Source organism: Silene latifolia, chromosome 11 (genome assembly GCF_048544455.1).
Source record: "Silene latifolia isolate original U9 population chromosome 11, ASM4854445v1, whole genome shotgun sequence".
In the NCBI taxonomy this organism is placed as follows: Eukaryota; Viridiplantae; Streptophyta; class Magnoliopsida; order Caryophyllales; family Caryophyllaceae; genus Silene; species Silene latifolia.
Window position 1 is genome coordinate 106,489,261 of NC_133536.1, and position 72,089 is coordinate 106,561,349.

At 35.5% G+C, this 72,089-nt stretch overlaps 1 protein-coding gene across 2 annotated transcripts; it reads right to left on the reverse strand.

The window, feature by feature from the left end:
- Positions 1-12,527: 12,527 nt before the first annotated feature.
- LOC141611849 (EID1-like F-box protein 2) lies at positions 12,528-25,453 on the reverse strand. Of its 2 annotated transcripts, none has more exons than XM_074430494.1 (3): positions 25,341-25,453; positions 24,125-24,929; positions 12,528-12,802 (listed from the first exon to the last, which is right to left on the reverse strand). In XM_074430494.1, the coding sequence occupies exon 2, from the start codon at positions 24,908-24,910 to the stop codon at positions 24,164-24,166; it is 747 nt and encodes a 248-aa protein (XP_074286595.1). In that variant the 5' UTR covers positions 24,911-24,929; positions 25,341-25,453; the 3' UTR covers positions 12,528-12,802; positions 24,125-24,163. The 2 variants fall into 2 exon arrangements, with proteins under 2 accessions (XP_074286595.1, XP_074286596.1); XM_074430495.1 differs by lacking the exon at positions 12,528-12,802 and adding an exon at positions 19,977-20,071.
- Positions 25,454-72,089: the final 46,636 nt, after the last annotated feature.

A 72,089-nucleotide genomic window follows, 5' to 3' on the forward strand; every position in this document is an offset into this window, starting at 1 on the left:
CTTCCCCCTCCCCGTGGCTCACACCCGTGTCACATGGTTAGCATATGGAAAAAGGGCATGTCCACCGAGTTTTGGCCGCCTTGTGAGACCGAGAGGACCGTAGGCTAGACCTAAACCTCGACCTAACTACTCAAATGTGAAGATTAGAGCCTCCTAGGGTCGGTGCATTCATACCCGACCCCCACTTAGGATTGTGAGTAGGTCTCCTCGCGAGACGTGTTATGTCTAGACGCATAAGTGTGTCATTCCGTCCTTAAACCATGATTTGCATTTCATTTTTGTGCACGAGTTATGAAATAAATTTGTTTCCACATGCATATGAACCTCACATAGCCAAATTGCCTTGTTTTGTCCCTTCCATTATCTCCCTTTTTGATTCACCCCCTTTGAGCCTCAACCTATTCATTTGGCAAACTCACTAAAATAGCTACATCCCATAACCACCCTTCCTTGATCAAGAATTGGTCGGTTTTGTAGTAGTGTTGTAGGAGGTGATTCGGGTCATAGTGGTGGATAGTATACATATCCACTTGGGTCGAAATTTGGTATGCATTTGGCATGGTATATAATTAAGAGGTTTTGAAAAAGAAATAAAAAACAAAATAGAAAAGTGAAAAAGTTGTGAAAAATTCAAAAGAAGAGTTGGTTGTTTTGTATATATTTGTGTTAAAAGAAGAAAAAGGCAAGCAACACCCCTCCTCATCATTAAACGGGGTAGAAAGAGCCGTTGCTAAATAAAGGGGCAAATTGATGTTTTTCCAAAATGAGTCGGGTTTACACAATTTTTGCATGACTTGGGAAACCGGGTTTTTGTTAGCGTGTAGACGTTACCATTTGTTGAAATAAGAGGAGTACTTTCAAATTTTTCCAATTTGAGTTGGGTTTATGCAATTTTTGCATAGTTTTGGTGATCCATTCTATGTTAGGGCATAGATGTGTCTCAAGTGTTGCAATAAGGAAAGGGATGTGATGTGTCGATAATTCTTGATTTGAACTCCACATATCCAAACGGTGCTTGCACCAATCCCGTTCCGCCCTACTCCTTAGCCCCATTACAACCCTTATTTCATGGCTTGCGCATTGTTATATTTTGCATCTCATTTGGACATAGGACTGTTTTACACATTAGATTGCGGACACGTTCTCACGAGTCGTAGTAGGAGAGTGTTTGGCTACTTTTTGTACAAAAACATCCGTTCTTTAAATGAGTGACGAGTGAAATCCGTGAGGTTGTCGATGGTCTAAGTCCCCTTAGCCATGGGTCTCTTTTGGTTGAATCTTGCGCGTGTCATGTCATTCTTGGAGGACTAGCCTTGCTTCCCCTTTTCCCCGCCTCAGAATGTGTTTCTTTGGCTTGTGTGAACATATTTGGGTTGCTTGTGCCACGTTTAGGGAGTTGGCACCTCGTTGAGGTTTTGAGACGGTTTCACCTAACCTAGACCTTTCAATTTTGAAGCAAAACGGCCGCTTAGATGAGGAAAGCGGTTTGGCTTTTTGTGATGCATCTTATATGTTGATTCGTGCTTAAATGTTGGATGTGTCAAGAATTTTCCGCAAGCCCCCACTTGCCTTGCATCGGAATGCATACCTCATTATGTTTCGGTGTGAGTTGAAGGGACGGAGGAGGCCCGTTAATTGCCTTTCATCGGATATTATTAGTTTATCTAGTCCTTTTATATTACGGGTCTTAGTTTAATTTAATGAGCTTACTCGAGGACGAGTAAGGTTTAAGTGTGGGGAGATTTGATGAGTAGTATTTAGTCGCTTTTCACCCCGCATTTATATTTTATTTTAACTCGATTTTGTGCGCTTAAATGATTAAATAGCTCATTTATTTACTAATTTATAATAATTAGTCGCCGTAGTCATATTTATTAATTAGTCGGATATTTATTTATTATTATTATTAATATTACTTTATTATAATAATTTGTAGGTAAGGCAAAATAACAAAGAGGAAATTCGAGTTAGAACAAATCAAGGCAGATTTGAGACGAGTCAAAGACGGAGTCAAAGAATGAAAATTGAAGGAAGAAGTCAAGGTCAACTTGACTTTGACCTTTCCATTCACCAGCATTCTTCCTTTCTCATACTCGACCTTCATCAACGATCACCATCACCAGCTTCACCATCTTCATTCATCTTCACCACCATCAATGTCGACAACACCATCCTCCATCACCATTTAACAACTTCAACATCATCCGCTGCATTTTCACTCCTCCTCATTCCATCATCACCTCCATTAACAACCATTCATCCTCAACCTCATAACCATTCACCATCTTCATTACCACTTCACATTTTATCACCTTCAACACCTCAATTCCACCATTTCAGCACCTTTCAACCTTCATCACTATAAACCCGTCATCATCAAACCAGACCTGCAAACAATACCACCATTCACCATTTTCACCTTCCCCTGCATCATTCACCAACCGACAATAGCAACCCGACATATTCACCACCTCACCTCCTTCATCAAGCTACCTCACCATACCATCATTTCCATTAACAACCGTAATCACACCTCCCCTGCATCTCGTCTTTTCCTCTGATCACCTTCATACAACCATTAAATTCGATCACCACCTGCTGCCCCAGTACAAACGAGCAACAACACCACCTGCAACTTCCTCCTTCACGCACCAAGCTACAACAACAATACAACCACCATTAACCACATACTCCACCTCCATTTTCACCTCCATCCCTCTGCTGCTCCACCGACAACAGCCCCATTATCCATCATTCTCGCATCATTCACCATACCACCACGACAACAAAAGCAACTCCACCATCACCAAAGCATAATCAGATTCGAACTCGGAATCGAAACGAGTTATTTGGAAACCATTGTTCTCCATGCCGGCTTGCCGGCAGCCGACATGCCATGCCGGTAGCCGCACACGCTATTTACCTCCTTTTTATGAAGACTCGCTACCGGTCATAGCCACCGGCAGCCGGGCAACCGGCATACAACACCGCAGACAACATTCTCGCATCAATTTGTGTTCCTATGCCGGTGCCCCGGCAGCCGCCCCACCGGCAACCACACACACCTTGTGAATATTCGCCTTTTCTTCAAGTACGCGCTGCCGGCACCTCGCACCGACCGACCGCCGGCCGGCCGACGGCAGACGCCCCCTTCGTGTGTTTTGCTTTTAATCGTTCTCCCCTTTCCCCTTTTTTCAATTGTTTTGCTGAAGCCGTGTAATTTGGTTTTGAGTATTAGGATTATTATAGGTTTATTATTATTAATATTATTATTATTAATATTATTATTATTATTAGATTAGTAGTATAAATAGACCACCTCATATTAGTTTACACTACCTTTCATTAGAAAATTAGACTAGAAAATTAGTATTAGTTTATCATTCTCTCTCAATATTGTAGAACCCTAATACTTACCCTCTCATTTTCATTCAATAAAATTTGCAATCTTTCTTTAATTATTAGTTTAATTCTTCCTTTGTTTATGCAAGTTCTTCATCTCTCATTAGTATACAATTAGTATTTTGGGTTGTATTTGAAGATTAGAAGAAATTCATTCTTCCATTATTATCCAAGATTGCTACTTTCCTCTTTGTTGGTACAATTCTCATCTTTTGTTTGCATTTACTTTCATTTGTTTACATTTCTTATGTTGTTTAATTGTTATTCATCAAAAGTATTAGTCTTTATCATGTTTGCAATGTTTACTTGTATATTGTTGGAAATTGTTGGTAATTTCTCACCCATGAACATGTGTGAGTAGTCTTATCTAGGGTCTAGGGGGAATTTGGGTAATTAAGGGGATGATTTTGGGTTGTTAACCTTTTGAATTGGGTGATTATGTGGTTTCTACTCTTAAAGCATTTGAAGTGTTTGTGGAAATGCCTCAATGAAAATTGGACATTTCATTAACATGTTTGGCTTACCTTGGTGCATTGTGCTATTAGATAGTTTTAGAAGTGCTTATAGATGAGTTTTATTGAAAGTTAGAACATCTCTTTGATGCATTCGATCCGTCTTGGTGCTCATGCTATTGGGTAGTCTTTATGCTTTATTTGTAGCTAGTTCATCTCGATCAAGTGACAACTTATTGAGGAGCTTAAGGTGACTAAGAAATTAGTCTTAAACCCTTAACCACTATTATTACCCTTTTCTTGTTAGACCTTGTTTCTCCCCCTAATTGCCCTTTGTGAACCCAAATACCTTAGCCTTCCATCAATTGAATACAATCCCATTTAGTTTAATTTAACTTGTTTGCATCTTAATTTAGATAAATCAACATCTTATTTTGTTTGACTAAACTAAAGACTTAAACAAACCAAGTATCTAACCCCCGCCATCTTCGTGTTCGACACCCGAATAAATACTACTTTTATTTGGTTTTATAAATTGTTTTTGATTGGGAAGTGACGGCAAATCCTTATATCAGATATGTATAGTTGTGAGAGAGTATAATATGTGGTTATATGAGGCGGTTGTTAGTAGTTGAGTATTAATGGTATGGTTACATTTGGCAGGGGGTGATGGTTATGCGAATGGGAGAATATGTTATGAGGGGTGTACGAGTTAAACTCGGGTGAGAGGTAACTTTTAACAGGTGGTAACTTACGTGATCAGGATTGACTAGTTGGATGTGATTATGGGTCTATGATATGTGTAAATGTTTGTGTGAGGTTCTGACCTCACAAGAAGTGGTATGGTGTGATAATTATAAAGTTGTTATATGAATGTTTTGTAATTTATGTTGGGTATGGTATACTAGTGGAATGAGGTTCAAAAGGTAATAATTTGATTGATCTGGCTTGGATAGTTAAAATCATATGTGTATTGATGATACATGTTTATTCCGTGAAAAGGTATGGATGATATGCAAGAGATTCTTGTATGTTTATTCCGTATAAAATGTTGTGTTATGGTTGAGTAAAGCAGTTTTGAGTAAGTTTTCTTGTCCGGAGAGTTATACTGAGTCAGTGTTTGTGGGAATTATATGTGGGCGTGATGTTTATCGATGTGGTTGTTGTGCCTCGGGTGGTGATCCGGGCACGGTACTTCGTGTTGTGATGCGGGCATTTTTCGCGGCTGCGGTGCGGTTTGTTGGTGGCGGTGTTGCGATGCCGTCACTTTGGTTGTGGTGGAGTATGCGGGGTGGTTACGATTTGAGTTTGAAAGTCTGAGACCGTTATGCACTGATTGTTGTTTTGTTCTTTGTTGTTTCTTGTGAGTTTTGGTTAGACATGTAGACTGTTGTTTGTTTGTTGATGTTTCTTACCAGTTTCAGTTTGGGAATGAGGGTAGAGTATGATATGAAAGAGAGTTGTATATGTTTTCGTTGTTGTCATGGTATAGTGATATTTTGTTGATGGGACACAGTTGGGATATGTTGTTACAGTAATTTTGATCTTGTTCTAGATGAGGCTTTGGTAGACATGTTAATGGCAAGTGATTTGTAGAACATGTGTGGTAATGATCTGATATATGCAGGTGGTTCATAATCCTTTGTTGAGACAGTGAGTGTAGGGTGTTGGGTAATTAGTGTCGTGTTAAGTTATGTATGAGTCTTGCGGTAATGAAAGAAAGGAACTTGAGGATCGAGTGTGAGTGTACGTAACAAGTGTGGATCGTGAGTTATGCTTTTGGCGATAAGAGTTTTATATAGTTTATATGGAGAGGTATGTCATGTCGCGGTAATGTGGAAGAGTTAGAGTGTTTGTTATGATCAGGATTGTGTGGTTTTGGTTAGCTGGAGTGCAGAATGAGTCGAGGTAAGAAAACTGTTTAAGTAAGAGAGCCTTGGATATAGGAATAGTAAGTGTTTAGATTATAGGCGGGTATCTTTCACATGTGGTGGTGATGAAGATAATGAGAGGTATAGCTAAGGATCTAGTATTAGTGAGTTACGAGGACGTAACATGTGTCTTAAGAGGAGTAGGATGCGGCAAAGAGCGTTTGAGGGTTGTGCATGTCGTAATATTATTGGACGTAGAGTGTTGGTGTAGCATAAGGAATGGATGGGTACATATAGTGGTTGATAGTGTTAAAAGGCCATGGCTGTGCTTGTAGTAGTTCGATGTTTAGGAGTGTGAGAATTTTTTCGATAGTGTTGATAAAAGTGGATGATGATATTTATGAGTTCGAGAGTTTTGGCAGCTGGATGATGATGTTGATGAGTGTGAGTAAACTTCGAGGACGAAGTTCTTTTTTTTAAGGGTAGTAGAATGTAACATTCCGTTTTGATGGTTGATCTTCTATGTGGATTGTCTTGGTATTGAGTGCTATTGGGTGTTATGGAAGTGAGACAAGAATGGCAACATTATTTTGTGGTTATTCGATAATATTATGGAGTCAATATCGAGAGGATACGTTATCTAGTAAGCGTGGTTAGTGGAGCTGGTGTTAGGTGTCCATGTGTTATAGGTTGGGTTGGAACTTCGGGGACGAAGTTCTTTTTAAGGGAGGAAGATTGTAACACTACGGATTTTATAGGCTGGTACTCGACCGAGTATTGCCTACTCGGTCGAGTAAAGTGTGTTGGGTATTCTGTTTGGCTACTGCCCAGGAATACTCGGCCGAGTATGGGTAATACTCGACCGAGTAGAGGATACTCGGCCGAGTATACTCTATACTCGACCGAGTATCCGGTCTGACGGGTAATATTTTCCGCGGTTGATTTAGAAAGGATTAGAGTTATATTGAGACACATTTTACAGTTTCTAAAACATTTTACAAAACCTAAACTACACAACGTAACTCTAATCCTCTCCAAATCTCCCTCTCATTTGCGTGGATTGTTCGTGAGTCTAACGAATCTTGCCTTGCGTCGATTATGTCGGTAAGTCTCTGATTTCATGAGTCTCATTAAGTTGTCTTTTAGGGTTTTGCTCTAATTATTGTTTTGGGTTAATTTGGGGGTTTAGGGTTTGGTCATTATATGTGTGTTGATTGTTGATTATAATTGTTGTAGGTGACGATGTGGTAATTGCTATGCATATTGTATGATTGATTAGAGCATATCGGATTGCGAAAAGGTAGGGTTTCCTACTCGATTCTTCGTTAATTGATTTAAGACCGTGCTTGTGTTGTAATTCTTTGTTATCTCGCGATCATCGGAGTATGGGTGTTGTGATGACGGTGTTGGTGTGGTTGTGTTGTGACGGTTGTGATGTTGTGACGTTTGTGATGCTTTGTGTGTGTATGATTGTGGTGGAGTCACTTGCGGGAGTGGCTTCACACCCTAGTTCGCCCCTCCGTGGAACCCGCCACGGGAGGGGATGTGCACATTAAGGGACAGGGGATTGTTAGTCGCTCGTTGATGAGCTGGACTAGGTGGGGATGGGCTGCGGTCACCCATTGGCGGCGAGGATTACCTGTTGCGATGGGTAATCTGGCGGGGCTACACACTTCGGTGTGCGATCGGTTCTTGTGTGTGAAATCGATGATCGTTTGGTTGTATTGTTTCTTTGTCTTATATTGATTGAGTAGTACTGACCCCGTGTTGTTGTTTTGTAAAACCTGTGGTGATCCATTCGGGGATGGTGAGCAGATTGTGACAGGTGATACATTTATTGAGCTTGGTGCAGTTATGGGAGAGTCACCACGCTGGATTAGATGACACTACCACGAGCCTTAGTTATTGTTTTGGTAGTTGTTGCCATTTGGATAATTCGTTTATTAGATTTTGGAGACTATGTAACTTTTATAACTACCGTACATTAATAAATGTGTTTGGACTGTTGCTTTTGATATATACTAACCTCGGACAACCGAGATGGTAACAACCTTTCATGCTGGGGTAGTCCTGGTAAGGTACCTTGGTAGGAGGGGGTGTTACACTACTAAATAGATAAGTGTATTATTTATTCACACCATCATCTAAAATAAGAGTTTTAGAGAGATAAAATTCTTCCTCTTTCTCCCTTCTCTTATCCGAAATAAAGAGAACAAAATAAAGATTTTTGGGTCAATTTTATTTAAATTAATATTGTTCTAGTATTAATAATATTAATTTTATTAAGTTGTTACCTTGGGTATTATTCCTTGGGAGGGATTCTATACTTGGATCCTTGTTCATCCATTTTAGGAAGCTCAAGAACAAGTGAGTAGGAGAACTCACTTGTGCCCAAATAATCTGAAATCTTCAATGTAAGATGATGATTTCTTCCTTATTCTTATTGTTATTTGCATGCATAAGATCAACATTTAATTTTATGACTAAATTAAATCATTACATATATGAATATGTTTAGTAATGAGATATAGATTTCTAACATGTCTATCATGCCAAATTAATGTGCCAAATCGCCCTACTTAAACCTTATATCTTATATAATCCGGTTTTATGGAAATGCGTGATAATAACTTATTAAAATCACAAATCATTACTTAAATCAAATTTAAGCCCAAGTTAATTATCCTAACCTTGTTAGGACTCAAAAACTAGTATTCACTAAACATTTGACAATAATTCAACTTGGTTTTGTATTATTGCTTATTTAAACTTCCTTTAATCATAATAATTATGAAATAATTCCCAATAAATCATAAAAATTTGAAAAAAATCGAAATCATATTTTTGCATATACTTGAATATTACCAAGATTCCAAAAACTCAATAAAATTTGCCCACAAAATATTTATAATTTACTTCATTAATAAAGCATATAAATCATAACTTTTACCATTTAATTCCAAATTAAACATAAAAATTATGAAAAAATCAAAATCAAAATTTTGAACATTCTTAAATCATTTCCAGAACCTAGAAATGGCAAAATTTTAACCAAAACTTTCGAATTAATTTTTATGACTAATAAAGTTGCCCTTTTATCGATTTTATCACATAAAAATCAATAAACATACCAAATCAATCAAAATTAATCATGCAACTTTAGATCTGATGTCCATATCATATATACAACATTAGGGAAAAATTTGATGCCATAAATTCATTTTAGCTATTTTTGCTAAAATAGTCACTATTTATATCATTTTAACCATTAAAATTATAAATCATGCATAATAAATCATATTTATCTCAACTTTTACATACAATCTGTAAAATATGCATGTAACATCATATTAAAATTTCATGGCCTGTTTCGAAGTTTAACTAGTTTTAGTCATTTAACCTCCATTTATAGCATTTTTATCACATAAAAATCATAAATAATGCAATATTAATCACATTAATACGAAATTTTACATAAAATAATTAAAATATGCATGTAAGGTCATACTAAAATTTCATGATCAGTTTCAAAGTTTAACTATTTTTAGTAAATAAAAGTTCATTTTGCTCATTAAAATGTAATTATTTCACTAAAAATCATTAAAATAAGCAATAATCATCCGTAAATCATCAAAATGACCTAAAAATATTTTAGATTCAGAATTTATAACATGCATGTAAATTTCATGGCCTATCTTATATGTCACAAATTTCTAGTTTTTATTTTGTTATCAAATAACTCATAATAAACCATAAGATGATATGCATGCAACACCAAAGCTCTTGATGCCAATTGATGGGTTCATACACCCCTATTAGACTCATCTAATCATTTTATAAATTACCATAATTTATATACTAGTGGATCTAGTTGCATGCAAGATGATTTTATACAAAATAAGAAGAAAAACATGTTTCTTAGATTGCATGTGGACCGAAAATGGGCACTAGATTAGGACTCCTTCCTAATCTAGATCTTGAGCTTATTTTGTTGGAATGATCCTCCAAGATCACCAAGTCTTCAAAGTAGAAGACCTCCTCTTAGTTGCACCCAAGACTATCCCATAACACTAATAATATTACTAACTAGATAATATTACTAGTTACCTTAAATATTAAATCTAATATTCATATTATTACTACAATAGTAGTCTTGAGTTATATTAGATTTTAGAACAAAATTTATGCATAAAACTAATTTTATGTGAGAGATAAAGATAGAGAGTTTTTCACAAAAACATAAGAATAATGATCATAAAGATGAGAACTTCTTCTAATCTATAATGGGAGAGGGGGGACCGGTTTTTACTACTCATGGGGAAGGGTAATTTCTCTTCTCAAAACTCCTTTTGTTCTTACCCATAAGTTAGAGTAGGTCATAGGGTTTTAAGGCATGCTTATAGTGTAATGATGATGTCCTAAGCATACAATAAACTAATGACAAAATCATCATCCACTAACCCCTAATCCAACCGGTTTTCATACATAAAATGGACCTCCATTTTATCTTTGTAATTTGTCATTTGTAATTTGGTAGGTCATGTCACATATAACATGTTATTTGATATTATAATGCATATTTAACAAATTAAATATCATTTTATATCAAATAAATTACATTTATCAAATTGACTAGTAATTCATAATTACATGTATATAAAATGGGTCATTTTAAGTTTAGTCAATATAATCTATAATATTTTTCAATTATGATTAACTAATTACTCTTATCTCAAATGTTTCATAAACATCAATCAATTTTAGTAATATAACATATTAATTACCAAATTGAATCTTATTTAATCAAATTACAATAAGATATATAATTCTCACTCATTGATAAAATTTGTTCTATTTAAGGATTTAATTAATCTGTATCGACATACAATTAATTAACTTATCAGTTAAGGGAATTATCCTATAGGTGTGACCTAGGTGTGACCTTAAGGGATCAACTGATCACCACCGTCAAACAACAGTAACTCTAGTCAGCCAATCATTACCGATTAATGTTGATCAGTTGACTATATAATTGAATCATCCCTTACGTATTATTATTATGAGATTTAAACATGTGATCGCAGTATTGTCGAGGACACATACTCAAACAACTAGTTAACCTTCAGACTATTCTACCCTGGTCGTTTAATATGGACAGAACAGATGACGACGCTCAGCTTCAGTCTACCGTACTTCACCAACGTGACTTGATTATTCGATGTAGCTATCTTATTATGGTTATATTAAGCGTAGTTGTATGTCTTATGTCAATGTTTAATTTTGAATGTATTAAGGGTTCTAATAGCCTAAATATAATTTCATCTTTTTGGAGCTGGCAAAAAAAACAAAAAAAAAAAACCGACCAAGATTAATGAGTTATGATGATTTTTTTTTGTACAACATGCAAAGAATAAAGAATGTCAAAATGCTATTAATTAGTGACAGAAAATTTTTATAAAAATGTTGATTATGTTTTAAAAAATAGATGCCGTTATTCTTATTTAAGACCGCCGTTATTCCGTCTTAAGCAAGACTTATTGTTAGCTTCTAGCTGCCAAGAGTAATCAATACTATAAATTAATTCCAGAAAACAAGGGACTTCTATGTAATTAAATAAATTTATACAAATTAATTATACTATATAGTTTTTAATCACTAGCGTTGTGTGATGGACCTCAACAAGGGACTTCAATGTAAATATTATATAGTTTTGGTTAAAAGTATAAATTTAGAGAATACTAGAATATGGCGAATTTCCTTAAAATAACAGTTCCACATATGATATTAATTAGTATAAAAATGTTAATTATTTAACATACACAAATATAATAAAAGTATATGTTATATTTTGGAAATTTTTAAAAGGTAAGTAAATCAATTCAGATTTCCAAAAAATATAATATTCCATAATTCATTAGATTTGTAACTAATCTTTATTAGTAAATAATAATTATTACTCTTAAATAATATTTTAATATAATATTTCAGATTTATTTAAATATATAACTCTAATACAACTAGATAATCAACTACTATGATAGTAACCACCCATGTGAGTAGTAAAAGCAACAATAATAGCAACGGTAGTAGTGAAAGTCATACTAGAAGCAACGGGAGTATAAAATTAACAATAATAAATACGGGAGTAGTGGAAGAAAAAATAATGACACCGGGAGAAGGGAAAGTAATAGTAGTGACAAGTCTGACAACACATGTAATAACGGGAGTATAAAATTAACAATAATAAATACGGGAGTAGTGGAAGAAAAAATAATGACGCCGGGAGAAGGGAAAGTAATAGTAGTGACAAGTCTGACAACACATGTAATGAAAGTAACAGTAGGGATAACGGAGAGAATATGAAAAATTAACTAACAATTTGATTTTAAGAAAATATTAATTTATTTAAATATATGAGTTTGATAAAATTAACGGGTTAACCGTAAAAATAGCATGAGTAGGTATACTAACAACAGTAACTGAAGAAGTACTGAACGTAATAGTATTAACAGAGGATGTATTAACAGAGGATGTAGTAAAAGTAATAATATTAACAACGGAGAGGTTAAAGTGTCTCATAATTTGTTGATTAATTTTACCTCTCATCATAATTTCAAGATATAGATTGTAAATATATGTGTTAACCAAATTACAGCGAATCATATTTCATAGATAATAAAATTTAAATGGTAAATAAAAGTAGCCCAGACGTAACCGGGCACCAATCCTAGTGTTGATAATTGTTAAAACAGTATCCATTAAGCTGTATCATATAAACAAAGCAATTGGAGATGTTATCATCTGCCGCTAATATACATTTTGACCAACAATATAAACACATAATCCGTACATGACTGTTAGTTAAGAGCAACACAATGTATTGCTCTCCTGAGTTAACAGACCAGCAATGGCCGCCTACTTTCTAACTTGGCACAGAACATATGAACGTAAGATACATACAGATCCCGGAAGTTCAATTGTAATACTGCTGTCAATTATTTAGAGATGAGAAGCATGTGCAACACTCTTGTAATATTCCGGGTTCTTGTAACTTTCATGAATGGAGCTCTCTGATGCCTGCAAAGAGAGATTTTCCGAACAAATAAATTAGCCATAAAGCCAGCAAACTTCATACAAGCTGTTAAAATGGGAAAATAAGCTGAAAATCTCCAAATACATTAAATTCATCTTCCAATTTATATACAAAATTAGATTCCAACGTTCAGCACTCTAATAAATGGTGGGGACCCCTCACGCATAGTATTAAATCTCGGTTCTAGTCATGGCCATGGTATCGGTTGTGGCGGCCTAATCTTGCTAAATGTAACCAACGTCGCTTCAAAATGCGGTAAAATATTGTCGTAGTAACCTCCAAATCTTTATAAATTAGTCATGTGCAGGTGAAGCGGCCAATATTTAAAACCATGCTCTCATGTATGTCAAAAAGGTAGAAATTTCCAAAATTGGCAAAAGTGCAAGACTCCGATACATGCCCATGTAAGACAAATATAGCAGCGTCTCAATATCGTATAGACATGGAGCAAACTATATATCAAAAGTGCAAGACTCCGATACATGGCCATGTAAGAGAACTATAGCAGCGTCTCAATATCATATTGACATGGAGCAAACTATAGATCAATACATCATCTATAGTCTACACAGCACGGGCTAAGAATAAAGATATTGTACAAGGTTGCGTAAATTAATATGAATACGCTGCATCATATACGCAATACCCTTTCAGTTGAATATGCACAAACTAGTTTGCGATTTAATGGGGGGGTTGAATGAATCCTGTAACCGCCGGGAGGAAGCATTGACCGCACATAATAACTTCTAAAGCAAATACTAAGGTGCTTAAAAGTAAATCCTAAATACTCATGGCTTACATACGTTGTGCCCGTCACTCTTCTCCCTTTACAACAGTCAAACTTAACTTGTGAAGCCATTAGGGTTGGTACTCATGACTCGGGTTTTTTGCCATTACCATCAAAAATGTCCTTGTAGCTCCCTTACACCAAAAAAATGACAGTCAAACTGTCTTTTTGATTGGCCTGCTCCAATTTAAAATTAAAAGAATGGAGAAACCTCGGCCAGGAAGATGTCCTACACGGCTACAAATTACGAACTAGTTTTCTCATGAAAAACATAAGTGGGCACAAAACGATAACATCTTTTTGAGGATTGATTCAATAAGTAGAGCTCCAAAATCAAAAGTAGATGTCACAAAATTAAATGCGGTATAAACAGGTGAAATGGGGTGATAACGACTAAGTGTAGTATCATGTATCAGCTGCCTTGAAAACTGAAATCAAGCCCACTTATCAAGAGACAAGGTTCTTAGAAGTTTGATTGCAACACATATGTGAATAGCAACCATTTGAATCTCTTTTATAATAGTTTGAATCTATTTTTATCATAGTTTAAATATAGATTTTTCTATAGTATTCCCATGGGCAGTAAAACATTTACTGAGATCTAGGTATGTTTTTATTTGAAACAAGATAAAAGAATTTATCTCAATGAATAAAATAAGATTGGTCGTACAATGAGGCCTCGTAGGACAAAACCGCTTTATTATATAACCCTGCTCGCATTTTTGTTCCTTTTTAACCCTTCTTTCTCTCTTCTTAATCCCCTCATGGCCTCATGTTCCCTACATGATAGCCCTACGACCACAGGGCTTGTAGAGCCGAACGACCTACGTGACGAGGCAAAGTTGGTAATGCTTAGAGCAGCATAGGTCAACGACAGCAGATACCAGTCCATCTAGGAGCATTCGAGATAAGTGCAATTATGGGGAAAGAAGACAGGAGGGTGAAAAGATTTGAAGAAACACAAGCTAAGTAAAAAAGAGAGCATTAGGGTAAGTTTTTGAATTTTTTATGAAATATTTGTTAGATGTGTTACTACATTAGGAATTCACCTTTCTTATTACTTTACCAAAATAAAAAAAGGCATACAAAAAAAACTTGGCCAAATTTACTACACTAACAACTCCCTTTATCCATGTATCATTATATCATTACTTTTTTTTGAGTTAATATCAATCAATCAATCAATCAATCAATATCAATACTATATATTAATTCCAGAAACCAAGGGACTTCAATGTAATTAAAGGAAGTTATACAAATTAATTATACTATATAGTTTTAAATCACTAGCACCGTGTGATGGACCCGATTAAGGGATCTCAATGCAAATATTATATAGTTTGGGTTAAAATTAAATTATATAGAAGCTTGGTAATTTTCCTAAACATTTGTAAGAGACTAAAACGTTGTCAATTTCCTTAAAATAAAATAATTAATTAAGATGGTCAATTTCCTTAAAATAAAATAATTAACTAAGATGGTCAATTTTAAAGAGACTAAAAGAAAGAAGATGCTTGGTAATTTTCCTAAATATTTATACAATACTAGAAGATGGTCAATTTCCTTAAAATAAAATAATTAATTAATATAAACATGCTCACTTATGGTATTAATTATTATCATCATAAAATTATATATTAAATTTAAAATCTAGGCAAATTTTATTAAATTTTATAGTTTATTAGATGTATAGAGATATTAATTATTTAACATACAAAAATATAGTATAAATAGGTTATGAATAATTCAAGTTAGATTCCATAATATAATATATTGCATAATTCTTTCGATTTGATTTAACGCACATATGTAAGATATTTATAGATATATAATCCTCTTAAAATTGCATGCCTAAGTAGTAAAAGTAATTTCGTCATTAAAGAAAAGAATTGTAGTAATATTGGATATAATTATATGATAGTAATCAGTCATTTGAATAGTAAAAGTAACAATATTATCAGCGAGATTAGTGAAAGTGGTAGAAACAACAACGAAAGTAGTGAAATAATCAAATATTAATATGGCAATAGTAGAAGTAATAATAATTACGGGGGGAGTAGTGAAATTATCAATATTAATGCGGCAGTAGTGACAGTAATAATTATTACGGCGGAAGTAGTGAAAGTAACAATGATTACGGAAAAGTAATGAAATGTTACTATTGTTTCATTAATAAGAGTAAAATATTAATAGCGGGAGTAGTTAATTTGTCTCAAAATTTATTTCATCGTAATTTTAGGATATGTCATAGAAAAATATATTATTTATAAATTTTATGGGTTATGCAATTTAAGTAATTTTATTTAATGAAAAAAAATTAATGGTAAGTAGAGGTAGCCCGGGCGAAGATCCAGAAACCAAGGTACTTCAATGTAATTAAAGAAAGTTATAAAAATTAATTATACTATATAGTTTTAAATCACTAGCACCGTGTGATGAACCCGATTAAGGGATCGCAATGCAAATATTATATAGTTTGGATTCAAATTAAATTATATAGAAGTTTGGTAATTTTCCTAAACATACTAAAACATGGTCAATTTCCTTAAAATAAAATAATTAATTAAGATGGTCAATTTCCTTAAAATAAAATAATTAATTAGTATAAACATGCTCACTTATGGTATTAATTATTATCATCATAAAATTATATATTAAATTTAAAATCTATGCAAATTTAACAATGATTGCTGAAAAGTAGTGAAATGTTACTATTGTTTCATTAATAAGAGTAAAATATTAATAGCGGGAGTAGTTAATTTGTCTCAAAATTTATTTCATTGTAATTTTAGGATATGTCATAGAAAAAATATTATTGATAAGTTTTATGGGTTATGCAATTTAAGTAATTTTATTTAATGAAAAAAAAAATTTAATGGTAAGTAAAGGTAGCCCGGGCGAAGCCGGGCACCAATACTAGTTATATATTAAATCCAAAACCAAGGGACTTCAATGTAATTAAAGAAAGTTATACAAATTAATTATACTATATAGTTTTAAATCAATAGCACCGTGTGATAGACCCGATTAAGGGATCTTAATGCAAATATTATATAGTTTGGGTTAAAATTAAATTATATAGAAGCTTGATAATTTTCCTAAACATGGTCAATTTCCTTAAAATAAAATAATTAATTAAGATGGTCAATTTCAAGAAGACTAAAAGAAAAAAGATGTCTGGTAATTTTCCTAAATATTTATAGAAGACTAGAAGATGATCAATTTTCTTAAAATAAAATAATTAATTAGTATAAACATGCACACTTATGGTATTATAATTATTATCATCATAAAATTATATATTATATTTAAAATCTATGCAATTTTATTAAACTTTATAATTTATTAGATGTATAGAGATGTTAATTATTTAACATACAAAAATATAATAAGTAGCTTATAAATAATTCAAGTTAGATTTCATAATATATAATATTGCATAATTCTTTCGATTTGATTTAATGCATATATGTAATATATTTATATAAATATATAATCCTCTTAAAATTGCATGCCTAAGTAGTAAAAGTAATTTCGTCAGTAGAGAAAAGATTGTAGTAACATTGGATATAGTTATATGATAGTAATCACTCATTTGAATAGTAAAAGTAACAATACTATCAACGAAATTAGTGAGAGTGGTAGAAACAACGGGAGTAGTGAAATAATCAATATTAATGCGACAATAGTGAAAGTAACAATAATTACGGCGGGAGTAATGAAATTATCAATATTGCGGCAGTAGTGACAGTAACAATAATTACGGCGGGAGTAGTGAAATTATCAATATTGCGGCCGTAGTGACAGTAACAATAATTACGGCGGGAGTAGTGAAAGTAACAATGATTACGGGCAAATAGTGAAATGTTATTACTATTGTTTCATTAATAAGAGTAAAATATTAATAGCGGGAGTAGTGAATTTATATCAAAATTATTTCATCGTAATTTTAGGATATGTTACAAAAATATACTCCCTCCTATTCACTATAATCTTCCCTATTTCTCTTTTCGGATTATTCAGGTTTTCTTCTCTATTTCCTCTTTTGGGTTGATTTATGTGGTCTAAATTCAATTGCATGTGGGGTAGTGTGTTTTGTGTGGTCCAAATTAACTTTCTTATTTCTTGTGCAAAAAGGAAAAGGGAAGAATATAGTGAATAAGAGGGAGTATTAATGATAAATTTATGGGTTATGCAACTTTAAGTAATTTTATTTAATGAAAAAAAAAATTAATGGTAAGTAGAGGTAGCCCGGGCGAAGCCGGGCACCAATACTATTACTATATATTAATTCCAGAAACCAAGGGACTTCAATGTAATTAAAGAAATCTATACAAATTAATTATACTACTCCCTCCTATTCATTTTAACTCTCCCCTTTCAAAAGGCCACGCAAATTAAGGGTAGGATTATTTTATTGTAAAGTATTGTGGTGGTGTAAGGTAATTGGAGAGAGGGAAGGTATTATTGTGGGGTAAGATGATTAAAATAAGTATTGTTGTGGGTAAGGTGATTAAAATAAGATAAAGTATGAGTATTGTGGGGTATTGTTGTGGGGTAAGGTGATTAAAATAAGTATAAAACTTTACTAAATAAGGAAAGGGGAAGAGTTATATGAATAGATGAAAAAGGAAAGGGGGAGAGTTAAAATAAATAGGAGGGAGTATATAGTTTTAAATCGATAGCGCCGTGTGAATATGTGATGGACCTGATAAAGGGACATCAATGTAAATATTATATAGTTTTGGTTAAAAGTATAATATAAAGATGCCTTGATGAAGAATATTTATGGAAATTACATTAAATTAAAGTAAATTAATTTAGAAAACACAAGAATATAGTGATTTTCCTTAAAACTAAGATGCCCCACTTATGGAATTAATTAGTATCATCATAGAATCTATAAAATACTATTAAAAGCCTAGACTAAAATGACTCAGAAAGTCCACGTAGATAAAGCCACGTATGATCATGAAATGCCACCTTTGATTAACGAAATGCCACGTTTGACTATGGAATTACACGTCCGCATCAATAAACTAACACAGTAAAACGTAAAAAGAAAAAAAAAATGATATTGACCTGTTGCACTTCCTCTCCTCCATCTCTTTTGAACAGATTCATTAAAAAAAATATCTATAAATAATATAAAAACACAATCTAAAGTATCTTACGTGGCAAATCCTATTACTATACAAATCCTGCTTGGCATAATTAAAAATTCCCTCTGTAACCCAATCTCACCCCAAGTAACTGCAAAGGCTTTTCAAGGGAAAGGAAGAAGGCCAAAAGATACGAGACACGTCTCATTGTATTCACCCACTATATTACACTTTAGTTTTCATTCATTTTACTTAGCTCTTTCCTCTTCTTCCCGTATTGATTGAAGGAGAAATACTGGTAACTTGGCGGTTAAGAAATCCCTCCGTCTCCCAAGCATTAATATCTTAAAATTACATATCCAAAAACCATGTTTTTGTATATCATTGATTATACACGGTATATAAACAATGTATACGCAATCAAACTATGTATGTGTAATCATCAAATTTACATTTATCATCGGTTTTAACCTTTCTACTCTCCCCTTGTCTCTTTATTTCATTCAATATATGATCTCTTGATTTTAGGGGACATATATATCAAATCTTTTAATACGATCAAGATGGTACCATATACATTTGCAATTTTGCATCAATCAGTGGGTATTGTTCATGAAAAAATCTAAGGTACTATCAATGAGAATGCACCTAATCAATGAGGTAATATACTCGTATATTGTTTATGTTAGTTTTATTGTAGTATACAGAATATATTGCATGTTACTAAATTCTATAAGAATTGTTCATTCTCATGATTTCTTATTATTTATTTATGTCTGTTTTATCGTGGTATATGTTAATTTCTTATTGGTGATTGATATAGCTTAATGGCTATATTGTCCATAGACAAATTGTATGTTTCAATGTAATTGTTGATTATTTTATGAGGGTGTGTCAAATCTCATTAATTAGCAATATGAGTATAGTACATCAAGAAATAACAGTTGATGAGACGGTGTTAATTTATGGGGTTTATTTAGTGACTTTGAAGGTAAAAAAGACGACTTTGAAAGTGATAACGAATAATAATAATTGGTTATCGAGTTTTTCATTGAAATTATAATACAAATTGAGAAACTGAATTAGAGTTTGGATGATCAATAATTTCAAGATTGAAGAAAGGAATCCAAGATTGAAGATGGAGGAAGTGATGACGGTAATACCGCGCACATCCGTAGCCCAAATATGTGGCTCGAATAAACGAATGCAGTCTGGATGTGCGACCAAGGCTCGTGTGATGAATGCAGTCTGGATGTGCGACCAAGGCTCGTGTGATGCGCGACAGCCGACAAGGACTTGGGCCACGCCTGGCATGGGGAGCTGTGAAACGTTTGTTTTTGCGAGAATGCGAGCAATAGCATGACCTGATGATGGCATATAAGACTATGAGCTAGGAAATATGCATGTCAACTGAACAACATACGGGAGGATAGCCATTCACTTACTCCGTTGTCAATTGAACAACATACGGGAGGATAGCCATTCACTTACTCCGTACTATCCAATAATTTAGTTTATAACTGTCAAAAAAAAATTAGTTTATTTATTTAAGGGAGATTTCATATTTTAACTCATTTGTCTATCTTACTAGAGGTAAAACGAGAGCATATCACTTATTGTCCATTGCTCACTCAATAACAACACTTACAAATGGTCTTCTCCTCTTTCTTTGGTCTTTATGCCAAAACAAATAAACCACCGAGATGAAGGGAGTAGATCCGTATTGTATTGAAGAGCCGTAATTATGTATGAGGAGTACTTAATCTCTCCCTTAAAATTTTAGTGGGTCACTTGACGATAAGGATGGTAATTTTCACAACCGAATTAAGCCAGCAGAATGACTATCTAATGGGAATAAAGATTGAGTACGTAAAAGGGAGTGCAAAATGATTGGATTTGATCAATCTACACGAAGTTAGCACGAACCTCTTCAATCGATCATTGTATTGTCCTTTGTTGATAGTTTGTTAATACTTAATATATGCAAGTTCCATTGGTTGAGCAATTTGAAGGATTACGAAGTTCCATTGGTTGAGAATTTGGGATCAAGAATGTGAACCTTCCCTAGCCAAACTAGTAAAAGTTATGAGCCACAAAGATGGCTTGCTGTACGATTATCCGAAGCAAAAACAATAACAAATTCAGCAATTGATGATTTGATGTATAATAGGAAAAAAATATTTGAATCTTCATCCATTTTTTATATTTATGTCGTATCTCACTATTTATATCGCGTCACACATTTGTGGACATGCCATCCAAATAATAAGGTGGTTGGAACTTATATACATTTAATATGGAGTTAGAACCCATAAGGATAAAAGAGCGGGATAAGAGATAAACACAAAAATGGGATAGAGAATTTGCACCGGTTGTGGGATAGAGAGTTTGCACCGGTTATTTGGACATCCAATTATCCGTAACGTTCATTCATTTGAAAAAGATTTTTAGTGACCAGGATGAGATTTTAATTGATTCATCTTTAGATTGTTAAAGATTATTGATACTTTTGAGTATTATTATAGAAGTACGGAGTATTGGATTATAAAAGGGACATTTAGAAATTTACTCATTCGTTTGGATTATTTATTTATTTTTATTTATGGTCTTAACTCTGAAGGCCAATGAGACACGAGGATCATTTTACCAATTATTGTTTGATGACAATTAGATAAAATGTGTGTGATAAATATTAAAAGTATCCATAAAAGTATTATGACAAGAAAGGTAAATAAATAACACATATGCGTTATTTTAAATGGTAGAAAAACGAAAGATCAAGTTGATGAAATTAGTTTTTAACAATCCCGTGATTTTCACGGGTATAAAAACTAGTTATACATTATACGTCATTGCTAATTCATGTACAAGTTTTACTTTTTCATAAACTTTTTGTCACAACTTTTCCATACCTTACCCTTGAACAAACAACAAATTCTCTATTTTTCCCTCTCTAAAAATTAATCAAATCTCCATCAAATTACTCAATTTTAATCTTAATTTTCACAGTCAAGTATTGATTCTTATTCATTCATACTTCATTCTTTAATCAAATTGTAACTAATCATTTAATTGTTAAATTGGGGTTAAATAAAATCAGAATTTGTGAAATTAGGTTTATGGGAAAGAGGGGTTGCAGGGTACAGTGTCGATGGCGGCGGTGGGAACGTCGTCTGGTCGGCGTCGACGTGCAAGGGGTCGGGATCTCAGATAGTTGGAGCGAGGCATGTAGTTGGGTAAGTCGTCTGGTCGATGGTGGTCATCGCGCGTCGACATTGGCTAGAATCTGAGGTGGTCGACGACAGTGGTGAATGGTGTTCGGCAGCGAGCCATCGACTATAGGCTAGGTGGTGGTATGGGCGTCGTTGGTCGAGGAAGGGGTGGTCATCGACAAAGAGCATAGGGTGGGTGTAGGAGGGGTAAAAGGATGGTTGAATTTTTTTTATAATTTTTATCTTTAGAGGGTATGGGCAGCGAGTCTTGCAAGGGAGGACTGGTATTTCCGGCCGGTGAGTGGGGTAGGGGAGGGGCGGTGGGGGAAGGTGGTTGGGTCAGTGGGTGGTGGTTGAAAGAAAGGCCAGTAATAATTAGAATGAGAATTGAAAGAGATGGGTTGAAATGGTAGGGATATATTGGTAAATTATGTCCATGATTGAGTAAATCATGTCCATGAATGAGCAACACCCTAAATTAAATGTGGTAAAAGTAATAGTAGCAGCAACGAGATTAATAAAATTAACGGTATTAATGTGGGAGTAGTTACAGTTATAATAATGACAGTGAGAGTAGTAAAAGTAACAACGAATGTAGTGAAAGTAACACTGATAACAATGAGAAAAAGTATGAATAATTAAATAACCAATTGACTCGAGGAAATAATTTATTTACTCAAATATAGGCCGGATAAAATTAACCCCAAATAATGAATTAAACAGAAAAAAATAGAGGAATTAGTAAAAGAAACAATAGTAACCACGGGAGTAGTGAACGTAATGATATTAACAAAGAATGTCGTGAAAGTAATAATATTAATAGCGGGGTAGTGAACGTGTCTCATAATTTGAAAATAAATTTTACATTTCACCATAATTACAAGATATGCCGTAAAAAAATATATTACACATAGTAAATGTGTGAGTTAGACAACTCCAACATAGTTTATTTCATTAAAATAAAATTTAACGGTAAATAGAGGTAGCCGGGCGAGGCCGGGCACCAAACCTAGTTATAACTTATTATTGGAACGTTTACATAATGCAAAAGCCATCTTAAACTTCATTTTTCGGTTCGGAAGTATTTCCTTCATCTACATCCAAAGCCAAAAATAAGTGACTTTTTTCTCTAGTAGGTATACAACAATACTTAATGCCTGAACGCTTCTCGCCAATGATCGAGTAAAGGATTACATTTATTAAGTCATACATTAGTGTTAAAATCAAGCCAAGATTATGTTAACATGAATCAACATGAAACTCCTATCAACAATTGCATCAACCAAAGAGTTTGGTAATTATTTGTGAAATATTACATTATTATCTGAAGCCAAAGAATAATACGTCTTGGACTCAATTAAAAAAAGTAACTTTCGGCTTCCAAAACCATAAATCAAAGAGCGAACCATGTCAGTTAAGTGTAATATCAAATTGGCACTCAAATATCAAAGACTTCAACCGAGGGGACCCAGGCTAAGAGAAAGCAAAACTTATTTGAACCAAACTATTGGTATGTTTAATTGAATCCTGTGTTACCCTGACTCTCCGACACGTGTCGAGTGTCGGATACGGCTATTTTGTGCGAATTTTTCAATTTTTTGGTCTAAAATGAAGTGTCGAAGTATCGTGTCGTGTCGGTATCGGTATCGGACGAGTAGGTGTTGGATACGCGACACGGCAGCTAAGTTAAGTGAAGTGTCAGAGTAACATAGATTGAATCATCTACATCTGTATACTGATTCCTAATGCTTCTAAGAAATTTTAAGTAAGATACCAAATTGAAAACTGATTTCCTTAACATGTGATTCTTTCAAGAAAATCTTGAAAAACAATTGCCCCTTTTTCAAAGTCAAAGGAATTAATGAAGATTTACTTTTGGCGATCATTGTTTGTCACTTGTTAGTTCTATAAGGAGGGATGTACATGTATGAAAGTCGGAAGATGCAAAGACATAAGGACCCAACACAGTTGCATTTACCGTCCATACATACATAAAATAAGGACTAAAGGAAATAAAATGATTGGAGCGGCATGGGATCATATATGCAGTAATTTAGCCGATAAAAGACGTATAGATCCAACACAGTTGCATTAAACATACATAGAATGGCACGGCCCGCACGGGAGTATATATGCAGTATTTTAGTCAATTATAGAACAGCAACACCCAGCGTAAATTAAAAAAACTAGAGAAAATGTTTGTACCTGGGTATTATTTTGCAATGCCTATACTTCATCTAATAGTCACTCAAATTCAGTAACCTCTTCTGATTCAGATAAGGGCAAAAGAGTGCAAACACCAAGCATGTGGCCATTAAGGCAAACATAATATTCAATGCAATCCTCATAAGCTCCCAACCTGCAGCTGGCACTTTGTGGTATCATTTTGGCTGCCTGCATACTCCAAACTTTGGCCTTACAATACGGGCAGACTTTTGTCGGATGAAGCCGAGCACCCCTTTTGATGAGAAGCTTGCGTACCTTTGAAATCGAAAAGGACTTAAAAATGCCACGAAAAAATCCAATGTCCCCATCTTCCCCTTGATCAAGGTGTTCACAAGGATCCGAGACGTACAAAACATCTGAGCGGCACTGTGGCAAAAGAAAACTCTTTCCAGAAGTTCTTGAGAAGCGAGTTTTGTAGACAAAATGACCAGTTATACGAAGGTTGTTGAACAAGCCGCCCTCACTACAGCCTGAACAATAGATAAGCAATTTGCCAAGTGCCCTCCAACTCCCGTCGACACTATGACTACCAGATGATTGCAGGTCAACCATCATCTTTGGTGCTCTTGTTTTACAAAACTCTCTCCACAGTACCCGCTTTGCAAGATCATCAAACCATTTGCACGCACATGAGAAAGCAGCAATTAACTTAGGATTCCAATTTAATTGTTCAAAAACAACGAAAATGACATCTTCAGTTAGATGTCCTTTGATACATGAACAGCTAGCTGAATGTATACAACGATACTGCTTCGTTACAATCATTCTTCAACACCTACAACACCTGAAAAAAGGACAGGACCTGAGCTCACACATTACTTACATTACGGGGGTGACAAAACCATGATCAAATTATAGTCTTGTTGTAAATCTTAATTAGACTTTACCCAAGGTTGATTAAAAATTCCCAAGCACAACAGCAAACACAATCTTGCATTATACATTTATACTCCCTCCGCCCCCAGGCATTGGGTTTATTAATAAAAGGTAAACAAATGAGCGAGACGACCAACTGAGTAGTGGGCAAACACAAACTTGCATTATTATCTAAAAGAAATAAAATTGAAGCAAGCAAGCTTGAGATGAGTAAATTATAATTGATGTCGAAAAAGGAGGTTGAAAAAGTAGAATAAAATGGTGTAGAATGGCATTCACTAAAAATGAAAGATACAAGAAAAAGAAGAAAAGTAAATACCAAGAGTGGAGAAGCTGCTTCTTCGGATCTATAGGCTATAGTATTGATTGATTGTTCAAATAAATTGGGGGTTAAATTGATTGATTAGGGTTTTCTGGGATATTATTATGTGGATGAAGAATGAAGGCCGTCGAGAGGACGGAGTGGTGTATTTGCTGCAAACACTTCTTAACTTTGTATTTTCCATTCATTCACTCATCCTCTTTTAATTTCATAAATTCACCAACGAGATCATTGATGATCTAATCCATCTTTCTTTTGCACTTAATTACTTTTCTTAACACTAGTGTCTATACTCTAATTCAATCAATTTATTCTCTCTCTTCCTCTCTTCTCTCTAAAAAAAACCCGTTTCTTCATCAATTAAATATGGGCTTCCATTGACTATTGACGGATGTTAAGTCTCAAATAGCTTTATTTATCAATTCCTGTTATGAAACTTTATGAATTAATCAATAAAAGAAAGTCTTGCTTTTGCTGAGATCTGTTTGACCGTCTCTTTTTCTGAGTTTTTTCAGTCCTTGTCTTTCTAGATTTAGTTCTATTTGAAAATATAGATAAGAGCGCATTGGTCGTTCCTCATATGGTGAAGATGCGGAAGATCAGTTTCGTAATGGATCGTTATATGGTATTACATATGTTGTCAATTTTTTTTTTTTTTGGTGAAAAGTAAGTATATTCATATCGAAAGAATAGTTACATCATAAGTTCCATGTATATGTCAATCCTATAACAAAAACAAAACTATGCTAAGCTTTGTAACCAAGTTGTTTCTCTACTTGTTAAAGCAGATCTATTCCTTGCCCAAAATCTTCCAAGTACTTCTTTAATGACTTGGTTAACAATAGTCTTTGGTGTTGGTGATTTAAGAGTAATTATCGGTTCATTTGGCGTAATTAAGATCAGTTCATTGATGGGTAATTTCTAAATAATATAATGCGAGTTCGGGAAGTACGGAGTGTATACTCGTATAATTATTTACGGGATTGCGAAATAGTTTTCGTTCGAATAACTATGACGGGTTGCAACCCTTCAGAAATAGTTTTCCGCGTAATTTAATTAATTGTATCTGAATTTCTGAAGAGTTGCAACTCTTCAGAAATACATCACCTTGTTTCCCTTTTTTCCCAAATTCTTCCTATATATATAGATGAAGGATGAGAAGAAAAGATACAACAGAAAATCATAATCTTCTATTTGCATCAAAGAACGTATAACATTCTACACAAAATATTTCTATTTTACGTCTCTGATTTTTGTGCCAAAAATCAGAGGGCGCCGTCTTATCTCAGTAGAAAGTTCGATTATACTCAGGCACTGTTAAGGGTCGAATTATTCTATTAGGAAATCGAAGTCGATTCGATGCGGTGTTATTATTGTCAATTCCTGTTTCGTACATACTCAATATCTAACATTTGGCATTGGTGTAAATTGGTCGATTCTTGCTTTGTTCCTAGCCCTTCATATTGCATATGTGATACCAACATGGCAAGCACATATTAACTTCCTTTGTAGAAGGCTCATAGCTCTCCCTTTAGCAGTCCATTGGCAGAGATCAGTTGGTTGGTTGGAACTGAATAGCCAGCTTTCCTTGAAGTGTAATGATACATCTGCTACTGAATGGACATTGATAGTGTTGGAAAATCTATATCTCATTATTTAACATATTCTTATATGTTTCAAATTTATTTAGTCATAAAATAAATTCTAGATCTTATGCATGCAAACAAAAATAAATAAGTGAAGAAATCATTTTCTCACCATATGAATTTCGGTCAAATGGGCACCAACAAGATCTCCTTCTTGTTAGTTCTTGAACTTTCCATATTGGATGAACATACATGACCTCAAAATAGAAGCCCTCCAATTAGTTGCACCCAAGACTATCCCTCAAACCCACAAACTAATATGTACTAGATATTTATATTGTGGTTTACCTTAAAATTGATTACTAACACTCATATATTACATTAATAATTTTAGTAATCTTTCATGAACAATTTGGATTAAAATCTCATCTTTTTTGATGAAGATTAAAGAGAGAGAAGAGAGAAAATGCATGAACCTTTTGCATGTATTATGGAATGAATTATATGTAAATTAAAAGAAATAAAATTCTCTATAATTCACCCACAAAACCGGTGGCCTTTAGACATTATAGACCATAATTATTTTTCTTTTTGTCTTCACAAGACAAATAGGTGTAAGTCTTTTGCATTGTCATGTCACTATCATGCAACTTGGACAAATGAATAAGACAAATGGAAAAAGACAAAACATCTCACAATGCCCACCAATATTTCGGTTTTGTGTTGTAATATGGAGTCCATTTTATTTTTGTCAATTGTACAATTGTATGTCATGTGACATGTGACATGTCTTATGTCATGTTTTAATTTAAAATGCATATTTAACAAATTAAATATCATTTACAAATTAAATAAATCATATTTAACAAATTGACTAGTAATTTAAAATTACTTTCTCATAAAATGGTCATTTAATTACTAGTTAGTATAATTCACAATATCTTGTAATTATAACTAACTTATCATTCTCATATCGCGTGTTTCGCAAACACCGATTAATTTTAGTAATATAACTTCTTAAATTACTAAATGAAATCTCATTTAATCACATTATAATAAGATGTCATTTTCTCTCTTAAGATAATAATTTGTTCAATTTTTAAGGAATTAATTAATCCGTATCGGCATACAATTAATTAACCTTTTCAATTAAGGGAATCGTCCTTTAGGTGTGACCTCGAGGATCAATCGATCACCACCGTCGCACGACAGTAATGTCAAACTCTAGCCAGCCAATCATTACCGATATGTGTGGACCAGTTGACTATATATGTAATGTATCATCCCTTTCGTATTCTTGGTCTGAGATTTAATAATGATATTTAAATCATGTGATCGCACTATTGTTGAGGACACATTTCCCAACAGATAGAACAGGTGAATATGTGATTCATCTGCTCCATTACACATGTAACAGTCAGAGACTTGGTCAAATCTCATCTTAATCATTTTGTCTCTAGTTAACAAACGTTGAAGTTGCACACCCCAGAAGATAAAAGACCATTTAGGGATGTTTTTGATGTTCCAGCAAACATGCCAACACAGGACCTTAGGATTCACATCCCTTAGCCATTCATAACCAGCAGACACAAAGTACTCTTTATCCGAATTCAACCAGGAATCATTGAAGTAGGCTTGCTTAAAGGTGACCATTGTGTGAGCAATCTTTTTCCAGGACCAACTACAGTCACTAGGGGAGCTATAGTTAGTCCAATGACAGTCTTTCATATACACGTAATTAATCCATCTCACCTAAAGGGGGTGCCCTTCTTACCCCGCCAAGGTAATTGAGAGATGTTACCATCTCGGTTTCCCGAGGCGGTAAATCGGAGATACAATCAAGAAACATTTATTATAAATAACAAGTTTAGTTGATTACATAACCATGAATGAATAAATAAAAGAAAGTACAACTCATGACAATTATACTCTTCTAGCCAACTATACTCGACTCGGATGTCATCAAGGCTCGTCCCGTCTCCCACGTGCTATCAAGATAACCTCTACTCAACCTACTCCCCATATGATCGGAAATACCATATGGATTGACACAGGCCACCCCGGAAATAGGTGACAATTACAAAGACACACAAACGCCAGTTTCATTAAATAAAGTATGACACGACACGAGTGTGTGAATATGCAACATGAATATGATATGAATGACATACTATCAAACAATCACCACGGTACCGGGACACTACCGACAACCACACTGGTACCGGGATACACCCAGACATACCAACAACCATAAATAGATACCAGGACACGCCCAGATGTACCGGGTCCGGAAGCCAACCGGATACCCTGTCAGACGTCGTGTCTCAACCACACGAGTCCCTCCGTAACTTAAGTCATTAATGTGCACATCCCTCTTGGAGTGGGAAGCTCCAAGACGCGACTCAAGCGTAAGACGGTCTCCCAACCGCCATACGTCTCCATAACAACAAGTAAGCCACCATGTCCTCCGACATACAAGACAATACAATACAATACATGAAAGATACCACACGATATGCCAACTACCGACTCATCCAATCGTCTGAACCAATATCATGTTATAATGCAATGACCATTAAAATATGACTCACATGACAATTCAAACATTGATTAAAACTGAGTAGGATTAACCTACCTTTTAGCAATCCCGTCAAGTAAGTAAGCAAGCAAACAAATGCAACTGCGCTCCTCCATAAAATCGGCATCTAATTACGATAATTAATTATAATTACTAACTAATCTAATTAAATTAGATACGTAATTAATTAATTAAATAAAAACCCGTCTTAAGTTATTCAAATCCCGACTCACTCTCACCCATTATTTAATAATTAAATCCCGTCTTAAACTCTACCCAAAACTCGTACACACACCCACAACACACGGGTTAACCGTGTTTGAACAGCCCCCTTTTAACACTGTCAAAACCGCCCCATAGACCACATAAGACCACGACCAACACCGCCACCATACACCACCATGTACCACCTTCTTCTTACACAACCCCCAAACCGCAGCAACAAAAGCAGCGGGCAACAACCCCTTCACACACACACATACCCATCAAACCCAACCTGAAACACCACCATCCGCACCACCTAGCCACGGTGGCCGCCATCCACGACCACCACCATACACAACCTCCAAGGGCGACCCTATACCGACAGCAACCACGACCCACAACGACCACAACAACCACGACAACAACTAACAACAACCCACAATAACAACCATAAACACGACCCAACCATTCCTCCTTTCCGTTCAATTTCCCACCACATATGGCCACTCTAACCACCACCCAAGACCACCACTACAACCCCCACTCAACTCTCAACAAAACCCACCTAAAGTCAGCCCAACATAGTCACAAAAAGTGGGTCAAAAATTCGTCTTAAGACGGTCGCATAACAAAAACAAATAACCAAATAAATACTCGATCAAACACGTTTTTGGTGGTCAACGGGGTGGTCAATCACATTTTAATGCCAATATTATATAAAATGAACAATAAAATCCATAAATTAACCAAAATATCCTAAATACATTTTAGGATCAGAAACTTTAACATGCATAAATTATTTTTGTGATATATCATAATAACACAAATTTACAAGTTTTATATGTTAATCGTATAACTCGGAAAAACTTAACCGATTTGCATGCAAACAACCTTGTGCTCATGATACCGCTTGTTGGAAAATCTATATCTCATTATTTAACATATTCTTATATGTTTCAAATTTATTTAGTCATAAAATAAATTCTAGATCTTATGCATGCAAACAAAAATAAATAAGTGAAGAAATCATTTTCTCACCATATGAATTTCGGTCAAATGGGCACCAACAAGATCTCCTTCTTGTTAGTTCTTGAACTTTCCATATTGGATGAACATACATGACCTCAAAATAGAAGCCCTCCAATTAGTTGCACCCAAGACTATCCCTCAAACCCACAAACTAATATGTACTAGATATTTTTTTTTTTTGGGGCAAGTAAGCTGATCTCATTAATAAATGTACTAGATATTTATATTGTGGTTTACCTTAAAATTGATTACTAACACTCATATATTACATTAATAATTTTAGTAATCTTTCATGAACAATTTGGATTAAAATCTCATCTTTTTGATGAAGATTAAAGAGAGAGAAGAGAGAAAATGCATGAACCTTTTGCATGTATTATGGAATGAATTATATGTGAATTAAAAAGAAATAAAATTCTCTATAATTCACCCACAAAACCGGTGGCCTTTAGACATTATAGACCATAATTATTTTTCTTTTTGTCTTCACAAGACAAATAGGTGTAAGTCTTTTGCATTGTCATGTCACTATCATGGAACTTGGACAAATGAATAAGACAAATGGAAAAAGACAAAACATCTCACAATGCCCACCAATATTTCGGTTTTGTGTTGTAATATGGAGTCCATTTTATTTTTGTCAATTGTACAATTGTATGTCATGTGACATGTGACATGTCTTATGTCATGTTTTAATTTAAAATGCATATTTAACAAATTAAATATCATTTACAAATTAAATAAATCATATTTAACAAATTGACTAGTAATTTAAAATTACTTTCTCATAAAATGGTCATTTAATTACTAGTTAGTATAATTCACAATATCTTGTAATTATAACTAACTTATCATTCTCATATCGCGTGTTTCGCAAACACCGATTAATTTTAGTAATATAACTTCTTAAATTACTAAATGAAATCTCATTTAATAACATTATAATAAGATGTCATTTTCTCTCTTAAGATAATAATTTGTTCAATTTTTAAGGAATTAATTAATCCGTATCGGCATACAATTAATTAACCTTTTCAATTAAGGGAATCGTCCTTTAGGTGTGACCTCGAGGATCAACGATCACCACCGTCGACGACAAGTAATGTCAAACTCTAGCCAGCCAATCATTACCGATATGTGTGGACCAGTTGACTATATATGTAATGTATCATCCCTTTCGTATTCTTGGTCTGAGATTTAATAATGATATTTAAATCATGTGATTTAAATCATGTGATCGCACTATTGTTGAGGACACATTTCCCAACAATCTCCCACTTGTCCTCGACAAGTGTGCGTCACCAATTCTCTTGTCCTATTACTATCTCCCACTCAATGCAAGGTGTCTTTTGGGTCGTACTTGCAAGTGATCATATCGAGAGTGGTTTCCTCGATCTGGAGAATAACTGATTGACCGGAATTTATCCACCATGGATACCTTCCGAGCGTGGCCACGCATTTCCAGTTCATTACTCCTCGAGTGACCCTGAGATATTGTTTTAACCCTGACAAGGGGGTGGACAATTCCTATCGCACTTATTCCCTTCGACTAGCCACAACCATCATAACCCAAAATATGCCCATTTGACCCCATTTACGAAGGTCGTAGTAACACAAATCAAAGTTAATCAAATCGTGCCATCTTAGGCGAACAGTCTTTAGTCAAAAGAATCGACTCATTAGAATACTATAGTAGCTCTCGCCACGACCAGGCTATATAAATTTGCAGAACTCTATAAGCGGTCTTTGCCCGACAAAGTGTTCCTAACTTGATCGCCTATGTGATCGACTAGTCATCTCACATGACTCTATGGCACTTGAACTTGCCATCAATCGCATCACACTCTAGTCACTTCGAGACGTCGCCTCATACAAGTGACTATGGGCGAATAAATGTTAATCCGTGTTCACTTTAACGGGGTTCAATGTTGTCTCTACAACCCGTTGGATGTAACAAAGTATAAAAGGAGTTTTTAAAGTAAAAACTCGAACGACAAATGTGATTATCACATATGAATAGTCAATGCCTGATTACTATTTCATGTTCTATAATCTAATTTGATCTTGTATGTAGTTGTTCATTTCAATTCAATTGAAATGACATGACTCATCATGCTAAGCCTATGAGATGGCTTTGGTTAGTAGGTTTTATCAACTTCTTGTACCTTACTCAACCTTACTACATACTCGTTTTCCTTTGTAATGTATACATCTGCATTACAAAACTTTCTGAGTACGTGTCGAGATCCAATCAAGACATAGTCCCTCTAGTCTTAGAATAGCTCCCACTGTTTTCACAGTGTACGAGACCCATCCCTCTTGCACATCCCATGATTGCAAGTGTACTCAATTTCCGTTATAAATATCTCTCATTGTTCTTTATTGCCTAGAACGATTCTAGAAAATCTACTTCTTAATTAACATAGCCACAATGGTATCTTAACCATCCTAATGTGTTTTGATTATGGTTTTGTCGGAAACCATGCGCAATCTCAATTGTCAATTGTCACTTGTGTAACACCCTTACACAAAATTGCATCATAAACACTTTGCTTTACTTCCTTAATGCTTCTGCAAGCACTTAAGGGTAATCTTTATGGCTTACTTGGTAAAGATTACTTAAATTCGATTTTGACAACAACTCATCATACTCAAAGTATATGAAGTGTTATACATCATTACTTATTTAATTGATCCGGCAGCGGAAGCAAATGAAATCAATCAAATATGTTCAATTTAATTGAACTAGTCATGAATCTTATCAACATAAGACTTCTTATTAACGCTAATATCATGTGGATTTATCTTCATAAATCCGGATATTAAAGATGTATTATAATACTCCAAAAGTCTTAAATCATTCTCGATGATCAATATGTCATTCACATATAAGACTAATTAAAATTTCCGTAACTCCCACTAAACTTCATGTATAAACACAACTTCTCGACTTATCGAGAAATGTTTAATCACATGATCAAAAATGTTGATTCCAACTCATTGATGTCCTACTTAAGGCCCTCTCTTAAGTTTCACATTATCTTAGGATTGCAAGAATCATCAAAACTCAAGACATGTATTGAATACATTCCTTCTAATTGAAGAAGTGGGTTTTAGATTCACTCGCTATGTATTTCATAATGATGAAACACAATCCCTAAGAAGATTCAAATAGACTTAAGCATTTCAACCAGTGCAAAAATTTTTGCTACCAATCAAGCTTTGAAATCTCTCTTTATTAGTGCAAAACCCTTTGCAACTAATCAAGCCTTTTATATTGGATTTTTATGGCTCTAAGCCTTGTAGTGAGTTGTGACTTAAACACTCTCATGTAAGTCATATGCTCATTACTTTCCAGAAGTAACTTGAATCAAACAATTTCTTTGTAAGTTATAAGCTCTTTACTTACTTAAAAGTAGCATGAATTCATCATTTTCAACAAGTGACGAATTTAACCTCCTAGGTTTTAAAGAAACAATGTCTTACACAAAACGTCTCATGTAGCCAAGAAATACCAGTTTCTTGCGACATAACATTCTTTTAACATTCTTTGTGGCTCTTGAAAAATTTCTCCCACTCTGTCTTCTAGAAATAAACTTGTATTTTAGAAAGACAGCTTCACGAGCCGCAAAACTGTCGTACTCGTGATAATTGAAAGGGAAAAATGAGCATTTGTTTCTTGTGAAAACTTACAAATATGGTACATTACCATTTCATATCTCATATGATTTAGTGGAAAATAATTTTAGACAAAATGATAAAATCCCCAAAAGAATCAAGTAACTCAAAGTAACTTGATTGAAGTCCAAACCATATCGAATAGCGTTTGATTTCTTATCTAATCACACATTATTCCATAATGCGTGCTAAGAGAGATTAACTTGTGATACTATTTCACATTTCCTTTGGCTTATATCAAAGTCTTCACTTTGATAATCCCATCACGACTAAATCGTGATTCCTTGAACTCTTTGAAATTCTTCAAAGATTTCTCTATTTACCTTATTAAGTGAACATATTAGCGTCAACTTAAATCGTTGGTAAAAGAAAAATGATCAACCTATTTTGGATTAATGATTTACAACCTCGATCTCCTTTTTCAACCAAAAAGCACGAGATATCTTGCTTTGAATACAAGATACGCATAAACCATAAGATCTAATGGTTTCAAGAGCACTTGATAACTCTTTGCGTTCATCATTCCAGAAACTAAGGTTTAATCTTGGGTTACCAATTTGAGTCTTGCATCATCTTCATGATATATCATTCTAGTTTGGTTTAAAATATAATCACCTTGATAATGGGCTAGCCATACATCAAATTGTGGTGAATAGGGTCACAAAAGTGAAACCTCTTTTGTATCTTACAAGTTTGTATTCTTATTTAGAGTTTATGCACTTAATAGTCACAATTAAGTACAACTTTAAATCCAAAAACTAGATTGAGTACACAATTACTCTATCTCTCGACATTATTGTTGCTAGTCGTCATATTCTAATCATCTTATGTGTCGAATACAATGATGAAAACCTCCACTGGTTTCTAATATTGACGAAGTGGTATTAGCAAAATTTATGTTTAATCAAATAAACATTTAAAGAAGAAGATTCCATTAGATGTCCCACAACTAACTTGTTGATTCTTCAATAATTTGGGGTAGTTTCCTTTCTTGTGTCCAACATTTAAGACAATGGAAACTTTATTGGTCGGGATTGATAGGTTTAGCATCGTCATTCTCAACAACTTTACTTTAACATTACCTTGTATCAATTCCATTTACTTCTTGAACCTCGTCCTTTTCTTAACGGTTTAAGATAATGCTCCCACTCATTTCAATGAGTCTTTGCTTTGAGAAGCAAAATTGAATTCATGAAGATTACTCTTCATTTGTTCGTTTTAGTCTTAAAACTTTCATTGAAGTGGTTGCGTTATTTTGGTCAATTACGAATTCTGACAAATCTAATTATATCGCTTCAAGGTACTTAATTCAATTAAGTATATGAATAACAATTCATTGTAAGTAGATGTGTTAGTCAAGAATCAAAAACCTGTTTGATAATGAATAACTTTAATCTATACTCTTTACAAGAGATCCTTAGCAATGGTTCATTTGAGGTTTTAGAAGCAAATTCATATTTGTCTTTAGTTACGATGTTTTAATGGAGATTTGAATCAAAAAATCGAAATGATATCGTATATGATTGTGGTAAAGAAATAGAACAATATAATAACGGAATAGTGGAAAACAAAACATTCATCGTTATAATAATACTTGTAGAAAACAAGTAAAGCATTTACATAGTGACCTCTACCCAACTATGATAAACGATTCCGAGATCCAAATTCATATTAACTTGGGCACGGGATAGCCGATGGAACCCTTATCAATATAACTCGGTGGACAACTCTTTAATCGATTCTACTTTTAGAATTCTCGGTCGATAAAATTACTCTAATATTTATCTATAGCCCGGAACACATGCGACTACGGTCACGAATACTTCCGTTGAGCTCAATCCAAATTTCAAATAAATGTGTCCATGATCCAAATTCACATCAACTTGGGCACGGGATAGCCGATGGAACCCTCATTAACACGAATTCGGTGGATAGACATTTATCACCCACTTCCCCTACGTAACAAGGTTTGTACCCCGGGATGGCCGAGTGCACTCCCTCGCGAAATAGGTTTTCATGGTTTCTACTTTTTGGTAAGGCTATGTCTCAATTGTTTATATTTAGCGAGAGGTCATGTCAATTCATTATCTATCACGTTTTAAGTGAACTAAAGCGGTGAACTACGATAATTGTAATTGACACAGTCGATAAACTCGATAAAAAGATAATGCATGTTTTAGTTATGGCGATTTAGCGATGCATGCAACATATAAATAAAATGTAAAGCATAAATTAAATCCTAGTATGGCCTTCCTAAAATAGAAATTCTAATTAACTATTACATATTCGGAAACCAACTCCATTGGTCCCTTGTACTTCGGTTCTTGGCACGCATCTCGAGGTAACACCGTCTTTATGTATCACCTTCTTGAGTGACACCGTCTTCAAGGAACTCCGGAATAAATAAATTACATAACAAATTACATAATTTCCTATTATACATTTGTAATTAAAATAAAATAAATCTATTAAATTACAAAACGGTGATACGTGATCACAATAAATTACAACCGAATCGATATTCCCATACATTTCGGGTAATACCAATTAAAAACTAAGGCCATACTAAGTAAAAATTACATAATTCAAAATTACATAAAATAAAATTATGACAATCATAAATAAAATGCAGCATTATAATATGTATGAACATGCCCAATTTTATGCTAAATCGCCTTTAAGGAGCCAATATCGTATATTTATCGGTTTTTACGGATTTGCGTGATTTCAACATTTTATAATCACAAAATTACATAAATTCATATTTATGCATAAGTTAATTACCCTAACCTCTTAGGACTCAAAATTTAGTCTTCACTAATTATTTGACCATAATTAACTCATATTTCTAAAATTTGTTCATTAATGGACTTAAAATTATAAAAATAAGCTATAAACTTCAAATAAATCACAAAATTTCAAATAAATTCAAAATTTGAAATTTAAACTCAAGAACATTCTTGAAAAATACCATGACACTCATAATGTTCAAAAACATAGGTTAAAAATTTCGAAAGTTATCGGGAAAAACAATGTTGCGGTTTATCAATAAAAATCATAAAAACATGAGAAAAATTATATTCATCAACTTTTCAATTTTAGATCTGAAAATAATAATAAAAATGCAACATGTGACATTTTTCCTTAGTCATGAAGTATATTTTAGCAATTATTCACTAATTAAGTCACTATTTATGCTATTTTTCATCAAAAATCCATAAATCATGCATGAAGACTTCATTATAGCCTATTATTTTACACACATCTTGTAAAATTTCATGTGACAACATACTAAATTTCTATGACCAGATTCGAAATATTTATCATATTAACCTATTTTTCATTTAAATTCGATTTTTAAAATGAAAAATCCATATTTCGAGCATAAGAACTCATAAAATTATGAAAATTTCCAGATCATCTAAAAATAATATATGTGAAAACATATTCAAAAACCACTGGAAAATTCGAAGTTTAGCTAATTTTCGTCCAAAATGACATTTTTATCATAAAAATCACATTTTAATGCCAATATTATATAAAATGAACAATAAAATCCATAAATTAACCAAAATATCCTAAATACATTTTAGGATCAGAAACTTTAACATGCATAAATTATTTTTGTGATATATCATAATAACACAAATTTACAAGTTTTATATGTTAATCGTATAACTCGGAAAAACTTAACCGATTTGCATGCAAACAACCTTGTGCTCATGATACCGCTTGTTGGAAAATCTATATCTCATTATTTAACATATTCTTATATGTTTCAAATTTATTTAGTCATAAAATAAATTCTAGATCTTATGCATGCAAACAAAAATAAATAAGTGAAGAAATCATTTTCTCACCATATGAATTTCGGTCAAATGGGCACCAACAAGATCTCCTTCTTGTTAGTTCTTGAGCTTTCCATATTGGATGAACATACATGACCTCAAAATAGAAGCCCTCCAATTAGTTGCACCCAAGACTATCCCTCAAACCCACAAACTAATATGTACTAGATATTTATATTGTGGTTTACCTTAAAATTGATTACTAACACTCATATATTACATTAATAATTTTAGTAATCTTTCATGAACAATTTGGATTAAAATCTCATCTTTTTGATGAAGATTAAAGAGAGAGAAGAGAGAAAATGCCTGAACCTTTTGCATGTATTATGGAATGAATTATATGTAAATTAAAAGAAATAAAATTCCCTATAATTCACCCACAAAACCGGTGGCCTTTAGACATTATAGACCATAATTATTTTTCTTTTTGTCTTCACAAGACAAATAGGTGTAAGTCTTTTGCATTGTCATGTCACTATCATGCAACTTGGACAAATGAATAAGACAAATGGAAAAAGACAAAACATCTCACAATGCCCACCAATATTTCGGTTTTGTGTTGTAATATGGAGTCCATTTTATTTTTGTTAATTGTACAATTGTATGTCATGTGACATGTGACATGTCTTATGTCATGTTTTAATTTAAAATGCATATTTAACAAATTAAATATCATTTACAAATTAAATAAATCATATTTAACAAATTGACTAGTAATTTAAAATTACTTTCTCATAAAATGGTCATTTAATTACTAGTTAGTATAATTCACAATATCTTGTAATTATAACTAACTTATCATTCTCATATCGCGTGTTTCGCAAACACCGATTAATTTTAGTAATATAACTTCTTAAATTACTAAATGAAATCTCATTTAATCACATTATAATAAGATGTCATTTTCTCTCTTAAGATAATAATTTGTTCAATTTTTAAGGAATTAATTAATCCGTATCGGCATACAATTAATTAACCTTTTCAATTAAGGGAATCGTCCTTTAGGTGTGACCTCAAGGGATCAACTGATCACCACCGTCGCACGACAGTAATGTCAAACTCTAGCCAGCCAATCATTACCGATATGTGTGGACCAGTTGACTATATATGTAATGTATCATCCCTTTCGTATTCTTGGTCTGAGATTTAATAATGATATTTAAATCATGTGATCGCACTATTGTTGAGGACACATTTCCCAACAGATAGAACAGGTGAATATGTGATTCATCTGCTCCATTACACAGGTAACAGTCAGAGACTTGGTCAAATCTCATCTTAATCATTTTGTCTCTAGTTAACAAACGTTGAAGTTGCACACCCCAGAAGATAAAAGACCATTTAGGGATGTTTTTGATGTTCCAGCAAACATGCCAACACAGGACCTTAGGATTCACATCCCTTAGCCATTCATAACCAGCAGACACAAAGTACTCTTTATCCGAATTCAACCAGGAATCATTGAAGTAGGCTTGCTTAAAGGTGACCATTGTGTGAGCAATCTTTTTCCAGGACCAACTACAGTCACTAGGGGAGCTATAGTTAGTCCAATGACAGTCTTTCATATACACGTAATTAATCCATCTCACCTAAAGGGGGTGCCCTTCTTACCCCGCCAAGGTAATTGAGAGATGTTACCATCTCGGTTTCCCGAGGCGGTAAATCGGAGATACAATCAAGAAACATTTATTATAAATAACAAGTTTAGTTGATTACATAACCATGAATGAATAAATAAAAGAAAGTACAACTCATGGCAATTATACTCTTCTAGCCAACTATACTCGACTCGGATGTCATCAAAGCTCGTCCCGTCTCCCACGTGCTATCAAGATAACCTCTACTCAACCTACTCCCCATATGATCGGAAATACCATATGGATTGACACAGGCCACCCCGGAAATAGGTGACAATTACAAAGACACACAAACGCCAGTTTCATTAAATAAAGTGTGACACGACACGAGTGTGTGAATATGCAACATGAATATGATATGAATGACATACTATCAAACAATCACCACGGTACCGGGACACTACCGACAACCACACTGGTACCGGGATACACCCAAACATACCAACAACCACAAATAGATACCAGGACACGCCCAGATGTACCGGGTCCGGAAGCCAACCGGATACCCTGTCAGACGTCGTGTCTCAACCACACGAGTCCCTCCGTAACTCAAGTCATTAATTCGCACATCCCTCTTGGAGTGGGAAGCTCCAAGACGCGACTCAAGCGTAAGACGGTCTCCCAACCGCCATACGTCTCCATAACAACAAGTAAGCCACCATGTCCTCCGACATACAAGACAATACAATACAATACATGAAAGATACCACACGATATGCCAACTACCGACTCATCCAATCGTCTGAACCAATATCATGTTATAATGCAATGACCATTAAAATACGACTCACATGACAATTCAAACATTGATTAAAACTGAGTAGGATTAACCTACCTTTTAGCAATCCCGTCAAGTAAGTAAGCAAGCAAACAAATACAACTGCGCTCCTCCATAAAATCGGCATCTAATTACGATAATTAATTATAATTACTAACTAATCTAATTAAATTAGATACGTAATTAATTAATTAAATAAAAATCCGTCTTAAGTTATTCAAATCCCGACTCACTCTCACCCATTATTTAATAATTAAATCCCGTCTTAAACTCTACCCAAAACTCGTACACACACCCACAACACACGGGTTAACCGTGTTTGAACAGCCCCCTTTTAACTCTGTCAAAACCGTCCCATAGACCACATAAGACCACGACCAACACCGCCACCATACACCACCATGTACCACCTTCGTCTTACACAACCCCCAAACCGCAGCAACAAAAGCAGCGGGCAACAACCCCTTCACACACACATACCTATCAAACCCAACCTGAAACACCACCATTCGCACCACCTAGCCACGGTGGCCGCCATCCACGACCACCACCATACACAACCTCCAAGGGCGACCCTATACCGACAGCAACCACGACCCACAACGGCCACAACAACCACGACAACAACTAACAACAACCCACAATAACAACCATAAACACGACCCAACCATTCCTCCTTTCCGTTCAATTTCCCACCACCTATGGCCACCCTAACCACCACCCAAGACCACCACTACAACCCCCACTCAACTCTCAACAAAACCCACCTAAAGTCAGCCCAACATAGTCACAAAAAGTGGGTCAAAAATTTGTCTTAAGACGGTCGCATAACAAAAACAAATAACCAAATAAATACTCGATCAAACACGTTTTTGGTGGTCAACGGGGTGGTCAATCACATTTTAATGCCAATATTATATAAAATGAACAATAAAATCCATAAATTAACCAAAATATCCTAAATACATTTTAGGATCAGAAACTTTAACATGCATAAATTATTTTTGTGATATATCATAATAACACAAATTTACAAGTTTTATATGTTAATCGTATAACTCGGAAAAACTTAACCGATTTGCATGCAAACAACCTTGTGCTAATGATACCGCTTGTTGGAAAATCTATATCTCATTATTGAACATATTCTTATATGTTTCAAATTTATTTAGTCATAAAATAAATTCTAGATCTTATGCATGCAAACAAAAATAAATAAGTGAAGAAATCATTTTCTCACCATATGAATTTCGGTCAAATGGGCACCAACAAGATCTCCTTCTTGTTAGTTCTTGAGCTTTCCATATTAGATGAACATACATGACCTCAAAATAGAAACCCACCAATTAGTTGCACCCAAGACTATCCCTCAAACCCACAAACTAATATGTACTAGATATTTATATTGTGGTTTACCTTAAAATTGATTACTAACACTCATATATTACATTAATAATTTTAGTAATCTTTCATGAACAATTTGGATTAAAATCTCATGAACACTCAATTTGGATTAAAATCTCAAAATAGAAGCCCTCCAATTAGTTGCACCCAAGACTATCCCTCAAACCCACAAACTAATATGTACTAGATATTTATATTGTGGTTTACCTTAAAATTGATTACTAACACTCATATATTACATTAATAATTTTAGTAATCTTTCATGAACAATTTGGATTAATAATTTTAGTAATCTTCCATATTGGATGAACATACATGATCAACTAAGGTCCTTAGATATAATAAGTCCCTAAGTCCTAATGTGGATGGTTGGATCAATCAAACCAATGGCCAAGATTTCGCAGTCAAACCCCACTAAACCCCATTAAACTAATATTTTTTATTTACCTCTCTCCTCTTACCCACTAACCCATGCATGCTACACTGTTTGTCCATCAGTCCATGATCATTTCCCTCCTCATTTTCTAGACAATTCAAAATAGCTTGCGGGTATTTTTCCTCTATTTCCTGTCATTTCGTCTTCCTTTTCTTTCTTCACAATTCTGATAACTCCATTTTCATCACTACCAATTAACTCCATCCTAACAAACGCCATTTTCATCACTACAAATTAATACCAACTCGCGTGCAAACTACTTTGTCTCCATTTTTTTATAAGGTATTTTCTCCATTCCTTATTTATTGATTTGTAGTTTGTTTTTTGTTAATTATTGCCTTTGTTAAACTATCATAAAAAGAGTTCATTTGATTTTTCAATCTTCAATTATGGGTTTTTGATGTTTATTTGTTCAATTGTTAATTATGGTTGTGCGAGATCAAATTCGAGGTCATTTGATAATTAACAATGGTTTTTGCCAAGAAAAATGCCAAGAAATCTTCCAAGAAATCTGAATCGAAGGTAAAAAATCTCGTCTTGTTGGTATAACTCTTATAGAATGATTTGTAACTTCAATTAAATATCTGTATAACTCTAATCCCAATTGTTTGTCATCTACAGATGGATGTTGTAGAAAGTATTGACACGGGAGTCTATATCCAGGTTAAAAGTTTTGATTTTGATTTATACGTTACTAGATGTCTAACTCTGCTTACTAGATGTATAACTTTAGTACTCAATATGTATAACTCTGGTTAATTAATGTAAAACTCTGGTTAATAGATGTATAACTTTAGTACGCAATATGTATAACTCTGGTTCCTAGATGTATAACTCTGGGTTCTAGATGTATAGCTCTTCGATTCTCGTGACCAACTCCTTCTTCATAATGTCAAACTCTAATTGTTATATGTATGACTATACTTCTAATTAGTTTCCATACATAGAGTTATACATTATATGCCTCTGATTATACAATTTATACCTGGATATATACAATATATAGCTAGAGTTATACAATTTATACTTTGGAGTTATACATTAGATGCCTGGACTTATACCTGGAGTTATTCCTGGAGTTATTCATTATACTGTATATGCTTACAGTTATACATTGTATGGCCAGAGTTATACATTCTATGACTAGAGTTATACATTACATGGCCAGAGTTATACATTACATGGCCAGAGTTATACATTTTATCGCAGTCATTTGTTGTATAACTCTGATTACATGTTGAATAACCTGCTTTGTCATTATGTATAACTGGAGTTATACAATGTATGGCCGAGTTAGACATTCTATGGCTAGAGTTATACATTACATGGCCACGATTTTACTTTCTATTGCAGTCATTTTTTGTATAACTCGATTACATGTTGAATAACTCTCTCTTTGTCATAATGTATAAATCGGAGTTATACAATATTTGCTTAGAGTTGTACATTTTATTTCTGGAGTTATACAATATATGCCTAGAGTTATACAGTATATGCCTAGAGTTACAGATTAGATAATTTTAGTTTTGATTGTCCACTTTTGTTATTATATGTATAAATGTCTTCGTTAATCTGAATCCCTTTTTGTTTGTCACTCAGATGGATGATGCACCAAGTACCGAGAAGGAGCGATTCCCAGGTTCAAAGTTTGACCTTTTTATAATGTTGTCATTTGTTGTATAACTCGATTACATTTTGAATAACTTTTCTTTGTCATAATGTATAACTCTTGATATTTTTTCGATTAACTCTATTATCGAATGTATAACTTTACTTATATTTTGTATAACTACGACTATCTATTGTATTACTTTAATTCACAAGTATGTCTATTTCTTTGTTCCAAATATCTCTAATTGCAAATATAGTATGTCTAATTTTGTGTGTTGTCCTTGCTTTTCCCGGATGGTTGAGGCCAAGCCAAGGGTAAAGAGGGTGCATGAAATCACGGTTTCGTGTCGACCTCAAAGACTTGTCTCTCTCATTGAAAAGCTTAATGAGGATCGGTGTCCATTGTTAAGAAAATTGGGTTTGGTGGCCTTTTGGAACTCAAGATTAGCAACTTCCCACTTGCACATGTTCTTTGTTCTTGGAGTCCTTCTCTCGACGGGTCATATGTTTTCGGGCTTCGCGGAAGAAGGAGTTTATGATCGTAAGCATGACGTGCATGATGATGTTTCTTATTACCTTTCGGACCCAACCCTCTCCCTTTGGTGCCCGTGAGCTCGCAGAAGGGGTCTAACGATCCCGAGAATAAGGAGCTGAAGGACAAATGGCGGCAAGCGTACGGGGTGGCCAAAGGGAATAGTGCAATACCCTTAGGGAAAGTTCACAAGCAACTTCTGGAGTACGAGGAGGCGGACGATCAATTTTGCCGGCTATTTGTTTTGTTCTGTATGTCTTCATTCCTCGCACCCACCCCAAACAACGGGATAGATTGGAAGTCGTTAAGGGTGTAGAAGATCCTAAAGCCATCCCGCATTTTGGTGGTGCTCTTATATTTTGGACATGACGGTGAAAGCGGGGGTCGATCGTAAAAAGGGGGTAACATTGTTGAACGGGTGTATCCCCTTCCTCATGATAAGCTACTTTCAGCGATATGATTACAAGGGTAAGCCTTGTAATCATGATCTACCTTTGATTAAACATTGGGATGAAACTTCGCTTGTAGAGAGGGTAAAATTTGAGGTGGGTCAAGGAGGATTGGGTACTTTAACCTTGTCTAAGACCAGGTATCCGAGGTGCCTTCAAGACCCCTCTTATGGAAGGAGTGTGGACGATGAGCGGCCTCGGCGACCCGCGTGAACCCAAACTACGATGCTATCGGGCCCCCCCCCCCTCTCTCCCGCCCAACTTCGAGAAGAAGTTCATTCGAGATAGAACTACCAGCAGGTGTCGAGGATGACCGGGAATTGAAAGCTAGGGTTTGTCGATGTAAGTGCAAACTATTATATATTTCTGCAGATGGATTCTGTTTCAGCTGAACGTACCCATCTATTATAATATAACTAACTTACTGTACTTCTTGAATGCAGGGTACTCACGAGCTTTATCTACAAATGCAAAGGAACGCTATTGTGTTCTATTCATGGTACGCAGATGCAACCGCACGGATCAAAGCTGTAACTAGTGATCCGACGGGCCTAAATCCTAGTCAGGCCTCTCAAGAATTCTTTGAGGGTGAAAAGATTCAAAAGTACGTCGTGAAGGCGAGCAGTTGCGAGAAAGGTGAAGGTTTCGTGGGTAACGCTCCTGCATTTGGAGAGGTAGTTACTGAGCCTCCCAAAAACTCTGTCGGAATCGATGCATCTACGCGTCAAATAAGTGAAGTTCTGTCTAGTCTCGCCAATGATGAGGGTGGCAGAGGTGGTAACCCCCGTGTTGAGCCGCGTCGAGAGTCCGTCAAAGCCGACACGCCAACGAAATCAATTGCAGTTTCATGGTCAAAGATTATGGAGGAAGTGGGAGGTGATACAGTCGTTTCTAAGCCGTTGTCACCTGTTAGCCCAGGGTTAGAGGATCAAGTTGTGTGCACCCCCGTCCCAACTGTCAGAGAACTGTTGTTGGAGGCGAGTTACACCGAGGAGGAAATTGACGAAACTTATGGACCGTCAAAGGACGATGAGGTTCGCCTCTGGGCAGGTGATGAGGGGCATGAGCACGTTCATGGGGACGGATTGAATGAAAATGCTGAAAATGTTGGAAGATTGTCAGACACTGACCATGAAAGAGCAGCAGACATTGTAGGCCAAGCTGACGGACGGTCAGAGGATGCTGAATCTCGGCTCGTGGTAGGTGATGAGGTGCATGAGCAAGTTCATGGGGAGGGATTGCAAGAAAATGTTGAAATATTATCAGACAATCAACCGTCAGATAAGGAGATGGAAAAATCTACGGTCCCAGAATTGGGTTTGGACACACAAGAATTGATGGAGTGTCTGTTTTCTACTGCTGAAATGAAGGAAGCTTTATGTGGACTTCCAGCGTACGGGAGTGGTCCTGGTGGCGAGGTAAGTTTGTTAATTTGCGATAAATACTTTTTATACAATCGTTTTTTTTTTGTTTATTGGTCGTGTATAACTCTAAGTTGATATAGTATAACCTTGTTGAAACTTATGTTGAGGCCTTGTAACTGTAGTGCCACTGCAACGGCCGATTGGTACAACTCTTAACCAGTATATGACTACAGTTATACAGTATATGACTAGAGTTATACAATATATGCTTTGGAGTTATACATTAGATAGCTGGAGGTATATCTAGAGTTATACTGATAGAGTTATACATTATAGTGTATATGCTTACGATTATACATTTTATGGCCGAGTTATACATTCTATGCTTACGAGTTATACATTTTATGGCCGAGTTATACGTTTGGCGTTTAATTTTGTTATTTTTCATTCAGGCCCATTTGTTAAAAAGGATGTATTTGAGAATGTTGAACAACATTCTAACAATGGGGGTGTAAACGTAGATGTTGTCGAGGGTGCGGAGATCACCAGGGAATCCTTCAACTGAATGTCTTGGAAATGAAATCCTCTCGACTTTCATGAGCACGGCAGAGGTGAATGAGGCATTTGCCGGGGTTGAGGAATGAACGATCGGTGCTGCCAAAGAAGGTTTGGTAGTTGAAATCGCTGGTACTAGGGTTGAGCCGGTTGCACCACTCCCACCCCCTATTTATGTGCCGCGATGTGACATGATCCACCATCCTTTCTTACTGCATTCAACTGCCCCCCTTCCGTGTATGGACATTGTACCTGAGAACATAGGTTGTTCTCAGGATTGCGGGGCACCCGAACCTAACCAGCACGTATGCTCATAGTGGTTGCGATTTAACAAGGAACGTTTCAGGACGGTGTTCAGGGTGAGGAAGGATGTAATGGATTATGTCTTTGATCAATTCCACGACTATAATAAATCGTAAGTAAAAGATAAGTTTTACCTATATTTCAATACGACAGACAAACAGGCCATGAATGCATTCCCTTGCTGCGTATCTCAATTTTGCTAATCCTTTGTAGGGAACAATTGGTCACATATCCCTGTCCAAAATGCATAACGCGTATTGATCTCCAGTCGTTGATGCCCGGGGCTCAGATTATGGCCAATGTCATCGACTGCTGGTATGTACTACTCAATTAGCTTACGCACGCGAACACCGCAGCTGTTTCAAGTTCGCGCTGTTTCTTTGGCCTAGGTCACGCTGTAAGTGTGCTCGAACTTCGCAAGTTATTTTGTGACAAACTGTACGTAACTTGTGATACAAGCTGCCAACCCCCGTCTATCATTTTTATAAGACCTAGCAATTGCAATTTGGCAAGGCAGGAAGAAAAACTTGGTTGTTGATCATTCTGAAGGCTTTTGTTACTCGTGGGACATGTGGCAAGAGTCGTGTTCTAGTCCATTCCAACTGGACTCCGATATGGTGAGCTCAGATATCAATATAGAGACATTTACATACTAGAATTATACATTATTTTCCTAGAGTTTAACAGTATATGCTTAGAGTTGTGCAATATATTCTTTGGAGTTAGGCATGGAGTTTTACCTAGAGTAATACCTGGAGTCATACACTACACTGTATATGCTTACAGTTATAGATTTTATGGCTAGAGTTATACATCCTATGGCAAGAGTTATACAGTATATAACTTTAGCTTTCAAATTACTAGAGTTATACGTTCTAGGAAATTTGAAGTTATACATTATTTGTCTAGAGTTATACAAGTATATGCTTAGAGTTTTGATGAGTGGCTAACTTCACTCCATAACTCTAGGCATATAATGTATAACTTTAACCATAGAATGTATAACTCATTGCACATAAAGTACAAGCGTAAGCATACACGTATAGTGTATAATTCCAGGCATCGCATCGCACATAATGTACAACTGCAATAATATACTGTATAACTCTATAAATTGAATGTACAACTCTACACATATAATGTATAACTCTAACCATAGAATGTATAACTCCAACTACGCACAATATGTATGCCTCTAATCTGCTAATTATGTTTTAAAACTCTTAGATTTTTGGTGCATGTTTGTAGGTTTTCGTCCCGGTAAGCACTGGCGATGAAGATCATTACTCTTGCATTTGCATAAATTTCCTCTCTGAGCAGATCGAGTATCTTGATAACCGTTCTTACGAGGACGATCTTTTGAAATTACCATACGGAGGGATTGCGCGTATTACTGTAAGACTTATAAAACTGGTGACTAGATTAATTATCAGCTCCATTTGTTTTGCTAATACGTCTTCCCCTTTTAAACGCCTTGCCTAACTTCCGCCAGGCTGATGCAATGGGAAAGTATATGGCCTACAAAGGGCTCGACAAAGGCAAGAAAGTTGAAGGGTTCCCTTTTGTCAAAATTAAATTCAACTGGCAGGGAGCAGGACATACTGCCAATGACTGTGGTCTGTACGTCATGGTTCATATGTTGCTATACCGTGGAGAGCCATTCGACTGTACCCTAGGGACTGAGGAAAGCAATGACCTGATGCGAGCGGAAATTGCTGCAACCCTTGTCCTCAGTGACATTAACTTGGACAGGGAAGATGTGTTATCCAGGGTAACAACTTTTAAGGAGCTTAAAGACCGTGAATTGGAGGAGGTGCGTGATAAACAGAGGACAGCCGGCAACACAAGTGGAAGGAAGAGAGGTGTTGGAAACGCCGGAGAGAATAGTTCTGCTAAACGACCTTGCTCTAAGGTCAGTTCAACCTTCCAGACTCCACCTTCCAAAGTAGCCCTGGGCGGACGACGCCGTCCGGTCGGGCCCTCTCGGTGTTAATAGCCGCTCCGGGGTAAGGGCGATGGCCTTGGTTGCACCAAATATTGCGGGGAACCAGACGCCAACCTTACCGTGGTCGCCAAGATCCTGAAGATGAACAAGGCATTAACTAAGGATATCCGGTGTATCGCAAACAAGTGGCTGATTACGTTTTCCTTGATGACTACAAATATCCAAATGAGTAAGCTGTCTAAAATCCTAATGTTTTATCATATTAAGCTATATCAATATAGACACATTTCCATACTGGAAATCTACCGTTTTTTGCGTAGAGTATTACAGTATATGCTCAGAGTTGTACAATTTATACTTTGGAGTTATACATTAGAGGACTGGAGTTATACCTAGAGTAATACATGGAGTTATATGTTTCATCACTGAAGTTATATATATCGTTAATGGAGTTACACATTCCTAAACTGCAGTTATACGTTTCATCAGTGAAGTTATGCAGTCATTTTAATAGCGATTACCTTCCCATTTAGTATACGTTATAGCTCGATTAACACTTCTTTGTCGAACTACAGTGAACCACTTGTGAGTTACGGCCGGCACGGAACAATTAATAGGTTGCAAATGTTGTCTATGCTCCCTGAGACGCCAATGGATGAAAAAGTGATTGAGTGTTGGTCCTTGTTGCTCAATCGATTGGAGGCAGAGGATTGCGCGATTTTTCGTTCGTCTTTCTTCGGTATCCGTCATATGGTATGGTCCTAATCAATCCTTTAATATGTTATAAGAGTTGCACATACCCTCTTTAAAACTTTCACAGTGGAAAGTAAGTCTAAAGTTATACATACCCTCCCTGGAGTTAAACATTTTATTTTGAGAAGTTATTAACAACCAGTATATACTTAGGCATTCTTCATTATGCTATAAGAGTTACTGTGAAACTCCAATGCACAACCCCTATAACTCCACTGGTATCCTCACACATATACTGCTACTTGAACAGGAAATAATCTTGAGCCTTGTACGAAACCCTGTCCAACAAACACCGGACACCGATAGGTTGTACAATACGTGGGACGTCTTCCGAACCGACTGTGGCAAAGATTTCAGCTTGAAGGCTGATTTAATCTTCGTACCCATTAAGATTGAAGCGCATTATGCATGTGTGTGTATCAACTTTAATTCTAGGATGATTGATCTCCTGGACAGTAAGTACTATTCAAGTCCGCGGCAATCGGAGATATGCAAAGCATGTCACGTTATTGTAAGTGGAATTAAATTGTAATTATGTTCAACTAAAAAGTGTTCTCACCGCTTTTACAAATCTCACTTTTTGACGTTCTTGTCTCTGCCAGGCGAGCCTCATGAGCGACTACGTGGAGGCTAGGGACGACGAGAAGGACAGAGCGAAAGACATACCGTCGTTCGTTCCGTCGAGATCCATTTGCCTGGCATCAAGCAAACGATAAATGACACCGAGTCCGGCTTGTTTCGCATGATGCACATGTTAATGTACGAGGGTGATAGGTTTGGTCACGTTGATCTCGAGAGGAAGGTGAACCGTCGATATTTGGTGATCTAGTTGGCGCGACGCTTCTCTAGCCGACATGAACATCATCAGGGAAGGAGTTCTGACCAAGGTCAATGGTTTCATTGGCGAGAAATTACAGATCCTGAAGCAAGTAGAAAACAGACGGAAAGCAGCGCGGAGAGGAGATAAAAAACCTGCGAAAAAATAGAATGTATCCCTTTGATTCTGTATTCTCTTTTTTTGCAACTCTAGAATGTTGTCAAGAAACTCCTTAACAACTTAGACAACTTGTTGGAATAGATTGTTACTATATCATCTTGGTCAGTCATAATTAAAATCCAAGTTTTACAGATAAGTGTTAGAGTTATACACTCTGTGAAGTAAAGTTATACAAATTATGTGCAGGAGTTATACAACACATGACTGCAGTTATGATAAAAGGCAAAATTTATTAGACAACTAAGAGTTATACAAAAAACATCAAGAGTTATACAAACTGTGTACAAGAGTTATACAACATATGACTGCAGTTATTTAAAGGCAAATTTTATTAGACAGTTATGAGTTTTACAAAAAATAACAAGAGTTATACAAATTGTGAACAAGAGTTATACACTCTGTGAAGTACATTTATCCATATATGGGTAAGAGTTGTACTTAAAGCCACTGAAATTATAATTCCTTCTTAAAGCCACTTTTAAATATTGGATATGTTGCCATGAACAGAAGTCATCAAAATAATGTAAAAGAGTTGTACAACATTAGCTTCAAATTTCACACACCATATTACTGAAGTTATACAATCTGGAAGGTGCAATCCCCCTTCAAAATAGACAAAAGCTAGCTATTAAATACCCGTTCCGTCTCACCAGATTTTTTACCTTTTAAAGAAAAAAAGATTGTAAATAATTTGTTGAGACGGGGGTATTTTTCTACTGCCTACTACTACAACATGTTAAGTTTCTCTATTCTTCTTCTTCTTCTTCTTCTTCTTCTTCTTCTTCTTCTTCTTCTTCTTCTTCTTCTTCTTCTTCCTCTTCCTCTTCCTCTTCCTCTTCCTCTTCCTCTTCTTCTTCTTCTTCTTCTTCTTCTTCTTCTTCTTCTTCTTCTTCTTCTTCTTCTTCTTCTTCTTCTTCTTCTTCTTCTTCTTCTTCTTCTTCTTCTTCTTCTTCTTCTACTCCTTGATCTTTGGTGAAGACGGTGGATGCCGAGAGAATGGGTTAGGCGATTCCGTTTATCGTGGTGTGCCATTTGTTTACGATTATTACACATGCGCTTTGGCTTAGAAGCCAAGGCAATGGCTTTAGCCTTAGCTGACACCATTCTTTTACCGCTGCCATTGTTTTTCGATTGTTTTGGTGGAAGTATTGTTACCTCGTCACTGGCAGGGCAACCAAGGATTTGCTCAAATTCCTGTTGCTTTGTTAAATCCTTCTTGTACGGTAAAAGTTTCTCCTTGAACTCTCTAATTAACGAGGTTAAGTTCACAACTTCAGTCTCACTCGCGCCACGAAGTAAACCAATGGTAGAATGAACTTCTGACCACAACTTCACCATCGCAACTTCTTTTGCATCATCGCTACTATTTGTTTCCATTTGTTCACCATCACATTCTGATAATCTGAATTGCAATGCATCCTTTTTCCATCTTGTAGAAACGTAATCAACTGGAATTGTCTTCATGCCGTTAGCCGACAAAATCCAGACTATATGTCGGCACAGAAATCCCATCCTTTCAAACATCATACACGCACCTGTGTAGCCTTTGTGTCCCTGTAATCCAATTAAATTATGCCGTTAGTAGTCTTATACATATAATAATAAGAGTTAAACATTATCACGCAGAGTTATACATATGGCAACAAGAGTTATACATTTAAAGCTACGAGTTATTCAAAATGTATTGAGTTATACTACAAATGACAACGATTCGGTGAAAAATTGAATAACTTCTAATGTTATTCTGAAAGTAGAGTTATACATATGGCAACAAGAGTTATACATTCGAAAGCTAAAGTTATTCAAAATGTAATCAGAGTTATACTACAAATGACAACGAGTTCGGTGAAAAATTGAATTTCTAATGTTATTCGAAAGTAGAGTTATACATATGGCAACAAGAGTTATACATTCTGCAAGTAGAGTTATGCATATAATAAGAAAAGTTATACATTCAGAAAACTTAAGTTATTCAAACTGTTGTCGATTTTATACAAAGAGATAAGTGCGAGTTCATGAACAATTGTATAACTTCTATGTTCGGACAATGTAACTTTGGCACTATATCTAGCAACTTCAGTCAACTACCACATAAAGTTGATGCCAAAATGTTGTTACCTGGGTTGTACTCTACGTTGAAACTTTTCTCGTCGATTGAATCCTTTACGACAGTCACTTCAACTCCATCGACTTCAAAGATAGCCCCGGTCTTACATGTATCGATTTAGCAAATGACCTCTAGTTGGAATTCCTTGAAAACCTCACGGGTATAAACATCCGACGCATATTCCTCTATGGGTAAATGCGTCCCCATTCACGGTGTTGAGTGTCGGTTTTCATGGTCAAGTCTCTTCTGCGTATGCCTTTGATGGTCCATAGCGCTTTCAAAACGCATCCAAAACTCCACTAACGTACCGACTTCGCTCGAACTTCTTAAAAAAACTATTAATGCTCTACGATCTGGGTTGTCCTCATTACCCCACCCATGTTCAAGTCCCTGCAATGTGCCATCACCCATTGGCTCCTTTTATCGTACGCTTATGTAAACCACTCTTCGTTCACAAGACCATGCGCTTCCATTATTTCTGCCCACCTAGCGTCAAAGTCGTGCGCTTCTATGTTGTTGTCCCATATAATGTTGTTCAATTTTCGAACGAACTCCTTATAATCCTCCCTTGTCACCCCGACCTTTGATGGCACCTTGTTCATTATATGCCACATGCAAAATCGGTGTCGTGCGATCTTGAAGGCAAGGGGTACGGCCTTAATAATGCCCCGGACACGATCCGTGATAATGTAATTGGGTTCCTTTCCTCCCATAGCATTCAAAAACCTGTTGAAAACCCACTGGAAGGATTCATGGTCTTCATAGGCAATCAATGCCCCACAGAATGTCACTGATCGCTTATGGTGATCTATGCCAATGAATGGCGTGAAAATCATATCGTACTTATTTGTTGAGTATGTTGGGTCGTACGACACTGCATCTCCAAAAACGGAGTAGTTCCTTCTAGCGGTTCTGTCAGCCCATATTGCGCTTCGAAGGCTGTTATCCTTGTCAACTTCATAGTCAAAATAAAACCCCTGCCTATTTTGTGCCATATTCTTGAACCGGTCAATGAACAATTGACCGTCCCGTTTATGGAGTAAGCACTTCACATCTCGGTGGAAGTTCTTAAAATCAGTTAACGATGCACCAATGTTCTCGAACCCGTTTACGAACTCCTTACACATGTTGTACGTCCTAGTTGCTCCTATCCTCAACTGCAGTGGACAACAAATCCTTATCAGTGCTGATTAATAACCAAGAATTCCTCAACTATAAATCTTTCAGCTATTCTTATAACTTCTTGAAACATATGCATAACTCCATTGATTGATTATGCAACTTCTTATTATTTATAACTTTTAGGTTTACATAACTCTTTCATCTCGGTGAATAACTTTAGAAGTTTGCCATTTAATTAGTGGATGTTTGTTTAATAGTAAACTAACCCTTGAGTTGTACATTATCAAGTACTTGTGAAAATCTTCTATGTTCCGCGACATCTTTTGAAACTGACGATCCTCACTCGATACAAGCTCGTGATTATGCCCCATGTGGAATCGGTCAATTACTAGTACTCCATTCTTCATAAATAGCCTGACATGTGCTTTACACCCTACCCTCTTGACTGTATATTTCCTCTGGTTCGCAGTTCTTTTTCCCCATTGCATTCCTTCTTCCCTAATCCCGGTATCATTTTTTTTAATTACTGCCTCTCCTTTTGGGACATATGTGAATCCCTCTCTGTTGCAAACCAAAGAACTTTGACCGATTTCACCGTCGCGCCATTTTTTCGTCGAGTACTTCCGAACATCAAACCCGGTCGCCAATGCATAAACTTTATAGAATGTCACTGCCTCGTCGATTTCAAAAAATTGTTGCCCTACACAAGGTGTAAACTCCACGCAAATGCTTACAATACTCGTTCACGCCTTGCGACCATCCGAGCGAGAATCAATCATCCATGAAATGATTAAGAAATACATAACTCTACGCATATCTTTGTATAACTCTATGCACATACGGTATAACTCTGGGCAAAGACTGTATAACTTTGGGTGTATAATGTATAACTCTTACCATATCATGTATAACTATAGTCACACTCTGTATAACTCTAGGTAGATACTGTATAACTTTAGTCATACAATGTATAACTCTAGTCACAATTTGTATAACTCTAGTCATACAATGTATAACTCTAGTCATTTAATGTATACCCCTAGTCACACTGTATAACTCTGGGACCAGAATGTATAACTGTAGTCAGATAATGTATAACTCTAGTCATACAATGTATAACTCTAGTCACGGTTTGTATAACTCTAGTCATACAATGTATAACTCTAGTCACAGTTTGTATAACTCTAGTCATACAATGTATAACTCTAGTCATTTAATGTATAACCCTTGACTAGAGTTATACATTGTATAACTCTAGTCACACTCTGTATAACTCTAGGTAGATACTGTATAACTTTAGTCATACAATGTATAACTCTAGTCACACTCTGTATAACTCTAGGTAGATACTGTATAACTTTAGTCATACAATGTATAACTCTAGTCACAGTTTGTATAACTCTAGTCATACAATGTATAACTCTAGCCATTTAATGTATAACCCTAGTCACACTGTATAACTCTGGGCACAGAATGTATAACTGTAGTCAGATAATGTATAACTCTAGTCACAGTATTTATAATTCTAGTCATTCAATGTATAACTCTAGTCACAATGTATAACTCTAGGCACAGTCTGTATAACTCTAGTCATACGATGTATAACTCTAGCTACACAATGTATAACTCTAGGCAGAGACTGTTAGATGTATAACTCATTCTACACAATGTATAACTCTTAGCAAATAATGTATAACTCTAGGTATATAATGCATAACTCTAGGCATACTTTATATTCTAAGAGTTATACATTTAATGAAACGGCACAATATATGGAATGCGAAGGGTTATAAGATTTCAAGCAGAGATATGGCACAACTTCCTAAACAAAATTCGTATTAATTTAAGCATCAAACCCCAAACATATTAATTAAAAAATAACTCAAAGGACACATTACTAATTATAAATTCATTTCACTATCTCAAAAACCAGTTCATTATATCCCTATCTCCACCCTAAACTCCAAACCCTAAATCGTTAAAACCTAATAATAAACTCCAAACTTCCTTCAACAACAATGAATGATGCCATTCGTCATACATGCATTATGACCGAGTACAACAAGAGTTTCATACGCCGGTTGCTGGACATCGAGAGGAGGTACAGGACCTACCTTGAGGACGCTCAGATCGCACTCAAGGACGCCAAAGAAAATGGCTTGTCAGAGCAGCAGATAATGCAGCTATTAGAAGATATTGCATCTGCGGAACGAAACCTCCAAATAGCAAAGGAGGAGAGGATGAATATCATAGAAGAGAATTCATCCCTATATGAACATCTAAGAACTGTATTTTTAGCAATGCATTAAGTTTATGTATCTATATCTATTAATTAAGTTCATGTATGTTAAATGTGGGTTTGTTTTACTGTCCTCTCCATCATCTTCTTCGTTTTATTTTATTTAATTTGTTTTACTAACAAACGCAGAAAAACTAAGCGAATAATAATTACAGAAAAAACAATGACGGAGAAAAACACATGCAAATAACATGTATAACTCGGGGCACTGAGTAATGTATAATCGCATGCATTTAATGTATAACTCTAATCATACAATGTATAACTCTAGACAAAATGTGTATAACTCTAATCATACAATGTATAACTCTAGACACAGCCTGTATAACTCTAATCATACAATGTATAACTCTAGACACAGCCTGTATAACTCTAATCATACAATGTATAACTCTAGACACAGCTTGTATAACTCTATGCATTTAATGTATAACTCTATGAACAGTCTGTATAACTCTAGTCATGCGATGTATAACTCTAGCTACACAATGTATAACTCTTAGCATATAATGTATAACTCCAAACACAGTCTGTATATGCTAAGAGTTATACATATTATTTTACGAGTTATACATTATATACTGTATAACTCTATGCACAGACTGTATAACTCTGGGCACAGACTGTATAACTTTGGGTATATAATGTATAACTCTTACCATACCATGTATAACTATAGTCACACTCTGTATAACTCTAGGTAGATACTGTATAACTCTAGTCATACAATGTATAACTTGTATAACTCTTACCTATATATGGATAACTGCAGTGATGTGTTGTATAACTCCTGTACAAAACGTGTATAACTGTAATCATACAATGTATAACTCTATACACAGTATGAATAACTTTAATGATACAATGTATAACTCTAGACACAGCCTGTATAACTATATCAAAATTGGTTCTTTAGTAAGATTTGTACGCACAATTTAGGGTTTGAATTACTGTGTTACCTGAAGTTGCAGGAAATTGTCAAAGAGTTTTACAAAAAACCTATGGAGTTATAACACGATGAATATAAGAACTGCATGTGTACCCTGTATTATTGAAGTTATACATATTTGGGTCGAGTTATACTAAAACCCACTTTGAAGTTATAATTGTACTTGATCAAGCTTTTAAATTTCCATCATTTTTTGCAATCAACAACAAGCTACCAAAATGAAAGCACAAATCTGATGAACACCATGAAAGTACAACAGTATTAAGAATAATGAACACAAATTATATAACTACAACCTACAATAATGAACATTCGGAACTCACCATCGACGGCAACTTCAATCTGCATATAATCGTTTTCACGAACACTGACTGTCATTTTGATCGTCTTTTTGTGATGAACAATGACAAATTATTTATTTTCAACAAAGCGAATGAATTTTATACGGAAAGATGATGTAGTTAAACAGTTGGAATGAAATTTCTTTTCTCTTTTTGATGATTTATAATGGATTTGCAGAATTATTCAGGTTTTTTGGATGATTTTTATGGGTTTTGCTTGTTGAGAGGTTTTGAATGGTGAAAAGAGGAGGGAAGCATGCAAAATGATATAGGAGGCTTTGTTTATTGCTATTGTCCGCGGGATTTGATATGGAGGCAGTACATAAACAGTGCAAGTGGTCCCTCTCTCAAACAATCAGCATTTTCTTTTTTTTTTTTTTTGCTCTAAAAAACACGCCCTCTCTCCTCATCTCATCCCTTCAATCCCTTCATCCAAGGGCTCTTATAAAGACTTAGGGCCTTATAAGGTATGAAGGCCTTATAAGAACTGCTCTCTCTCTCTCTCTCTCTCTCTCTCTCTCTATATATATATATATATATATATATATATATATATATATATATATATATATATATATATATATATAGAGGCGGGATCTCGTGAGTTTGGTTCTTACGGTGAGTTGTGAGTTTGGAAAATCTCAACCATTGAATAAAAGAAAATAAACGGCTCAGATTCATAAAAACAAAAACGACAAAGCCTGACATTAAAAAAACGCGTGTCTTTTTCATTCCCTCCTAATAAACACACTTATCACAGCCTTCGTCCTCTATTTCTAATCTGTTACTCCATTCCCTGATAAAAATTCGGTTTCGTCATCTCCCTTTTGCGTTTTATTTTCTACAATCATGCCATATTTCCATTTTACTCTTAAATTTTGAAGAAATAATCACAAAGGCATCAAATTATTGAAGTAATTGAAGATCTCGATCAATTTTAGTCTACAATAACATTCAAACCCTTGAAATTTCTCAATCATATGAAGATATATAATTCGATCAGGAAGGAAAATCAAGTGTTGCGAAGGGTGGTCGAATTCACTTCCGAGTTCCGATAGCCATCACCCACGTGGTCAGATGTTGTGAACGGTGGCGGGAGTCGATAGATACTCGGAGGTCGTGGGTAAAAGCGGATGGTCGGGCGGATGGTTTGGGTAAGTGGTGGCCGACGGTGATTGATAGAGGTGGTGGTGGTTCTGGGATGGTGAATTTCGACGGATGGTGAGCGGCTCGGTTGCTCGCGCGGTGGTCTTATATGCACCAGCTTGGATTACGGTCCGTCGACTTGTGGTGGAGCAGTTTGGTTGTGGTAGTCGAATTGGTGATGTGTGAGTCGGCGGTTCTTCATTCGTTGTCTTAATTACGGAGTAATTTCGATTTCTTTGTTGATTTGTCCAATTGTCTACATTTGAATCTTGGGAGTGAAAATTTTCTCAGCTGACGGACTTGTTGAATAAGTCGAGTTGAAACTTCCTCTTGCAGTTCCTTAATTAACAATCATATCAAATGACCCGACAAAACCAAAACGCTAAATTCACAGAGCCCGTAAGAGAGTGGCTAGTTAAGCTGTCAGGTTATACAGAACTGGGCATTTGGTTACCCTTCGGTGATAGCTGATTCTTGGGTTGGGAATGATGCTTGTCAGAATTGGGCTCATGTGACTTGTAACTCTGCTGGGGCGGTTATAGTTGTGAATTTTGGTAAGCTAGGTTGGGTCGGCACAATTTCACCGGCTTTTGCTAATCTAACGTGGCTTACTTCTATCCTTTTGAATGATAATAAGCTCGTTGGGACGATCCCAGATGCTTTAGCCACACTTCAGATGTTGCAGAAGGTGGATTTGTCTAACAACAATCGACGGGAAAAATTCCTACTTTTAGTAAGAATGTAACAATTGTGTTGAGTGGGAATCCTTTCGTGGGCACAAATGTCGATTAACTTTGCGGGTTCTTTAAGTTCACCCCGGTATTGGTGTGACAAATAAGGACAACAAAACTGGATCCCATCTTTCGTTTTTTCGTGATTGCGGTTATTATTATTGGTGTCATGGTTTTACTGATAGCTCTCGGATTTTTCTTATACTGTCATTTTAAGAAACCTGGTGGTGTCAAAAGGTCTAAAAAGGAGAAGGCTGATGAGGACGAAGATGTGACGATGAACCCAATAGGGTTTCCTCGAGGGAGCCCGAGTGTTAAAAAATCAAAGTGATAATCAGGAATAACATCACAATAACACCGAATAACAATACCACCGAATAACAAAGACAATAACACGTGTTAAAAAAGAGAAAAAAATCAAAATAGTAAAAAAATCAAATGACACTGGAATAACAATAACAAAGAGAATAACAAAGACAATAACATGTGGTAAAAGAGAGTAAAAAATCAAAGTAGTAAAAAAATCTAAGTGACACCGGAATAACATCACAATAACACAGGAATAACAAAGACAATAACATGCGGTAAAAAAAGAGTAAAAATCAAAGCAGTAAAAAAAATCAAAGTAGTAAAAAAATCAAAGTGACACCGGAATAACATCACAATAACAGCAGAATAACGAGAAGAATAACAAAGACAATAACACGTGGTAAAAAAAAAGAAAAAAATCAAAGTCGTAAAAAAAATTCACAGAAAGAAATGAGAATAACATCACAATAAAAGCGGAATAACAATAACAACACAATAACATGTGGTAAAAAAAAAGAGAAAAAAATCAAAATCGTAAAATCAAAATAACAATGAGAATAACATCACACAATAAAATGAATAACAATAACAAAGACAATAACATGTGGTAAAAAAAAGAGAGAAAAAATCAAAGTCGTAAAAAAATCCAGGTAAAAAAAAAAGCACAATAATAGCATAATAACACGAGGTAAAAAAAATAAGAGTAAAAAAATTTCAAGTAAAAAAAAATCCGGTACAAAAAGAAAAAAAAAAAGGTAACATAATGAGTAAATTAAAGAAAAACATAAGAGAAAACAAAAATCAAAGTGGTAAAAAAAAAAGCATAATAACACGAGGTAAAAAAAAAAAGAGAAAAAAATTAAAGTAAAAAAAAAAGTAACATTAGAAAAAAGAGAAAATAAGTAAATGACAATGGTTTTATATGACATGTAAGATTTGATCTTGGCCACTCATCTCTAATATAATCTAGTGGTGAAATTCCCCAACTCACAACTCACCATAAGAACCAAAATCACCAAATCCAATATATATATATATATATATATATATATATATATATATATATATATATATATATATATATATATATATATATATATATATATATATATATATATATATATATATATATATGTATATATATAGAGAGAGATTCTTATAAGGCCTTCATACCTTATAAGGCCCTAAGTCTTTATAAGAGCCCTTGGATGAAGGGATTGAAGGGATGAGATGAGGAGAGAGGGCGTGTTTTTTAGAGCAAAAAAAAAAAAAAAAAAAAAAATGCCGATTGTTTGAGAGAGGGACCACTTGCAGACACTTTATGTTTATGCATCGCCTCCATATCAAATCCGCGGACAATAGCAATAAACAAAGCCTCCTATATCATTTTGCATGCTTCCCTCCTCTTTTCACCATTCAAAACCTCTCAACAAGCAAAACCCATAAAAATCATCCAAAAAACCTGAATAATTCTGCAAATCCATTATAAATCATCAAAAAGAGAAAAGAAATTTCATTCCAACTGTTTAACTACATCATCTTTCCGTATAAAATTCATTCGCTTTGTTGAAAATAAATAATTTGTCATTGTTCATCACAAAAAGACGATCAAAATGATGACGGTCGGTGTTCGTGGAAAACGATTATATGCGATTGAAGTTGCGTCGATGGTGAGTTCGAATGTTCATTATTGTAGGTTGTAGTTATATAATTTGTGTTCATTATTCTTAATACTGTTGTACTTTCATGGTGTTCATCAGATTTGTGCTTTCATTTTGGTAGCTTGTTGTTGATTGCAAAAAATGATGGAAATTTAAAAGCTTGATCAAGTACGAATTATAACTTGGTGGGTTTTAGTATAACTCGACCCAAATATGTATAACTTCAATAATACAGGTACACATGCGGTTCTTATATTCATCGTGTTATAACTCCATAGGTTTTTTGTAAAACTCTTTGACAATTTCTGCAACTTCGGGTAACACAAGAATTCAAACCCTAAATTGTGCGTACAAATCTTACTAAAGAACCAATTTTGATATAGTTATAGGCCGTGTCTAGAGTTATACATTGTATCATTAAAGTTATTCATACGTGTATAGAGTTATACATTGTATGATTACGATTATACACGTTTTGTACAGAGTTATACAACACATCACTGCAGTTATCCATATATAGGTAAGAGTTATACAAGTTATACATTGTATGACTAGAGTTATACAATATCTACCTAGAGTTATACAGAGTGTGACTATAGTTATACATGATATGGTAAGAGTTATACATTATATACCCAAAGTTATACGATGTGCCCGAGTTATACGATCTGTGCATAGAGTTATAAATATATAATGTATAACTCGTAAATAATATGTATAACTCTTAGCATATACTGACACGTGTGTTTGGAGTTATACATTATATGCTAAGAGTTATACATTGTGTAGCTAGAGTTATACATCGCATGACTAGAGTTATACAGACTGTTCATAGAGTTATACATTAAATGCATAGAGTTATACAAGCTGTGTCTAGAGTTATACATTGTATGATTAGAGTTATACAGGCTGTGTCTAGAGTTATACATTGTATGATTAGAGTTATACAGGCTGTGTCTAGAGTTATACATTGTATGATTAGAGTTATACACATTTTGTCTAGAGTTATACATTGTATGATTAGAGTTATACATTAAATGCATGCAGTTATACATTTTGTGCCCAGAGTTATACATGTTATTTGCATGTGTTTTTCTCCGTCATTGTTTTTTCTGTAATTATTATTCGCTTAGTTTTTCTGCGTTTGTTAGTAAAACAAATTAAATAAAATAAAACGAAGAAGATGATGGAGAGGACAGTAAAACAAACCCACATTTAACATACATGAACTTAATTAATAGATATAGATACATAAACTTAATGCATTGCTAAAAATACAGTTCTTAGATGTTCATATAGGGATGAATTCTCTTCTATGATATTCATCCTCTCCTCCTTTGCTATTTGGAGGTTTCGTTCCATGAGATGCAATATCTTCTAATAGCCGCATTATCTGCTTTGCTCCGACAAGCCATTTTCTTTGGCGTCCTTGAGTGCGATCTGAGCGTCCTCAAGGTAGGTCCTGTACCTCCTCTCGATGTCCAGCAACCGGCGTATGAAACTCTTGTTGTACTCGGTCATAATGCATGTATGACGAATGGCATCATTCATTGTTGTTGAAGGAAGTTTGGAGTTTATTATTAGGTTTTAACGATTTAGGGTTTGGAGTTTAGGGTGGAGATAGGGATATAATGAACTGGTTTTTGAGATAGTGAAATGAATTTATAATTAGTAATGTGTCCTTTGAGTTATTTTTTAATTAATATGTTTGGGGTTTGATGCTTAAATTAATACGAATTTTGTTTAGGAAGTTGTGCCATATCTCTGCTTGAAATCTTATAACCCTTCGCATTCCATATATTGTGCCGTTTCATTAAATGTATAACTCTTAGAATATAAAGTATGCCTAGAGTTATGCATTATATACCTAGAGTTATACATTATTTGCTAAGAGTTATACATTGTGTAGAATGAGTTATACATCTAACAGTCTCGCTAGAGTTATACATTGTGTAGCTAGAGTTATACATCGTATGACTAGAGTTATACTGATGTGCCTAGAGTTATACATTGTGACTAGAGTTATACATTGAATGACTAGAATTATAAATACTGTGACTAGAGTTATACATTATCCGACTACGATTATACATTCCGTGCCCCAGGAGTTATACAAAGTGTGACTAGGGTTATACATTAAATGGCTAGAGTTATACATTGTATGACTAGAGTTATACAAACTGTGACTAGAGTTATACATTGTATGACTAAAGTTATACAGTATCTACCTAGAGTTATACAGAGTGTGACTAGAGTTATACATTGTATGACTAAAGTTATACAAAGATATCTACCTAGAGTTATACGAGTGTGACTAGAGTTATACAATGTATAACTCTAGTCAAGGGTTATACATTAAATGACTAGAGTTATACATTGTATGACTAGAGTTATACAAACTGTGACTAGAGTTATACATTGTATGACTAGAGTTATACAAACCGTGACTAGAGTTATACATTGTATGACTAGAGTTATACATTATCTGACTACAGTTATACATTCCGGTCCCGAGTTATACGGTGTGACTAGGGGTATACATTAAATGACTAGAGTTATACATTGTATGACTAGAGTTATACAAATTGTGACTAGAGTTATACATTGTATGACTAAAGTTATACAAATATCTACCTAGAGTTATACTGAGTGTGACTATAGTTATACATGATATGGTAAGAGTTATACATTATACACCCAAAGTTATACGAGTCTTTGCCCCGAGTTATACCGTATGTGCATAGAGTTATACAAAGATATATGCGTAGAGTTATGTATTTCTTAATCATTTCATGGATGATTGATTCGCTCGATGGTCGCAAGGCAAATGAAACGAGTATTGTAAGCATTTAGCGTGAGTTTACACCTTGTGTAGGGCAACAATTTTTGAAATCGACGAGGCGGTGACATTCTATAAAGTTTATGCATTGGCGACCGGGTTTGATGTTCGGAAGTACTCGACGAAAAAATGGCGCGACGGTGAAATCGGTCAAAGTTCTTTGGTTTGCAATGAGAGGGATTCACATATGTCCCAAAAGGAGAGGAGTAATTAAAAAAAAATGATACCGGGATTAGGGAAGAAGGAATGCAATGGGGAAAAAGAACTGCGAACCAGAGGAAATATACAGTCAAGAGGGTAGGGTGTAAAGCACATGTCAGGCTATTTATGAAGAATGGAGTACTAGTAATTGACCGATTCCACATGGGGCATAATCACGAGCTTGTATCGAGTGAGGATCGTCAGTTTCAAAAGATGTCGCGGAACATAGAAGATTTTCACAAGTACTTGATAATGTACAACTCAAGGGTTAGTTTACTATTAAACAAACATCCACTAATTAAATGGCAAACTTCTAAAGTTATTCACCGAGATGAAAGAGTTATGTAAACCTAAAAGTTATAAATAATAAGAAGTTGCATAATCAATCAATGGAGTTATGCATATGTTTCAAGAAGTTATAAGAATAGTTGAAAGAGTTATAGTTGAGGAATTCTTGGTTATTAATCAAAGATCGATAAGGATTTGTTGTCCTTTGCAGTTGAGGATAGGAGCAACTAGGACGTACAACATGTGTAAGGAGTTCGTAAATGGGTTCGAGAACATTGGTGCATCGTTAACTGATTTTAAGAACTTCCACCGAGATGTGAAGTGCTTACTCCATAAACGGGACGGTCAATTGTTCATTGACCGGTTCAAGAATATGGCACAAAATAGGCAGGGGTTTTATTTTGACTATGAAGTTGACAAGGATAATGACCTTGAAGCGCAATATGGGCTGGACGTAACCGCTAGAAGGAACTACTCCGTTTTGGAGATGCGGTGTCGTACGACCCAACATACTCAACAAACAAGTACGATATGATTTTCACGCCATTCATTGGCATAGATCACCATAAGCGATCAGTGACATTCTGTGGGGCATTGATTGCCTATGAAGACCATGAATCCTTCCAGTGGGTTTTCAACAGGTTTTTGAATGCTATGGGAGGAAAGGAACCCAATTACATTATCACAGATCAGTGTCCGGGCATTATTAAGGCCGTACCCCTTGCCTTCAAGACTGCACGACACCGATTTTGCATGTGGCATATAATGAACAAGGTGCCATCAAAGGTCGGGGTGACAAGGGAGGATTATAAGGAGTTCGTTCAGAAATTGAACAACATTATATGGGACAACAACATAGAAGCAGACGACTTTGACGCTAGGTGGGCAGAAATAATGGAAGCGCATGGTCTTGTGAACGAAGAGTGGTTTACATAAGCGTACGATAAAAGGAGCCAATGGGTGATGGCACATTGCAGGGACTTGAACATGGGTGGGGTAATGAGGACAACCCAGAGATCAGAGAGCATTAATAGTTTTTTTAAGAAGTTCGAGCAGAAGTCAGGTACGTTAGTGGAGTTTTGGATGCGTTTTGAAAGCGCTATGGACCATCAAAGGCATACGCAGAAGAGACTTGACCATGAAAACCGACACTCAACACCGGCAATGGGGACGCATTTACCCATAGAGGAATATGCGTCGGATGTTTATACCCGTGAGGTTTTCAAGGAATTCCAACTAGAGGTCATTTGCTCAATCGATACATGTAAGACCGGGGGCTATGCTGAAGTCGATGGAGTTGAAGTGACTGTCGTAAAGGATTCAATCGACGAGAAAAGTTTCAACGTAGAGTACAACCAGGTAACAACATTTTGGCATCAACTTTATGTGGTAGTTGAATGAAGTTGCTAGATATAGTGCCAAAGTTACATTGTCTGAACATAGAAGTTATACAATTGTTCGATGAATCGCACTTATCTTTGTATAAAATCGACAAACGATTTGAATAACTTAAGTTTTCTGAATGTATAACTTTTCTTATTATATGCATAACTCTACTTGCAAAATGTATAACTCTTGTTGCCATATGTATAACTCTACTTTCAGAATAACATTAGAAATTCAATTTTTTCACTGAACTGTTGTCATTTGTAGTATAACTCTGATTACATTTTGAATAACTTTAGCTTTCAGAATGTATAACTCTTGTTGCCATATGTATAACTCTACTTTCAGAATAACATTAGAAGTTATTCAATTTTTCATGAATCTGTTGTCATTTGTAGTATAACTCGAATACATTTTGAATAATCGTAGCTTTTTAATGTATAACTCTTGTTGCCATATGTATAACTCTACGTGATAATGTTTAACTCTTATTATTATATGTATAAGACTACTAACGGCATAATTTAATTGGATTACAGGGGACACGGGCTACAGTGCGGTACGGTGTATGATGTTTGAAAGGATGGGATTTTTGTGCCGACATATAGTATGGATTTTATCGGCTAACGGCATGAAGACAATTCCAGTTGATTACGTTTCTACAAGATGGAAAAAGGATGCATTGCAATTCAGATTATCAGAATGTGATGGTGAACAAATGGAAACAAATAGTAGCGATGATGCAAAAGAAGTTGCGATGGTGAAGTTGTGGTCAGAAGTTCATTCTACCATTGGTTTACTTCGTGGCGCGAGTGAGACTGAAGTTGTGAACTTAACCTCGTTAATTAGAGAGTTCAAGGAGAAACTTTTACCGTACAAGAAGGATTTAACAAAGCAACAGGAATTTGAGCAAATCCTTGGTTGCCCTGCCAGTGACGAGGTAACAATACTTCCACCAAAACAATCGAAAAACAATGGCAGCGGTAAAAGAATGGTGTCAGCTAAGGCTAAAGCCATTGCCTTGGCTTCTAAGCCAAAGCGCATGTGTAATAACTGTAAACAAATGGCACACCACGATAAACGGAATCGCCTAACCCATTCTCTCAAAGATCCACCGTCTTCACCAAAGATACGAAGGAGTAGAAGAAGAAGAAGAAGAAGAAGAAGAAGAGGAAGAGGAAGAAGAAGAAGAAGAAGAAGAAGAAGAAGAAGAAGAAGAAGAAGAAGAAGAAGAAGAAGAAGACGAAGACGACGAAGAAGAAGAATAGAGAAACTTAACATGTTGTAGTAGTAGGCAGTAGAAAAATACCCCCGTCTCAACAAATTATTTACAATCTTTTTTTCTTTAAAAGGTAAAAAATCTGGTGAGACGGAACGGGTATTTAATAGCTAGCTTTTGTCTATTTTGAAGGGGGATTGCACCTTCCAGATTGTATAACTTCAGTAATATGGTGTGTGAAATTTGAAGCTAATGTTGTACAACTCTTTTACATTATTTTGATGACTTCATTCATGGCAACATATCCAATATTTAAAAGTGGCTTTAAGAAGGAATTATAATTTCAGTGGCTTTAAGTACAACTCTTACCCATATATGGATAAATGTACTTCACAGAGTGTATAACTCTTGTTCACAATTTGTATAACTCTTGTTATTTTTTGTAAAACTCATAACTGTCTAATAAAATTTGCCTTTAAATAATCAGTCATATGTTGTATAACTCTTGTACACAGTTTGTATAACTCTTGATGTTTTTTGTATAACTCTTAGCTGTCTAATAAATTTTGCCTTTTATCATAACTGCAGTCATGTGTTGTATAACTCCTGCACATAATTTGTATAACTTTACTTCACGGAGTGTATAACTCTAACACTTATCGTCAAAACTTGGATTTTAATTATGATGACCAAGATGATATAGTAACAATCTATTCCAACAAGTTGTCTAAGTTGTTAAGGAGTTTCTTGACAACATTCTAGAGTTGCAAAAAAAGAGAATACATAATCAAAGGGATACATTCTATTTTTTCGCAGGTTTTTATCTCCTCTCGCGCCGCTTTCCGTCCTGCGTTTTCTACTTGCTTCAGGATCGTAATTTCTCGCCAATGAAACCATTGACCTTGGTCGAACTCCTTCCCCGATGATGTTCATGTCGCCTAGAGAAGCGTCGCCGCCAACTAGATCACCAAATATCGACGGTTCACCTTCCTCTCGAGATCAACGTGACCAAACCTATCACCCTCGTACATTAACATGTGCATCATGCGAGAACAAGCGGACTCGGTGTCATTTATCGTTTTTTGATGCAAGGCAAACTGGATCTGACGGAACTGGAACGACGGTATGTCTTTCGCTCTGTCCTTCTCGTCGTCCCTACCCTCCACGTAGTCGCTCATGAGGCTCGCCTGGCAGAGACAAGAACGTCAAAAAGTGAGATTTGTAAAAGCGGTGAGAACACTTTTTAGTTGAACATAATTACAATTTAATTCCACTTACAATAACGTGACATGCTTTGCATATCTCCGATTGCCGCGGACTTGAATAATACTTACTGTCCAGGAGATCAATCGCCCTAGAATTAAAGTTGATACACACACATGCATAATGCGCTTCAATCTTAATGGGTACGAAGATTAAATCAGCCTTCAAGCTGAAATCTTTGCCACAGTCGGTTCGGAAGACGTCCCACGTATTGTAAAACCTATCGGTGTCCGGTGTTTGTTGGATAGGGTTTCGTACAAGGCTCAAGATTATTTCCTGTTCAAGTAGCAGTATATGTGTGAGGATACCAGTGGAGTTATAGGGGTTGTGCATTGGAGTTTTTCAAGAACTCTTATAGCATAATGAAGAATGCCTAAGTATATCTTTTGGTTGTTAATAACTTCTCAAAACAAAATGTTTAACTCCGGGGAGGGTATGTATAACTTTAGACTTACTTTCCTTTGTGAAAGTTTTAAAGAGGGTATGTGCAACTCTTATAACATATTAAAGGATTGATTAGGACCATACCATATGACGGATACCGAAGAAAGACGAACGAAAAATCGCGCAATCCTCCGCCTCCAAACGATTAAGCAACAAGGACCAACACTCAATCACTTTTTCATCCATTGGCGTCTCAGGGAGCATAGACAACATTTGCAACCTATTAATTGTTCCGTGCCGGCCGTAACTCACAAGTGGTTCACCGTAGTTGATAAAGCAGTGTTAATCGTGCTATAACGTATACTAAATGGGAAGGTAATCGCTATTAAAATGATCGCATAATTTCACCGATGAAACGTATAATCATAGTTTAGGAATGTGTAACTCCATTAACGATATATATAACTTCGGTGATGAAACATATAACTCCATGTATTACTCTAGGTATAACTCCAGTCCTCTAATGTATAACTCCAAAGTATAAATTGTACAACTCGAGCATATCTTTGTAATACTCTACGCAAAAAACGGTAGATTTCAAAGTATGGAAATGTGTCTATATTGATATAGCTTAATATGATAAAACATTAGGATTTTAGACAGCTTACTCATTTGGATATTTGTAGTCATCAAGGAAAACGTAATCTTCCACTTGTTTGCGATACACCGGGATATCCCTAGTTAATGCCTTGTTCATCTTCAGCATCTTGGCGACCACGGTAAGGTTGGCGTCTGGTTCCCCGCAATATTTGGTGCAACCAAGGCCATCGCCCTTACCTCGGGAGCGGCTATTAACAGGTGAGAGGGCCCGACGGACGGCGTCGGCCTAGGGCTACTTTGGAAGGTGGAGTCCGGAAGGTTGAACCGACCTTAGAGCAAGGTCGTTTAGCGAACTATTCTCTCCGGCGTTTCCAACACCTCTCTTCCTTCCACTTGTGTTGCATTACCGTCCTCTCGTTTATCACGCACCTCCTCCAATTCACGGTCTTTAAGCTCCTTAAAAGCTGTTAACCTGGATAACACATCTTCCCTGTCCAAGTTAATGTCACTGAGGACAAGGGTTGCAGCAATTTCCGCTCGCATCAGGTCATTGCTTTCCTCAGTCCCTAGGGTACAGTCGAATGGCTCTCCACGGTATAGCAACATATGAACCATGACGTACATACCACAGTCATTGGCAGTATGTCCTACTCCCTGCCAGTTGAATTTAATTTTGACAAAAGGGAATCCTTCAACTTTCTTGCCTTTGTCGAGCCCTTTGTAGGCCATATACTTTCCCATTGCATCAGCCTGGCGGAAGTTAGGCAAGGCGTTTAAAAGGGGAAGACGTATTAGCAAAACAAATGGAGCTGATAATTAATCTAGTCACCAGTTTTATAAGTCTTACAGTAACACGCGCAATCCCTCCGTATGGTAATTTCAGAAGATCGTCCTCGTAAGAACGGTTATCAAGATACTCGATCTGCTCAGAGAGGAAATTTATGCAAATGCAAGAGTAATGATCTTCATCGCCAGTGCTTACCGGGACGAAAACCTACAAACATGCACCAAAAATATAAGAGTTTTAAAACATAATTAGCAGATTAGAGGCATACATATTGTGCGTAGTTGGAGTTATACATTCTATGGTTAGAGTTATACATTATATGTGTAGAGTTGTACATTCAATTTATAGAGTTATACAGTATATTATTGCAGTTGTACATTATGTGCAGTAAGCAGATGCCTGGAATTATACATTATACTGTGTATGCTTACAGTTGTACTTTATGTGCAGTGAGTTATACATTCTATGGTTAAAGTTATACATTATATGCCTAGAGTTATGGAGTGAAGTTAGCCACTCATCAAAACTCTAAGCATATACTGTATAACTCTAGACAAATAATGTATAACTTCAGTCCTAGAACGTATAACTCTAGTAATTCTGAAAGCTAAAGTTATATACTGTATAACTCTTGCCATAGGATGTATAACTCTAGCCATAAAATCTATAACTGTAAGCATATACAGTGTAGTGTATGACTCCAGGTATTACTCTAGGTAAAACTTCATGCCTAACTCCAAAGAATATATTGCACAACTCTAAGCATATACTGTTAAACTCTAGGAAAATAATGTATAATTCCAGTATGTAAATGTCTCTATATTGATATCTGAGCTCACCATATCGGAGTCCAGTTGGAATAGACTAGAACACGACTCTTGCCACATGTCCCATGAGTAACAAAAGCCTTCAGAATGATCAACAACCAAGTTTTTCTTCCTGCCTTGCCAAATTGCAATTGCTAGGTCCTATAAAAATGATAGACGGGGGTTGGCAGCTTGTATCACAAGTTACGTACAGTTTGTCACAAAATAACTTGCGGAGTTCGAGCACACTTACAGCGTGACCTAGGCCAAAGAAACAGCGCGAACTTGAAACATATGCGGTGTTCGCGTGCGTAAGCCGATTGAGTAGTGAGACCAAAGATCGATGACATTGGCCATAATCGAGCCGGGCATCAACGACCGGAGATCAATACGCGTTATGCAGTTTGGACAGGGATATGTGACCAATTGTTCCCTACAAAGGATTAGCAAAATTGAGACACGCAGCAAGGGAATGCATTCATGGCCTGTTTGTCTGTTGTATTGAAATATAGGTAAAACTTATCTTTTACTTACGATTTATTATGGTCGTGGAATTGATCAAAGACATAATCCATTACATCCTTCCTCACCCTGAACACCGTCCTGAAACGTTCCTTG

What these genes read in the sequence shown, in the direction of transcription:
- LOC141611849 (XM_074430494.1), bottom strand. Translation starts at nt 24,910, where the DNA reads ATGATTGTAACGAAGCAGTATCGTTGTATACATTCAGCTAGCTGTTCA.